At 46.0% G+C, this 72,089-nt stretch overlaps 1 long non-coding RNA gene across 2 annotated transcripts; it reads left to right on the top strand.

Annotated features, from left to right (window-relative positions):
• Positions 1-32,493: 32,493 nt before the first annotated feature.
• On the top strand, positions 32,494-35,731 carry LOC143830543 (uncharacterized). Of its 2 annotated transcripts, none has more exons than XR_013228530.1 (3): positions 32,494-32,716; positions 34,077-34,389; positions 35,596-35,731. It is a non-coding gene; the product is annotated as an uncharacterized LOC143830543 (long non-coding RNA). The 2 variants fall into 2 exon arrangements; XR_013228532.1 differs by having other exon boundaries at positions 32,494-32,735.
• Positions 35,732-72,089: the final 36,358 nt, after the last annotated feature.

The following is a 72,089-nucleotide window of genomic DNA, read 5'->3' as shown; positions in this document are numbered from 1 at the left end:
GGGGGTTATTTGATTGTTTGGGGGGGTTGTCAGTTTTGCTCAGTTGCCACCTTTGGGGTGGTGTTGTGTTTCACAGAATCATAGAGTTGGAAGGGGCCACACAGGCCATCTAGTCCAACCCCCTGCTCAACGCAGGATCAGCCCAAAGCATCCTAAAGCATCCAAGAAAAGTGTGTATCCAACCTTTGCTTGAAGACTGCCAGTGAGGGGGAGCTCACCACCTCCTTAGGCAGCCTATTCCACTGCTGAACTACTCTGACTGTGAAAAACTTTTTCCTGATATCTAGCCTATATCGTTGTACTTGAAGTTTAAACCCATTACTGCGTGTCCTTTCCTCTGCAGCCAGCAGAAACAGCATCCTGCCCTCCTCCAAGTGACAACCTTTCAAATACTTAAAGAGGGCTATCATGTCCCCTCTCAACCTCCTGTTCTCCAGGCTGAACATTCCCAAGTTTAGGGTTTTAAATGTACTCTTTTTGCTTGAAAGGTTTGTGGAGTGTTTGTTTGTATTGTTGCTGGTTGTTTAGGGGGGTTATTTGATTTTTTTTTGCCAGTTTTGCTCAGTTTCATCCTTTGGGGTTAGTGCCCTGAGTGGCTGCTGGGTGGTTATTTGGTATTGCTGATTTTTTGTGTGTGTGTTTTTTGGGGGGGGTGGTAGGTTGAGTTTGGTGGGCTTATTGTAGTTGTTTGTTGTTTGGTTTTGCTGATAAGGCCTTGCAGGTCCAGTTTTGTTCAGGTGCCACTTTTGGGGTTTGTGTGCCTTGGGTAGCCGCTGGGTGGTTTCCCAGACACTCTGTCCTGGGTTTGCTGGGTTCTTCTTGGCCAGTTAGGATTCATCCTTTAAATAGGCAGTAAAATCCATAGCTTTAGGGAACATTATAAAGTACTAATAATTTTTAGAATAGATAGTTTCTTTCCTAAGTAGCATGTCCTTAGATTTCCCTGTCTGTTAGATTAGACACAGAGTTTGCCCAAGGGAAAAGAGATGAGTGGCAGGCAGGAAGGTCAGGCTAGGGGTTCCAGGGGAAAGGCCCAACAGAAAACTAGAGGGGTGGAGGGGAGTGAGAGGGGTAAGGAAGCCTCCTTCCCCCCACCTGAGAAGAGGCCTGTCTTGGATCAACCTGCCACCACTCCAATCTCTGGCTAGAGTAGTGCAATAAAGAGCATCCAAAGGGGTCACTTTACTGAGGCAGGTGCTAAGGCGCCCCCTTCTAAGATGCATCAGGTAGGGCCGATGGATGCTGGCAGTTCTTTGGGACCTGCTGATCAGGCAGCCCCTTGTCTCACTCCCTTTGCTAGAGAGTGTGGTGGCATCGGGACGTGTTGCCTGATCTTTCCCTTGGGGTGAGTGTTGGGGACATGAGTGGCTTGTCCTTCATGAGGACAGGTGTCACCTCAGGGGTGCAGATGTCACCTCGGGGGTGCAGAGAGCCCTGGAGAAGATTGGTGAGGGACTAGGGTCCATTTAAGAATGTCCCTTACGAGTTAATCTGTTGTTTTATAAATGTAGTGGATGTCTAGGGGATTTAGGGCCACTCCTAACATTTCCTAGGTGATGGTTACCTTGTTGGAGCATTGATATGAGTAGACCCCTTGCTGTGACATACTAAATATTTATTTATATTTTAATTAATATCCCTCAGTTCATCACCCACAATGTAGTTGGCCCGGGGAGGCTTACATCAACATGAAAGAGTAAAATACAAGAATTTCCATAAAAAGCCTTTGAATTAATTCCCAGTAAAATACTAAAAAACCCTAAACTTTCCATTAAATTGTGGAGACAAATTCCTCCCTTGCACCAGTCAGTGGATCACCTGTCCTAACTGCATTCATGCTCTGGTACAATCAAATAGATCTACTGAGCAGGACCTCAAGAGAATTGTGTAGTTGTAGAAAGTTCTGTCCATGCATACTCAAGGTAATTAGAATATAAATATATGCACTTTATAATATAAGGTATAGAAATTTGGTATATATCCCTTAACAAATTACTTTTTGATGTTAATTTTTTATAATATAAAACTAGACATAAAGCCCATTTTTAAAAATGGGCAGACCATAGCTGTGGACCCGGCTGGTGCCTTTGGGGGCCTCCTCCCCTTCTCCCCAGCCATACTTACGTAGACCAGGCTCAATGGCAGCGCCACGTCCAGGCCTCGGGGCTGTGCAGGCTGCGGTGCGATAGCGCACGCAACCACGCAGGCAGACACAGAACTCTGTGCATGCGTGGTTGGGGCGGGTCTTGCGGCGGCGGCTGCAAGTCCATGGAGTGTCACTTCAGGAGCTTCGCGGCTCCTGATTCGCTCCTCCGAGTTTTTATCCCGGACAGCACCCGCCCACTCTCCTCCCACTTATCCCTTAGCCTTTTATTTATACCACTCCACTGGAGCAGTATAAAGATGTGTAGATATCTCTTTTCATATATAGGTTTCTTGCGGAAGGCTAATTCTGTTAGCACCCTTGTAGCAACCAACTGTAAAGAAATACATGATATTGAAAAAGGTAGAGAGTAACTATTTAGAGATTTAAAAATTATATATATATATATACACACACACACACACACTGTCCATAGAGTTGTCCATGGGGTTGCGATGGGTTGGACAGAACTTCATAACTAACAACAACACATACACACACACACACACACACACACAACAGCCTCATTTATTATATTACATTACATATATTGTTTTATATAACCTCATTAATTTATTATATGGCCAGGATGAATACGTGATATATCCTTAATTTCTTACAGTTCACTGATGAACTTAAAATGAAAACAAGGCTGTTGTACCTAGGAAATCGTTTGTCTTATATTTGCCTACATTGTTTGAAGAAAGTTTTTTGCCATCACCAGGGTGAAAACTACATTCTTCTGTCTTGACAAGGTCACCCAGTTGGTTGCATGCCGAGGAGGAGTGGGGAATCAAACCAGGTTTTCCAGAAAAGAACACTGGGAATACGACACTGCAGAGGTGGCTACTCGGAACCACTACACCAAGCTGGCTCTCCTTATGAGCTCGAGTGAGAGAACTTCATGAAATTATGAGGCAGAAGGCTGCTAAAAGGAAGGCCTCTTCAACCAAAGAGTAATTATTATGTGGAATTTAGAGGCAGGGAGTGCCAAACCACTTCTTAACGTCTCTTGCCTTAAAAACCCTCCAGGGCCACAATAAGGTGGGTATGCATGGACAGAATGTTCAACAACCACATAAGTCCTGAGGGCAGGATGCTGTTTCCGTTGGCAGCAGAGGAAAGGACGTGCAGTAATGGGTTTAAACTACAAGTACAACGATATAGGCTAGATATCAGGAAAAAAAAATTCACAGTCAGAGTAGTTCAGCAGTGGAATAGGCTGCCTAAGGAGGTGGTGAGCTCCCCCTCACTGGCAGTCTTCAAGCAAAGGTTGGATACACACTTTTCTTGGATGCTTTGGGCTGAACCTGCGTTGAGCAGGGGGTTGGATTAGATGGCCTGTGTGACCCCTTCCAACTCTATGTTTCTATGATTCTATGAGATGGGAATTTGTGGAAGTTAGAGCAACTTTTGATATGAGAACTAGCCCCTCTGTAAGCCCTAACACAATGAATTGCATCTATTTCTTTTAAGTATGATTATTTTTTCCCCTGCAATTTATATACTACCCCTCACCATAGTGTCTTGGGGTGGTGTACGTAGAACAAGTGAGAATTGGGAGGGTACACTGAAACACTTGGAACAGTGTGAACCGAGCAAAAGATATAAGCAGTTACAACAACATTTGGGTAATCACAATCAAACAACAGAGAGCAGTTCGGGACATGTTGAGTGTTCAGGTTACCTTGTAGGTGGATGGGGCTGTAGGGGGGTCCCAGTCATTGGCCTCATGTGAAAGCCTGGTGGAAGAGCTCCATTGTTGAATTTTATTTATTACGTATAAATAAACATTTATGCTGCCACTCCAAGGTCAACTAGCTCATTGCAGCTCAAATCAGCAATGAAATAAAGTGAAACAATATAACACAATACAGGATGATCTTGATAGGCTTGGGAACTGATCTAAACTACATAAAATGAAATTCAGTAGGGACAAATGTGAAGTTATGCATTTAGGTAGGAAAACCAGAGACACTGATATAGGATGGGGGAGACTTGTCTTAGCAGTAGTATGTGCGAAAAGGATCTAGGAGTCTTAGTATACCACACATTGAACATGAATCAGCAGTGAGACTCGGTGGCTAAAATGGCAAACAGGATTTTGGGCTGTATCAGATGGAGTATCGTGTCCAGATCACAGGAGGTGATGGTACCGCTTTACTCTGCTCTGGTTCGGCCTCACTTGGAGTCCTGTGTTCAGTTTTGGGCACCCCAGCTGAAGAGGGATGTAGACAAACTGGAGCGTGTCCAGAGGAGGGCAACAAAGACGGGGAGGGGTTTGGAGACCAAGGCGTAGGAGGAAAGGTTGGGGGAGCTTGGTCTGTTTAGCCTAGAGAGGAGACGACTGAGAGGGCATCTAATAACCATCTTCAAGTATTTAAAAGGCTGCCATATAGAGCAGTGGTCTTCAACCCCCAGTCCACGGCCTACTGGTGATCTGCGAAAGCCTCTCCACCAGGCTGTGGCGGGGAAGAGGGAGGCGCCTCCCTCTCCCACTGCAGCGCGCTGCTCACCGGCCCTTTGTTCAAGGCCCGGAGAGCGCCGCGCTGCATGGAGGGAGGCGCGGCCATCGGCATGCCAGCGGGCACAAACACACTTGCATGGATCTCCGCCCACACTGGCATGCTGGTGGGCCCAAAATCGCTTGCACAAAGCTCTGCGCAGGCACGTTTGCACCCGCTAGTATGCGGGCGGGTGCAAATGCGCATGCGCGGTGCTCCACGCCTGAGCCCTGGGCTGTGCCTGCTTCCATCAGAAAGCGAGAACTTGGCCTGATCAAAATTCCTTACACAGAAGCAGTCAGGGTGTGTACTTTGAGGAGATAAAGGGAAAGGTGTTTGTAAGCTGGTTTGAGACTCCTCTGGGTAGGAAAAAGCAGGGGACAAAAGGTCAGCTCATCTTCTTCTGTGTAGTAGGCTTGGGCTTCCTCACTGGTCTCCTATCCAAATATGAAACAGAGCTGACCCTACTTTGATTCCAAAATCTTCCAAAATGGTGTTAGAAAAGCCCCCGCCCCTCCAGGTACCAGCATTTAGTATCAAAGTAAATTATCACCAAAGACCAAATTCCTGGTGTCTGAATCATTTTCAAATTTAGAAGAAGAAGAAGAGATGGTTCTTATATGCCACTTTTCTCTACCCAGACTCTCAATGTCTTCCAATCACCTTCCCTTTCCTCTCCCTACAACAGACACCCTGTGAGGGAGGGGAGGCTGAGAGAGCCCTGAGATTACTGAAGACGAAGAAGAGTTGGGCCTTTTATGCCACTTTTCTCTATCCGAAGGAGCCTCAAACCGGATCCCAATCGCCTTCGATTTTCTCTGCCCACAACAGATCCCTGAGAGGTGGGTGAGGCTGAGAGAGCCCTGATATTACTGCTCATTCAGAACAGCTTTCTCAGTGCTGTGATGAGCCCCAGGTCATCCAAATGGCTGCATGTGGGGGAGCACGGAATCCAACCCGGCTCGCCAGATTAGAGGTGCATGCTCCTAACAACTACACCAAGGTGGCTATATATATATATATATATATATATATATATATATATATATATATATATATATATATATATATATATATATATATATATATATATATATATATATATATATATATATATATATATTATTTATTTATTTATTTATTTAATGTATACATAAAGACTGATTCCAACTTCCAACATCCAGTGTTACATCTGCAAGCTGGCTGCTACATTCTTCATTTTAACATGCTTGCAGAGGAATCCAAAAAACTGGATAACCCTTGCCATATAGCACTAACAGGATGAGAGTAGCCAGCAAGACACTTGCACAAGATATATGCATTACCAAAGTGTCTGAAGTAGTAAGATTTCCAGCCCGATTGCCCGCCCGTGAGCTCGCCTCCCTCCCTCTTAACCCAGAATGTAGCTTTCTTTTAAAAAATAACTGCCTGGAGCAACGAATAAGCACACAATCCCCCCAGGCAGAACACAAAATAAACTTTTTTCCCAGCAGTTTGCCTATAAAGCATGCCTCTTCCCTACCAAAAAAACAAAAACAAATTGCCTCCCTAATTTTTATTTTTAAACTTCAAGGCTCCGGATTGCAAGAGGGCTTGCACTGAAAAGAGCCCTATGTATCCATGTATACATGCATAAGCATTTAAATGAATAAGTCACTTTAAAAAACTGTGGGCATTGCAGTCCCTTTAAAAGAGTGAGAAAGGTGATTGTCCATCTGTCTTGACTGACAGGTGGAACAGAGGAGCGTGTCTAGCTTGTTCCCCTCTTCTGCCATTTCAAGCAGACGACCAAAATGCCAGGAAGCATTACACAGCAACAGAGGAGCCAGCAGGTGAAGAATTCCGGGAGGTATGGTTATTTTTTGCATCAGGCCATTGCACTGGCGTAATGCTTTGTTGTTTTCCTGTGCAGAATGGCCCCAGGTTTTCATGAAAGCCTTGATGAAAAAGCCCGAGATAAGAACTTATGAGCATTCCATGAAATGAAGGACTAGTAGTACTATTTCAACCAAAGAATAAATATCAAGTGGAATTCCCTGCTGGTGGAAGTGGTGGTGGCTACAGGCATAAATAGCTTCCAGAGGTTATTGGGTAAACTTATGGTACAGAGGTCCATGTGTGGCTATTACTCACAAGGTACAGACGGAACATTCTGTCTGTAGGACTGATGTTCTGTCATTTGGGTGCTTAGGGGGAGAGATATTGGGAAGGCTTCTGGAGTTCTAGTCCTGCTGTGAACCTCATGATGGCCCCTGGGTTTAGGCCACTGTGTGACACAGAGTGATGGACTGGATGGTCTACTAACCAGATTATCTCATGTTTTTAATTATTTTGTACACAAAATAGAATTTAAACTGTTGCACCCTTTGCTAGCATAATGTAATCATACAACATATTTTGTACTAACAATAGTTACATTTTTTAAATAAATCTTGAAAGTGTTGCAAATGTCCATATGAATTATCTAATGTTGTATTAAATTCTTAAAGTCATGTTGTGCATCTTGTATTTCATCTTACTCACCCCACCAAAATGGAAATGCAGATATTTGTTTTTTTATGGTTCCCACAAACGTCCCGGGTTTTTCCATTTTTAAAGCCAAGAAAGCTCTTTCCCTTTGTAAGAATATATTTTGGGACAAGTGAAATGCTTTTTAGAACATTTTTCTCTCACACTGTGCTCTGGTTCAGCCTCAATTGGAGTCCTGTGTTCAGTTTTTGGCACCCCAGTTGAAGAGGGATGTGGAAAAACTGGACCGTGTCCAGAAGAGGGCAACAAAGATGGTGAGGGGTTTGGAGACCAAGACATAGGAGGAAAGGTTGGGAGAGCTTGGTCTGTTTAGCCTGGAGAAGAGATGACTGAGAGGGGATCTGATAACCATTTTCAAGTATTTAAAAGGGTGCCATATGGGGGATGGAGCAGAATTGTTCTCTCTTGTCCCAGAGGGATGGACCAGAATGAATGGGATGAAATTAATTCAAAAGAAATTCCATCTAAACATCCGGAAGAAGTTCCTGACAGTTAGAGCGTTTTCTCAGTGGAACAGGCTTCCTCAGGTGGTGATGGGTTCTCCATCTTTGGAGATTTTTAAGCAGAGGCTAGATAGCCATCTGACAGAGAGGCTGATTCTGTGAAGACTCAAGGAGGTGGCAAGTTATAGTAGAGGAGTGTTCATTATTTGGGTGTCCTGCATAGAGCAGGAGGTTAGACTAGATGACCCAGGAGGTCTCTACCAACCCTGTGATTCTATCATTCTACAATTAAAAACTCCCTCCCACATTGTGCAATCACCCCAAGTATCCTTCTTGCCAACCCTCACCAAGCATCCAACTTGTCGTTTTTTGTATCAGGCATGACCAAGTAGGTCATCAAAGAACCAGAAGGGAAGAGGTCTCTATCAATTCAGCTTTGACCAAATTGTTGAAGGTTTTCATGGTAGGAGTCCACTGGCTGTCATTGTTTTTTTTTTTTTGGGGGGGGGGACATGTGGAAAAGATCACAGCCACCAAGACTGGAAAACCCCCAACAGCCACGTATCCTATGATCACTATAAGAATGAACACCAGAATTAGATTTGCATTGTTTGTGGCGTGTCATTTTGATGCCATTTTGGGATATGTTTTAAATTAAACCGATTCCAGACGCACAGGAAAAATGCAGCTAGTCCCCAAGGCAGTTCTATGCAAAACTTCCATCATTGTTTTCCTTGTGAGCACAGTTCCCACATCAAGTTGAGTTCCCAAAACAAAATTAAGCCTGGAGAGAAACTGGGATGTCTGAAACTCCAAAGGGCATAACCTGTAGCTGACAAAAGCTTTATGTTGTGTTGTTGTTCTTCTTCTTTTGTTACCTCACTCTTTAAAACTATTAAACTAATTGGGAACATGATGCTGGCAAAACAAATCTGACTAATTAAAATGTTTTTTGGTGTTATTTTTTAAAAATATATAAAATGTGTAGATATCTGTTTCCATATATAGGTTGCTTGATGAAGACTCATTCTCTTCCTATCCTTGTAGAAACCAACTTTTCAAAAAACCCACATTATATGGAATAATGTAGAGAAAAACTTTATTAAAATATTAAAAATTGTGGACCCCCTCCTCAGGCAGATCATCCATAAAATTAGGGTCACATTAATGAGTCATTGTACAAAAAATAAAGATCAAGACTCCGTGTTAAACCAGAGTCTTCAACATTGGAAAACATTTTAATTTGGAAGATCTATTACCTTTGGTGCCATTTTGGGATAATCTTAAAGTCTCAGTAAAATCATAGCTGGTCCCACAAGAAAGATACAGAGAGTCTGCATGTGGGATTTGGCAAAACTTCCATCATTGTTTTCTTTGTGAGTGCAGCTCCTGCATCAAGTTGAGTAGTGTTCCCAGAACAAAATTAAGCAGGGAGAGAAACTGGAATGTCTGAAAGTCCAAAGGGCATTACCTGTAGCTGACAGAAGCTTTATTTATATTGTGTTGTTGTTATTCTCCTTTTGTTACCTCAGTCTTCAGAATTATTAAAGTAATTTGGAACATGATGTTACCAAAACAACTGTGACTAATTAAAACTTCAGGCAGAAAACACGGAAGCTTCACCACGGATGGTTCTGCAACAAGCATAAAAGAGCACGGTGAAGGGCACGTCAACAGCTTCACCAGACCGATCTTGGCTGCCATCAAGAATCTGGTAAATCAGAATTGGGAGAGATTGGTCATTATTCCTGGGTTTCTAACTGCAGACTTTCTCCTTGTGGGTTATGTTGTGAGGTTTAGATTATTTTCAATAGAAAAGAATGAGTTCAGAAAGTGGGGCAAATTAGACTATGCAATTTGGGAATGGCTGTTTAAGCAATTGTTATCCGAAGAAGAAAAAAATGAACTCTGCTTTTTAATACCCAAAGGAGTGTCAAAGTGGCTTACAATTGCCTGCTCCTCGTCCCACAACAGACATTCTGTGAGGTGGATGAAGCAGACTCAATATGGGGTGGTTTGCCAGTGCCTTCCCCAGTCATTACCATTTGCCCCCCAGCAAGTTGGGTACTCATTTTACCGACCTCGGAAGGATGGAAAGCTGAGTCAACCTTGAGCTGGCTGCTGGGATTGAACACCCAGCCTCACGGGCAGACAGCTTCAGACAGCATTTCTGCTGCCTTACCACCCTGCGCCACAAGAGGCTCTGGACGACAATTAGGAGGAGCCTAATTGGTAAGATCGGTGAAATTGCATAATGAGATGGGTTTCCAAACTTTGAATGCTAGAAGTAGATTCTGGATTAGGGAGAGATGTGAAGGTTAGATATATAGTATTTTTGGTGAATTAAATGTAAGTGCTATGCTATATAGATCCTACAAGATAGGCTCCAGCAATATGTGGACCGAGAACTTCAGGAAGTACAGGCAGGGTTTTGAAGAGGCAGAGAAACAAGAGATAAAATTGCCAGCATACGCTGGATCATGGAGAAAGCTAGGGAGATCCAGAAGAACATCTACTTCTGCTTCATTGACTATGCTAAAGCCTTTGATTGTGTGGAGCACAACAAATTGTGGCAAGTTCTTAAAGAGATGGGAATACCAGAGCATCTTATTTGTCTCTTGAGAAATTTATATGCAGGTCAAGAAGCAACAGTGAGAACTGAACATGGAATCACTGACTGGTTCAAAATTGAGAAAGGAGTTCTGCAAGGCTGTATACTGTCGCCTTGCCTATTTAACTTGTATGCAGAGCACATCATGAGAAATGCGGGATTAGAGGAGTCACAAATTGGGATCAAGATTGCAGGGAGAAGTATCAACAACCTCAGATATGCAGATGATACCGTTCTAATGGCAGAAAGTGAAGGGAAATTAAAGATCCTGTTGATGCGGGTGAAGGAGGAGAGTGCAAAAGTTGGCTTGAAACTCAACATCAAGAAAACAAAGATTATGGCATCCAGCCCTTTCAATTCCTGGCAAATAGATGGGGAAGAAATGGAGATAGTGACAGATTTTATTTTCCTGGACTCCAAGATCACTGCAGATGGGGACTGCAGCAAAGAAATTAAAAGACGCTTGCTCCTGGGGAGGAAAGCTATGGCAAATCTAGACAGCATCCTAAAAAGCAGAGACATCACCCTGCCAACAAAAGTGCGTTTAGTCAAGGCTATGGTCTTCCCAGTTGCAATGTATGGCTATGAAAGTTGGACCATAAGGAAGGCTGAGCGTCAAAGAACTGAGGCTTTTGAACTCTGGTGCTGGAGAAGACTCTTGCAAGTCCCTTGGACTGTGAGATGAACAAACCGTTCAGTCCTAGAGGAGATCAGCCCTGCCTGCTCCTTAGAAGGCCAGATCCTGAAGATGAAACTCAAATACTTTGGCCACCTCATGAGATGGAAGGACTCCCTGGAGAAGAGCCTAATGCTGGGAGCGATCGAGGGCAAAAGAAGAAGGGGATGACAGAGAATGAGGTGGCTGGATGGAGTCACTGAAGCAGTAGGTGCAAACTTAAATGGACTCCGGGGAATGGTAGAGCACAGGAAGGCCTGGAGGATCATTGTCCATGGGGTCGTGATGGGTCGGACACGACTTCGCACCTAACAACAATGATTTATAGAAGACCATTTCATGCTGGCAATAATGAATTGGCTTCCCTTGAACGTCCTATCAGGAAGATACCAGCGGGTTCCAAAGAGGGAAAGATTGTGTCTGTGTTCTGCAAACTGTCCTGATTCAACTTGACATATTATTTTAGATTGTGAACTTCATGTGAATCTTTGCTGAAAACGTCTCAATCCTCTACTTCGTCCCAGGGGTCTAGTTAATGATAAATCTACACTTCAGTTCCTGCTCAATGATCTCTCTGCAGAGACTACATTGTGTGTAGTTGAATATTTAATGGTTGTTTATCAAGCCAGAACTAAGATTAAAAAATCTAAGTTTTTTATAAACTAAAAAAGAGTCAGTTTAACTCTGTTTCAGTTTATAATATGAGCTAATATGAGGGTGATATTTTGACCCTGCTTGGCTGTATTTTCTTCTTATAGTTTTATGCCAATAAAGGTTTGTCTTTGTCTTTGTCTTTGTCTTTGTCTTTGTCTTTGTCTTTGTCTTTGTCTTTGTCTTTGTCTTTGTCATTGGGAGCTTCGCAGCTCTCAATTGGGCCCTCTGAGTTTTTATTACGGAAGCGCCCCACCCCTTTCTCCACCCACACTGGCCTTATGGCTTTATTTCTACCAATCCGCAGGAGTGGTTTACAGATGTTCCTATGATCCGTTGCAGCTGTCTGCAGTCCCAAGAGTGTTCCCTCCACGTAATATTGTTTTTCTTCCCCCTGTGTTTTTGCAGACCCACCTTCACAGCTCACACATGGCTTACTGTGGACCATTCTATTCCATACCCTCCTGTGACTCCTCTCCTTTTGATGGTTTCCGTTCGGCAGGCCTTGGCTACGGCGGTCACCACTCTGGCATCGGGGTCCCCTCAGCTAATATTAGCATGCTCCAAGAGATCGAGCCTTCCTCAAACAATCGGCTTCCACCCGCTGAAGTTGTGATCGAGCCACCACCTTTTACTGTGATCATTCCTGGACCGATCCTCTCTGCGACAGGGCGACCTTTTCGAATGCTGAGCAACACCCCATAAGCTGATAGCTATGGCAAATATGGTATGATTGAAGGTGGGGTTCTCAGGGGTAGGGCTCTTGGGGATGGCATTCCTGTGAGCCATTATGGGTATGGCTGCCAGAGCAGCCTCCTCCTATAATGCTGAGGCAGTGCCTGCTTGCCCTGTCATTAGAGTCTTATGGATGTTTAGAATAATAGAAATGGAAGGTACCTCCTGGGTCATCTAGTCCAACCCCCTGCACTATGCAGGACACTCACAACCCTCTTGCTCATTCACTGTCACCTGCCACCCCCTTCACAGAAACAGCCTCTCCAGCCTCTCAAGTTCCAGGTTTTGGTTTTTGACTTTTAAGGCTATATGTGGTCTGGGTCCTGTTTACCACTTGGTTGCTTATGCCCCCCTGCCAGGGTTCTTTGCTATGTGAGTATGAAGATACTGGTAGTCCTGGGCCCTTGGAATGCTTGCCTGGCCTTAACACGGGTCAGGGCCTTTTCGGTGGAATGGTGGAATGAGCTCCCGGAAGAGCTAAGGACCCTGCCAGAGCTGTCAACCTTCCGCAGGGCCTGCCAGACGGAGCTCTTCCACCCGGCATATGGTTGAGGCCAGGTCAGGGCCCGTTATTCAATCTGAGATCCCCCATGTCCACCCTGTCAATCTGTTACTAAATAGATCTGTCTCCCCACTCTCACCAGGAAGAGAGCAAGAACATTGGCTCTGCCTGTTCAAGGGGGTGAGCTTAGTTATTAGTTGTTGTATTTATGGGTTTTATTACTAGACTTAAAGCCCGTTGCACGTTTATATACAACGGGTGCTAGAAAGGGTGGATCAGAGAGTGTCCTTGGTGACTGGATGTTTGTGGAAGTGGCATTGTAGGTGTTTGGGCAGAAGGGATGGGAGAGGTACAGGAAAGTAAAGATATAGTAGGTGGGAATATGCAGTAGTGTTTTGGTAAGGAGGGATCAAACTGGTGGTGTAGAAAAGGTAGTGGATGGCCGTATCGTTAAGAGCAGGGGTAGTCAACCTGTGGTCCTCCAGATGTTTATGGACTACAATTCCCATGAGCCCCTGCCAGCATTTGTAGTTCATGAACATCTGGAGGTCCACAGGTTGACTACCCCTGGTCAAGAGGAAATAGTATGGAGGCATGTGGGGTTATCTGGAGGTGGACTGATGTTGTTTATTTTTTGAGTTTTCCCTTGCAGTGTTATTGTCCGTGCATGCTGGAGGGAGTGGCGTGTGTGGAGGTCCAAGAAGAACAGGGTCGGATGGTGACCCCTGTGAACTACTTTGGAGGCAGCAGAGTGTGATAAGAACAATAAACGATGAAATAAAGACAAATAGGCTGAAGTGTGGTTTGTGATCAGAAATGCAGGAGGGTGTAAGGCGTGAGTGTGTAAGAGAGCAGGTGTTGAGCATGAAAAGCGTGTTGGGCAGGAGGCCATCCAGGAGGGAGGAGGGAGTGGTACTCAACAAGACGGGCGACATAGTAGTGCAGGAGGATGAAGGAAGGAGGAGAGAAGGCGAGTCAGTCTGTGGAGGAAAGAAAGCAGGGTAAGAGGGAGGAATGTAGGGTGGTGATAGCCCTCTTTAAGTATTTGAAAGGTTGCCACTTGGAGGAGGGCAGGAGGCTGTTTCCGTTGGCTGCAGAGGAGAGGACACGCAGTAATGGGTTTAAGCTTCAAGTACAACGATATAGGCTAGATATCAGGAAAAAAACATTTCACAGTCAGTGGAATAGGCTGCCTTAGGAGGTGGTGAGCTCCCCCTCACTGGCTGTCTTCAAGCAAACGCTGGATACACACTTTTCTTGGATGCTTTAGGATGCTTCGGGCTGATCCTGCGTAGAGCAGGGGGTTATAGAATCAGAGAATCATAGAGTAGGAAGGGGCCATACAGGCCATCTAGTCCAACCCCCTGCTCAACGCAGGATCATATTCTGCACACTCCCAGCACTTTTTTGATTTTTCAAAGCTTGAAGAATTTTTCACGGGTTTATAAATGAGAAAAAAAATTGAGAAAACTGCACAAAATATTCATTCCTATTTCCCTGCAATTGACATAACAACACCGGTGTTGAAGCCATGGTGCGGTTGTGCGGTTCTATCCAGGAACAAAGAGATGAGTCATTACCATAACAGAGGAGAGAAGGCCAACAAAGAGCCAGATGCACCAAGAAAGGAGGGACAGCACCCGGAAGTACAACTCAAGCCTGGGACAAAAAAAACAAACAAACATTGACATGAGCCTTTTACATTGTCTTGTAAAAGTTACCGGGAGTCCATCACTGTAAAAAATTGATCTCAGGTTGCAAAAGACCAGTAACATCAGAAGGAAAGGATTGTATTAACTCTGCCCCCCTCTTATCCAAATAATATAAAAAAACTACTTGCAAGGTATGCATAATTCCTCCTCCTGCTGCTGAACAACCAGCTGAGGGATTTTTCTTTACAGAAAGGTGCTTCACATGCTGTGAACGGGATGGGGAAATGCACACACAGAACACATCTGAAATGGGAGGTTTTGTTGAGGAAAGCAGCTCACTGCTTCTGGGTTTGTAGTACCCCTAGGCAACAGGATAGAAACCGTATCTTCAGTTTGCAGAATAAAACAAAGATCGACACAAAGAGACTAAAAGGGAAAACACCGTAAAAACAGAAGCCAGGTATATGTAAACTTAGCAAGGGGAGAGGAGCCATCCAGAACGGGGCACGGACTGCCCCTCTGAGACACCTGAGCAGGAGGACTTCTTGTTGGGGTTCCTCCAGCCAACTCCTTCCTCTGTGGGTGGCAGGTGTCCAAAGGAGGGCAGCGCCTCTGTGATGGTGAGGGCTTACCAGGAGTCACAGATGTCCCTTAAGATACTGGGCCAGGATAGAGGTGGTCAGGTTGGCCCTCTTCCACCTGGCCTGTGTCTAGCTTTTGTGCTCACCTGACGAGCGTCCAGAGAGATTGGGCATTTTGGCATGCAAGCAGAACTGTCTGTGAGTATCGCTCCCGCCGGGCACTCAGAAGAGTCCAGCCTTTGGTCTTCCTGAAGGTCACCTTGCCGGCTCTTGGCTACCCAGGAACGTTCTTGGGGGAGGACTGAGGTGAGCTCAGCATTGCTGTGACTGCATCCCCTCTGAGTCTGTTCTGGGTGGCGGGGTGGAAAAATGCTCTTCCCAGGCTAAAAATCCTATACGGAGAAGCGGCAGGGTCATCATTGCCCATCTCAATTGCTCCCGCCCAAAGAAAACCCCAATCAAATCTTGGCCACCAGAAGGCACCCACTCATTTGAAAACTTCTCTCAAGTCGGTCATTAGCCTTAGAGCCCTGATGAAACACAAGAAGTAGCCATAAGTTGCCTGGGGGTGCTCTGGAGTTCATGCGCACAGTGTGGTATAGGAGCCAGGGGTGTTGAAGACAGGGCTTGACTGAAGAGCGCTTGATGGAGAGGTTAAAGGCAGCGGCTGATGACCTGTAGAGCCAGGTTTGATTCCCCACCCCAGCAGTTCTCTCACAGCAGGGTGTCTGGCATGAGAAGAGAAAGAAATCAATGATTTTAAGATGCTTTGAGACTCCTTTAGGTAACGGAATGTGGGTCTTCCTCTTAAGTTTTCTGTTTTTTTTTGGGAGGGGAGGCTGGATGGGAGAGCCTGTGATGATCAGATCAAGCACCCAGGTTACCCTGTGCTCCTCCATGTGCTCTCTGAGGCTTCCCCTGAGCTAAAGGGATCGTTTGAGGGGGCGTGGATTCCCCCCACCTCTGTTGTGGTTTTTCGTTACCCTACAAGCCGCCCCTTCAGGCTGGCATCCCTGCGCCTCTAGTGATGCTGTTACTGCAAGGTGATTCCCCACTGGCACACATTGGCGGGCACCCCCCTGCTCTCAAAGGGAAACCAGGTGAGCTCTGAGTGGACCTCAGTGGGTTTCCAGGTCTCACCTGGATGCTGACACCCAAGCACTGCTTGGGTAGCCACAGCTATTCCCTGAAGCTCTGGCATGCAATGTCTCTTTTCACCAGGGGAGGTGATGGGAATGGGAACTGCATTCTCTGTGTTAAGATGAGCACCAATTCCTGATGATTCCAATCATCTCCTGCATGGAGGGTGGCATCTGCATGCTAGACCTGAGTGTGAGAGTGTCCCTCCCCTGTTTCTGGGTAGCGTGGCTTTTCCACCTATCTCAGGGCCTACGTTGTTGGGGGTTTGAGTTACAGCCTCCAGACCTTCAAGATCGCTCCAGAAGTGTCTTCCTTGTCTCCCCTTCTGGTTTCAAAGAAGCTTGGTCCAGGGGTCCAACCTTAGGAGTTCCCAAAGGGCGCGCTCCATCCGCTCTATTATATCCTAAGGTCAGACTCTCTATGTTGATGTTGCTTCCCATAATAGAATATAATGGAGTACGTGGGGGGTTCTCCATCTTTGGAGATTTTTAATTTTTAATCAGAGGCTGGAGAGCCATCTGACGGAGAGGCTGATTCTGTGGCAGGTGATAGTGGATGAGCAAGAGGGTTGTGAGTGTCCTGCATAGTGCAGTGGGTTGGACTAGATGACCCATGAGATCCCTTCCAACTCTATGATTCTAGATAGGGACACCCTGTGGGGGAGCCCCTAGGATTGCAATCCCTGGTCCAATCATTTTGAAATGTGGAGGGAAGTCAGGGAAGACACCCCCCCCCCCCCGGAACAACCTTGAAGGTTTAGAAACTCTACCTTAATATTGGTTCCAGTCATAGTGAACTGGTCTGTGTTCACGAATTAACCCATGTACCTAATGAATCATAACAAAAGGAGATGTATGAGGACTGATGGAGTCAATTTAAGCGTGTCCCTTATGAGTTAATCAGTTGTTTTATAAATACAGGCAGGTGTCTAGAAGGATTCGGGGCCACTCCTAAAGTTTCCTAGAGTAGCGATCCCCAACCTGAGGTGCGTGGACCACATGTGGTCCGTCGACTAATTGGAGGTGGGCCGCGAAGGATGCCTTCTCCCCCCGCCCCGGCCTTTTACTTCATCCCCCCCCCCGGCCCTTTACAACACACTTCGGGTGTCCTTGTCTCCCATCCCTCCCAGATGGGACTATCTCGTTGCAGAGAAACAAGCTCAGGGTTCCCATTGATTTGTCATTGTCATGAATTAAAATTTCCATGAAAATAAAACGTTCCTTGTTGTGGCGTGTCTGTATCTCATTTATAAGGGATGTTTAAACATGACCATAGCGATCAGAGAGTATTAGGGCAGTGGTTGAGAGGAGAGGAGTCAACTACCCCCCCCACCGGGCCTCAGTAAAAGGCGTTGAGTGGTCCCCGGTGAGTGGTCCCCGGCGCTGAGTGGTCCCCGGTGATGAAAGGGTTGGGGACCGCTGTCCTACAGGATGGTTGCCTTGTTGGAGCATCGATATGACTGGCCGACTTGCTATGACATATTAAATATTTATTTATTTATATATTAATTCAAATCCCATCTCTCCCAACATTGTCGGCCCGAGGCGGCTTACATCAAGATAAAAGAATAAAATACAAGAATTGCCATAAAAAAACCTTGAATTAATTCCTAGTAAAATACTAAAATAATCTCAAATTTCCATCAGAGCCTCATTCCTCCCCTCCACCAGTCAATGGATCACTTTTCCTAACTTCATCCGTACTCTGGTACAATCAAATAGACCTTCTACTAGACGGGACCTACCCCCCCCCCAATGGTAGCAGATCCAGGATTATGACTAGTGACAACCAGACTATATTCTATGGTGCTAGAAACCGTGGTTCAGCACCTATTATAGCAGACCTCATCATGGGACAAGACTTGCACCTGTGTGCTCTCCAAGCAAGACTCTTAACCATGAACTTTGGACATTTGCTCTTGCCTAGACTTGAGGCCTAAAAAGCCAGGCCAACCTGTCTGTGCAAAAGCATCAGTGGATCACCTGTCCTAACTGCATCCGTGCTCTGGTACAATCAAATGTATCTTCTACTAGGCAGGACCTCCAGAGAATTTTGTAGTTGTAGAAAGTTCTGTCCATGCATACCCAAGAGAATTTGAATATGAAGATATATGTTTTATAATATAAGGTATGGAGAGTTGGTACGTTTTCTTTAATATATTGCTTTTTTATGTTAATTTTTTTTTGTTTTCATATATAGGTTGTTTGCTGAAGATTCATTTTGTTCATATCCTTGTAGAAACCAATGTAAAAAAAACCCCACAATACATGAAAAAGGTAGAGAGAAACTTTATTTATATATTCAAAATTGTGGACTCCCTCCTAAGGCTGGTCATCCATAAAATGTCAGTCACGTTTATGAGCCATTGTACAGAAAATAAAGATCAAAACTCCATGTTAAGCCAGGGTCTTCGACACTGGAAAACATTTTAATTTGGAAGATCAATTACCTTTCGTTGGGAGCCTCTTGTGGCGCAGAGTGGTAAGGCAGCAGTTATGCAGTCTGAAAGCTCTGCCCATGAGGCTGGGAGTTCGATCCCAGCAGCCGGCTCAAGGTTGACTCAGCCTTCCATCCTTCCGAGGTCGCTAAAATGAGTACCCAGCTTGTTTGCTGGGGGGTAAACGGTAATGACTGGGGAAGGCACTGGCAAACCACCCCGTATTGAGTCTGCCATGAAAACGCAAGAGGGCGTAACCCCAAGGGTCAGACATGACCCGGTGCTTGCACAGGGGATACCTTTACCTTTCCCTTATTACCTTTGGTGCCATTTTGGGGTTATCTTAAAGTATTAGTAAAATCGTATCTGGTCCCAAAAGAAAGAGGCAGAGAGCCTACATGTGGGTTCTGGGCAAAACTTCCATCAATGTGAGTGGAGTTCCCACATCAAGGTGAGGAGAATTCCCAGACCGAAATTAAGCAGGGAGAGAAACTGGATTCTCTGAAGGTCAAAAGGGCATCACCTGTAGCTGACAGAAGCTTTATTTATATTGCGTTGTTGTTGTTCTCCTTTTCTTACCTCAGTCTTCAGGATTATTAAAGTAACTTGGAATGTGATGCTGTCAAAACAATTGTGACTAATTAAAACATCAGGCAGAAACGCGGAAGCTTCACCACGGATGGTTCTGCAACAAGCATAAAAGGGCCTTGTGGACGGCACGTCAACGGCATCATCAGACCGATCTTTACTGCCATCAAGAAACAGGTAAATCTGAATTGGGAGAGGTTGGTCGTTATTCCTGGGTTTCAATCTGCAGACTTTCTCCTTGTGGGTTATGGTGTGAGGTTTAGATTCTTTTCAATAGAAAAGTGGGGCAAATTAGACTATGCAATTTGGGAATGGCTGTTTAAGCAATTGTTATCCGAAGAAGGAAAAAATGGAACTCTGCTTTTTAATACCCAAAGGAGTCTCAAAGTGGCTTACAATTGCCTGCTCCTCTTCCCACAGCAGACTTTCTGTGAGGTGGGTGAGGCTGAGAAAGCTCTGAGAGAACTGGGACTGGCTGAAGGTCACCCAGCAGGTTGAATGTCGAGGAGGAGTGGGGAACCAAAGCTCCAGATCACAGGCTGATATTGTAAAGGTGTAGAAATCCCTTTAAATCCTGTAAATCACAACTTAACAGATACACAATTTCAATGATGATTCTGGAGGAGAAAAGAAAGAAGCTTATTTTAGTAGACCTGGAAGGAATATATCCATGGGAAATTTGGTAAGATCAGTGAAAATTCATGCTGGATGGGTTTCCAAACTTTTGACTTCAAAAAGTAAATTCCCGATGAGAGAAACACGTGAGGGTTAGATATATAGTATTTTTGGTGAATTGAATGAAAGTGGAATGCTATATAGAAGACCATTTCATGCTGGCAATCATGAATTGTCTTCCCTTGAATGTCCTATCAGGAAGATACCAGCGTGTTCCAAAGAGGGAAAGATTGTGTCTGTGTCCTACCAACTGTCCTGACGCAACTTGACATATTATTTTAGATTGTGAACTTCATGTGAATCTTTGCTGAAAACTTCTCAATCCTCTGCTTCGTCCCAGGGGTCTAGTTAATGATAAATCTACACTCCAGTTCCTGCTCAATGATCTCTCTTCAGAGACTACATTGTGTGTAGTTGAATATTTAATGGTTGTTAATCAAGCCAGAACTAAGATTAAAAAATCTTAGTTCTTTTATAAATTAAAACAGAGTCAATATAACTCTGTTTTAGTTTATAATATGAGCTTATTTTACCCTGTGATATTTTTACCCTGCTTGGCTGTATTTCCTTCTTATAGTTTTATGCCAATAAAGGTTTGTTATTGTCTTTGTCTTTGTCTTTGTCTTTGTCTTTGTCTTTGTCTTTGTCTTTGTCTTTGTCTTTGTCTTTGTCTTTGTCTTTGTCTTTGTCTTTGTCTTGTCTTTGGGAGCTTCGCAGCTCCCAATTGGGCCCTCTGAATTTTTATCACGGAGGCGCCCCGCCCCTTTCTCCGCCCACACTGGCCTTATGGCTTTATTTCTCCCTCTCTGCAGGAGCGGTTTACAGATGTTCCTATGATCCGTTGAAGCTGTGTGCAATCCCAAGAGTGTTCCCTCCATGTAATATTACTGTTCTTCCCCCTGTGTTTTTGCAGACCCACCTTCACAGCTCAGTACTCTGGACCACCCTCTAACATCCCCTCCGGTGCCTCCTCTCCTTTTGTTGGTTTGCCTTCGGCTGGCCTCGGCAACATCGGTTACCACTCTGGCATCGGGGTCCCCTCAGCTAATATTAGCCTGCTCCAAGAGATTGAGTCTTCCACTCAGCATCAACCCTCTGAGGTTGCGATCCATCCACCACCTGTTATTGTGAGCCTTCCTGCAGGAAGCCTCTCTGCAACGGGGCAACCTGTTCGAATGCTGGGCAACACCCCATAAGCTGTTAGCTGTGGCAGATATGGTACGATTGAAGGTTGGGTTTTCAGGGGTGGGGCTCTTGGGGATGGCATTCTGTGAGATGTTATGGGTATGGCTGCCAGAGCAGCCTCCTCCTATAATGCCTTGGCAGTGCCTGCTTGCCCTGTCATTAGAGTCTTATGGATGTTTAGAATCATAGAATTGGAAGGGGCCTTCTGGGTCATCTAGTCCAAGGGTAGTCAACCTGTGGTCCTCCAGATGTTAATGGACTACAATTCCCATGAGCCCCTGCCAGTGTTTGCTGGCAGGGGTTTCATGGGAATTGTAGTCCACGGACATCTGGAAGACCACAGGTTGACTACCCCTGATCTAGTCCAATGCCCTTCACAATGCAGGACACTCAGAACCCTCTTGGTCATGCACTGTCACCTGCCACTACCTTGAGCCTTCACAGAAACAGCCTCTCCAGCCTGTGTTAATTTTCTCTCTGGATCAGGCAAAGGGGTAGGGTTGGGTTGATGTTACAGTTAGGGTTGCTCCAATAATTGGTGCCAATTTAGGTCACTGTGCAAGTGGGAGACATGGGGAATTTTTTAGAGTCATACTGAGAACGGTTATGGGAGACCTTTTCATTATTTTGACTATAGAAGTACTCCTGAAATATTTTTTTCAGGATTTGAGTTGCTGGGAATTCTGGCCACGTCTCCCTACCATATACCCCAGAAACTAGAGGAACCTCGGTGGGAAAAGATTTAAATGGGCAGAGCCTCTCCCATTTCCACCCGATCCAGGCCCTTCATTGGCCACCTTGGAGAGGATAGTTAACCCTCTCTACGCGGGCCTGTACTTTGATCCAGAAATCACAGCTGGTACAAAATGCAGCTGCCAGGGTCCCCATTGGTGCATCATGGGTGTCCAATATTCAGCCGGAACTTCAACATCTGCACTGATTACCTGATTGTTTGCAGATCAGGTTTGCAGGTTTCTGACTTTTAAGGCTATATGTGGTCTGGGTCCTGTTTACCACTTGGTTGCTTATGCCCCCCTGCCAGGGTTCTTTGCTATGGGAGTATGAAGATACTGGTAGTCCCGGGCCCTTGGAATGCTTGCGTGGCCTTAACATGGGTCAGGGCCTTATCGGAGGAATGGTGGAATGAGCTCCCGGAAGAGCTAAGGACCCTGCCAGAGCTGTCAACTTTCCGCAGGGCCTGCCAGACGGAGCTCTTCCACCCGGCATATGGTTGAGGCCAGGGCAGGGCCCGTTATTCAGTCTGAGATCCCCCATGTCCACCCTGTCAATCAGTTAATAAATAGATCTGTCTCCCCACTCTCACCAGGAAGAGAGCAAGGACATTGGCTCTGCCTATTCAAGGGGATGAGCTTAGTTATTAGTTGTTGTATTTATGGGTTTTATTACTAGACTTAAAGCCCGTTGCACGTTTAAATACAACGGGCGCTAGAAAGGGTGGATTAGAGAGTGTCCTTGGTGACTGGAGATTTGTGGAAGTGGCATTGTAGGTGTTTGGGCAGAAGGGATGGGAGAGGTTCAGGAAAGTAAAGATATAGTAGGTGGGAATATGCAGTAGTGTTTTGGTAAGGCGGGATCAAACTGGTGGTGTAGAAAAGGTAGTGGATGGCCGTATCATCAAGAGCAGGGGGAGTCAACCTGTGGTCCTCCAGATGTTTATGGACTACAATTCCCATGAGCCCCTGCCAGCATTTGTGGTTCATGAACATCTGAAGGACCACAGGTTGACTACCCCTGGTCAAGAGGATGGGTCAGAGGGCGGAAATAGTATGGAGGCATGTGGGGTTACCTGGAGGTGGTCTGATGTTGTTTATTTTTTGTGTTTTCCTTTGCAGTGTTATCGTCCACGCATGCTGGAGGGAGTGGCGTGTGTGGAGGTCCAAGAAGAACAGGGTCGGGTGGTGACACCTGTGAACTACTTTGGAGGCACCAGAGTGTGATAAGAACAATAAACGATGAAATAAAGACAAAAAGGCTGAAGTGTGGTTTGTGCTCAGAAATGCAGGAGGGTGTAAGGGGTGAGTGTGTAAGAGAGCGGGTGTTGAGTATGAAAAGCATGTTGGGCAGGAGGCTATCGAGGAGGGAGGAGGGAGGAGGGAGGAGGGAGTGGTACTCAGCAAGACGGGCGACACAGTAGTGCAGAAGGATGAAGGAAGGAGGAGAGAAGGCGAGTCTGTCTGTGGAGGAAAGAAAGCAGGGTAAGAGGGAGGAATGTAGGGGGGTGATAGCCCTCTTTAAGTATTTGAAAGGTTGGCACTTGGAGGAGGGCAGGAGGCTGTTTCCGTTGGCTGCAGAAGAGAGGACACGCAGTAATGGGTTTAAACTTCAAGTACAACGATATAGGCTAGATATTAGGAAAAAAACATTTCACAGTCAGAGTAGTTCAGCAGTGGAATAGGCTACCTAAAGAGGTGGTGAGCTCCCCCTCACTGGAAGTCTTCAAGCTGAAGGACCACAGGTTGACTACCCCTGGTCAAGAGGATGGGCCGGAGGGTATATATAACTCTGTTTTAGTTTATAATATGAGCTTATTTTACCCTGTGATATTTTTACCCTGCTTGGCTGTATTTCCTTCTTATAGTTTTATGCCAATAAAGGTTTGTTATTGTTATTGTTATTGTCATTGTCATTGTCATTGTCATTGTCTCTGTCTCTGTCTCTGTCTCTGTCTTTGGGAGCTTCGCAGCTCCCAATTGGGCCCTCTGAATTTTTATCACGGAAGCGCCCCGCCCCTTTCTCTGCCCACACTGGCATTACGGTTTTATTTCTACCTCTCCGCAGGAGCGGTTTACAGATGTTCCTATGATCCGTTGCAGCTGTCTGCAGTCCCAAGAGTGTTCCCTCCACGTAATATCACGTTTCTTCCTCCTGTGTTGTTGCAGACCCACCTTCACAGCTCAGACATGGAGTACTCTGGACCATCCTCTAACATCCCCTCCGGTGCCTCCTCTCCTTTTGTTGGTTTCCGTTCGGCAGGCCTCGGCTATAGCGGTCACCACTCTGGCATCGGGGTCCCCTCAGCTAATATTAGCCTGCTCCAAGAGATCGAGCCTTCCTCAAACAATCGGCTTCCACCCACTGAAGTTGTGATCGAGCCACGACCTATTAATGTGAACATTCCTGGAGCAAACCTCTCTGCGATGGGGCAACCTGTTTGAATGCTGGGCAACACCCCATAAGCTGTTAGCTGTGGCAAATATGGTACGATTGAAGGTGGGTTCTCAGGGGTGGGGCTCTCGGGGATGGCATTCTGTGAGATGTTATGAGTATGGCTGCCAGAGCAGCCTCCTCCTATAATGCCGAGGCAGTGCCTGCTTGCCCTGTCATTAAAGCCTTATGGATGTTTAGAATCATAGAATTGGAAGGGACCTCCTGGGTCATCTAGTCAAAGGGTAGTCAACCTGTGGTCCTCCAGATGTTCACGGACTACAATTCCCATGAGCCCCTGCCAGCATTTGTAGTCCATGAACATCTGGAGGACCACAGTTTGACTACCCCTGGTCAAGAGGATGGGTCGGAGGGCGGAAATAGTACGGAGGTATGTGGGGTTATCTGGAGGTGGACTGATGTTGTTTATTTTTTGTGTTTTCCTTTGCAGTGTTATCGTCCACGCATGCTGGAGGGAGTGACGTGTGTGGAGGTCCAAGAAGAATAAAACAAAGATCGACACAAAGAGACTAAAAGGGAAAACACTGTAAAAACAGAAGCCAGGCATATGTAAACTTAGCAAGGGGAGAGGAGCCATCCAGAACAGGGCACAGACTGCCCCTCTGAGACACCTGAGCAGGAGGACTTCTTGTTGGGGTTCCTCCAGCCAACTCTTTCCTCTGTGGGTGGCAGGTGTCCAAAGGAGGGCAGCGCCTCTGTGATGGTGAGGGCTTACCAGGAGTCACAGAGCAGCTGTCCCTTAAGATACTGGGCCAGGATAGAGGTGGTCAGGTTGGCCCTCTTCCACCTGGCCTGTGTCTAGCTTTTGTGCTCACATGACGAGCGTCCAGAGAGATTGGGCATTTTGGCATGCAAGCAGAGCTGTCTGTGAGTATCGCTCCCGTCTGGCACTCAGAAGAGTCCAGCCATTGGTCTTCCTGAAGGTCACCTTGCCGGCTCTTGGCTACCCAGAAACGTTCTTGGGGGAGGACTGAGGTGAGCTCAGTATTGCTGTGACTGCATCCCCTCTTAGTCTGTTCTGGGTGGCGGGGTGGAAAAATGCTCTTCCCAGGCTAAAAATCCTATACGGAGAAGCGGCAGGGTCATCATTGCCCATCTCAATTGCTCCCGCCCAAAGAAAACCCCAATCAAATCTTGGCCACCAGAAGGCACCCACTGATTTGAAAACTTCTCTCAAGTCGGTCATTAGCCTTAGAGCCCTGATGAAACACAAGAAGTAGCCATAAGTTGCCTGGGGGTGCTCTGGAGTTCATGCGCACAGTGTGGGATAGGAGCCAGGGGCGATGAGGACAGTGCTTGACTGAAGGGCGCTTGATGGAGAGGTTAAAGGCAGCGGCCGGTGACGTGTAGAGCCAGGTTTGATTCCCCACCCCAGCAGTTCTCTCACAGCAGTTCTGTCAGGGTGTCTGGCATGAGAAGAGAAAGAAATCACTGTTTTTAAGCTGCTTAGAGACTCCTTTAGGTAGCGGAAAGTGGGTCTCCCTCTTAGGTTTTCTGTTTTTATTTTGGGGGTGGGGGGGAGGCTGGATGGGAGAGCCTATGATGATCAGATCAAGCACCCAGGTTACCCTGCGCTCCTCCATGTGCTCTCTGAGGCTTCCCCTGAGCTAAAGGGATTGTCTGAGGGGGGTGTGGATTCCCCCCACCTCTGTTGTGCTTTTTCGTTACGCTACGGGCCGCCCCTTCAGGCTGGCATCCCTGCGCCTCTAGTGATGCTGTTGCTGCAGGGTGATTCCCCACCTGCACACATTGGCGGGCACCCCCCTGCTCTCAAAGGGAAACCAGGTGAGCTCTGAGTGGACCTCGGTGGGTTTCCAGGTCTCTCCTGGAGGCTGACACCCAAGCACTGCTTGGATAGCGACAGCTATTCCCTGAAGCTCTGGCATGCAATGTCTCTTTTCCCCAGGGGAGGTGATGGGAATGGGAACTGCACTCTCTGTGTGGAGATGAGCACCAATTCCTGTTGATTCCAATCACCTCCTGCCTGGAGGGTGGCACCTGCATGCTAGACCTGAGTGTCAGAGTGTCCCTCCCCTGTTTCTGGGTAGGGTGGCTTTTCCACCTATCCCGGGGCCTGCGTAGTTGGGGGTTTAAGTTACAGCCTCCAAACCTTCAAGATAGCTCCGGCAGGGTCTTCCTTGACTCCCCTTCTGGTTTCAAAGAGCTTGGACCAGGGGTCCTACCCTAGGGGCTCCCAAAGGGCGTACTCCATCTGCTCTATTATATCCTTAGGACAGACTCTCTATGTTGATGTTGCTTCCCATAATAGAATATAATGGAGCACGTGGTGGGTTCTCCATGTTTGGAGATTTTTAATCAGAGGCTGGAGAGCCATCTGACGGAGAGGCTGATTCTTTTTTTTTGTGTGTGTGTGTGTGCAAATATTAGTTTTATTTACTTGTTTAAGGGAATGTATATGCAGTGTCCCCAGAGACTTTCTCGAGGCAGCTTACAGGTAAAAACAGTAACATAAAAACTATAACAGCAACAACAAAATTATAATATTAAATTGAATCACAATGGCATAAAAACAGTACACAGTAACCAAGGTGCAGCCTTAAAATATCCCTAGAACATTCTTCCATGCACTAAAATAATGTGTGGAGTTGCCAATAAGTCTAGAGAGGTGGGGGAAAAAGCATGCTTTCCCCTTAATAGAGGGTTAAAGCATGGGAAAATCAGTTCAAGGTTTTCATGGCATGGAGATAAGTAACATCTCCTGAGGAATAATATCCTATTAAGCCTCTCAATAAAACAAAAAGTCCAGTGGCACCTTTAAGACCAGCAAAGATCCATTCAACGTGTGAGCCCTCGAGTGCTTGCACTCGAAAGCTCACGCCCTGAACAAATCCTTGTTGGTCTCAAAGGTGCCACTGGACCCTGATTTTGTTTTGTTGTGCTGCTTCAGACCAACATGGCTGCCCACTTGAATCTATTAAGCCTTTGTTAAAGAGACAGGGTTTTTTTTCCTCCACAGGGAGTTGGCATCCCAATTAAATACACCTCTTGTTCTTCCTTGGCCACCCCTTTCTTTCTTTTTTTTTTTTTATAATAATTTTATTGTTTATTATTATGTAAGCATTTACAGAGAAGTTGTAAAGAAAAAGCGACCAGTTGATATGGTTTGCCATCTCTTTTAACATAGATATTTAGTTCCCATCACATATTATTCCTAATCTAGAAGTTTTTACCATTTTTCTTAGCCAAGTGATTGTTAATACATATGAGAGTATGATCTGTTATAGGAATACATTCTGTTATTATCTTAAATGATATTAGGTCAGTCTCCTTCATAAATTGGCCCTAACCCAAGAATTACTACTGTCGTCTTGTTAATGCCTATAAAATATGGTTTGTCATCCTCTTTTAGCATACATATTAACATACATATTCAATTCCCATCGCATATTAATCCTGATCTAGGGGTTATTACCATCTTTCTTAACAAAGTAGTTGTTGATACATAGGAGGGTATAATCTGTAAACAGCCCGTGGCGCCACGGGCGCCACGGGCTGTATAAAGGAGTAAGGGGTAGTGGGGAGGAGTTAGGGTGGGACCGGTCCGGGATAAAAACTCGGGGGGGGGGCAATCAGGAGCCGCGAAGCGGCTCCTGATTGGCCCCTCCGAGTGTCAATCCCGCCCCAAGCAGACAATGGGGAGCCGCGCGAAGCGCGGCTCCCCATTGCCTGCTTCACTCGCTCGGAAAATGGCGGCCCGCCTGGTGAGAGCCTCGGCTGGGGGGTGGGCCGGGAAGCCTTCTCTCGGCCGGCGGAGCGGCCTCGCAGCGTTGTGGACGCTGCGAGCCCGCTCCGCCGGCCGAGAGAAGGCTCCAGAGAGCCTCGGGGGGGTGGATGGGTGTGGGAGGGAAGGGAAGCCTCCGATTCCCAGCCCCAGCAACTGCGAGCCGCGCGCAGCGCGGCTCGCAGTTGCTCCCGGCCTGACGAGACTCCAGCCGGCGAGAAGCTGAAGAGAAAAAAAAAACACCCCTGTAGGAGCCTTTCGCAGCTCCAAGCCGGCACGCCCACGAGAGCCAGCAGAAAAACATTAACCCTGTAGGAGCCTTTCGCAGCCCCAAGCCGAGAGCCAGCAGAAAAACATTAACCCTGTAGGAGCCTTTCGCAGCCCCAAGCCGAGAGCCAGCAGAAAAACATTAATCCTGTAGGAGCCTTTCGCAGCCCCAAGCCGAGAGCCAGCAGAACAAAAACCCTGTAGGAGCCTTTCGCAGCCCCAAGCCGAGAGCCAGCAGAAAAAAAAACCCTGTAGGAGCCTTTCGCAGCCCCAAGCCGAGAGCCAGCAGAAAAAAAAACCCTGTAGGAGCCTTTCGCAGCCCCAAGCCGAGAGCCAGCAGAAAAAAAAACCCTGTAGGAGCCTTTCGCAGCCCCAAGCCGAGAGCCAGCAGAAAAAAAAATCCTGTAGGAGCCTTTCGCAGCTCCAAGCCGAGAGCCAGCAGAAAAAAAACCCTGTAGGAGCCTTTCGCAGCCCCAAGCCCACGAGAGCCAGCAGAAAAACATTAACCCTGTAGGAGCCTTTCGCAGCTCCAAGCCGAGAGCCAGCAGAAAAAAAACCCTGTAGGAGCCTTTCGCAGCCCCAAGCCGAGAGCCAGCAGAAAAAAAAACCCTGTAGGAGCCTTTCGCAGCCCCAAGCCGAGAGCCAGCAGTAAAAAAAACCCTGTAGGAGCCTTTCGCAGCTCCAAGCCGAGAGCCAGCAGAAAAAAAACCCTGTAGGAGCCTTTCGCCGCTTCAAGCCGGCGCCCTGGGAGCCCCGGCAGCCGCCCACAGCACAGCTGCTGGGTGCTCCCTGCCCTCATGGCCCCAGAACACAATGGAGCCGCCGGGAAAGCCGCAGAAGAACAAAAAAATGCAGAGGAGCCGCCACAGCCCAGCGCACCACACCTGGGACTCCCGCCTCCTCTTTCAGGTAGCCTGTCCCTCGCTCTGTCCCTCGCCTGCCGCTCGCTCTGGTCCCCACCTGCTAGCGCCCATTGTCTTCTTCATACAATGGGCTTTTTTACTAGTCTATTATAAGGATATATTCTATTATTGTCTTAAATGATATAAAGTCAGTTCCCTTCATATATTGGACCTGTCCTAAAGGTTGCTGCTATTATTTTTCCACAGGAAGCCAGGAGAGTACTCCATTGTTCAGCTCATCTTTCAGGTGGTCGCAGAAAATGAAATTGTGTTTTTTTCCATAGCAGAGTATTTCTGATTGTCCTTCTGTCAGGGCCAAAGAAATCTCTTACTTGATTCTTGCTTGTAATCGCCTTTGAGGGGGCTCTGAATCCTTTGTCAATCTGGATCTCTTCCTCTGGTCGCACAGAAATATCTCCTGATAGCTTCCTAGTTGCTGTCGCTTTTGAATAGACTCTTTTTATTTTGCTGATCCAAGTCATTTCCTGCTCTGAGTAGACTTCCAGGTTTTCGGTACTTTCCTTCCTTGAATCTGTTTTCCCAGGTTCTTTAAAGGTACTTTGAGTTTTTACATCTCTGGCACTCTCTCCCTCCAGTTGATTAACTTCCAGACATTGAAGTTTCACTTGATTTACTGTTAGCTGAGCTACGTCATCAGCTGGTCTCTCCGGACCTTGGGCTCCATCCAAAAGCTCCCCCTTAGTCCCACGAATTTCCTGTTCCAGCTTGTTGACTGCTTTCAGTATCTCTGAGTTTCCTTTGCATAACAAATGGAAAAGCTGTGCCTTAGTTAATTAACTAAGGAGAGGCTGATTCTGTGAAAGTTCAAGGGGGTGGCAGGTGACAGTGGATGAGGAAGAGGGTTGGGAGTGTCCTGCATAGTGCAGGGGGTTGGACTAGATGACCCATGAGATCCCTTCCAACTCTATGATTCTAGATGGGGACACCCTCTGGGGGAGCCCCTAGGATTGGGACCCCTGGTCCAATCATTTTGAAATGTGGAGGGAAGTCAGGGAAGACACCCTTCCCCCCTGGAACAACTTTGAAGGTTTAGAAACTCTACCTTAACCCCCAACCCCAAGACCCTGTAAAGGTGATAAAGCATCGATTCCTATTAAAGTCAAGGGCATGTAGGATGACTCATAGGTATGTTGCTGGTTCCAGTCATAGTGAACCGGTCTGTGTTCCCGGTGTAACGATTAACCCATGTACCTAATGAGTCATAACAAAAAGAGATGTATCAGAACTGATGGAGCCTATTTAAGTGTGTCCCTTATGAGTTAATCAGTTGTTTTATAAATACAGGCAGATGTCTAGAGCATTCGGGGCCACTCCTAAAGTTTTCTAGAGTAGCAATCCCCAACCTGTGGGCCGTGGACCACATGTGGTCCGTCGACTAATTGGAGGTGGGCCGCGAAGGACGCCTTCTCCCCCCCCGGCCCTTTACTTCATCCCCCCCGGCCCTTTACAACACACTTCGGGTGTCCTTGTCTCCCATCCCTCCCAGATGGGACTATCTCATTGCAGAGAAACAAGCTCAGGGTTCCCATTGATTTGTCATTGTCATGAGTTAAAATTTCCATGAGAATAAAATGTTCCTTATGTTCCTTGTTGTGGCATGTCTGTATCTTAGTTCGAAGGGACGTTTAAACATGACCATAGCGATCAGAGAGCGTTAGGGCAGTGGTTGAGAGTAGAGGAGTAAATTACCCCCCCCCCACCGGGCCTCAGTAAAGGGCGTTGAGTGGTCCCTGGTGAGTGGTCCCTGGCATTGAGTGGTCCCCGGGGATAAAAAGGTTGGGGACCGCTGTCCTAGAGGATGGTTGCCTTGTTGGAGCATTGATATGACTAACCGACTTGCTATGACATATTAAATATTTATTTATTTATATTTTAATTCATATCCAATCTCTCCGAACATAGTCGGCCCGAGGCGGCTTACATCAAGATAAAAGAATAAAATACAAGAGTTGCCATAAAAAAACCTTGAATTAATTCCTAGTAAAATACTATAACAATCTCAAATTTCCATCAGAGCCTCATTCCTCCCCTCCACCAGTCAGTGGATCACCTGTCCTAACTTCATCCGTACTCTGGTACAATCAAACAGACCTTCTGCTAGACGGGACCTACCCCCCCCCCCCCAAATGGTCGCAGGTCCAGGATTATGACTAGTGACAACCAGACTATATTCTATGGTGCTAGAAACCCTGATTCTGCACCTATTATAACAGACCTCCTCATGGGACAAGACTTGCACCTGTGTGCTCTCCAAGCAAGACTCTTAACCATGAACTTTGGACATTTGCTCTTGCCTAGACATGAGGCCTAAAAAGCCAGGCCAACCTGTCTGTGCAAAAGCATCAGTGGATCACCTGTCCTAACTGCATCCGTGCTCTGGTACAATCAAATGTATCATCTACTAGATAGGACCTCCAGAGAATTTTTTAGTTGTAGTCCATGCATACCCAAGAGAATTTGGAGATTTGGTACGTTTTCTTTAAAATGTTGCTTTTTTATTTTAATTTTTTAAAATATAAAATGTGTATATATCTGTTTTCATATATAGGTTGTTTGCTGAAGATTCATTTTGTTCATATCCTTGGAGAAACCAATGTAAAAAAAAACCCACAATATATGAAAATGGTAGAGAGAAACTTTATTTAGATATTCAAAATTGTGGACTCCCTCCTAAGGCTGGTCATCCATAAAATGTCAGTCACGTTTATGAGCCATTGTACAGAAAATAAAGATCAAAACTCCATGTTAAGCCAGGGTCTTCGACACTGGAAAACATTTTAATTTGGAAGATCAATTACCTTTCGTTGGGAGCCTCTTGTGGCGCAGAGTGGTAAGGCAGCAGTCATGCAGTCTGAAAGCTCTGCCCATGAGCCTGGGAGTTTGATCCCAGCAGCTGGTTCAAGGTTGACTCAGCCTTCCATCCTTCCAAGGTCACTAAAATGATTACCCAGCTGGCTGGGGAGTAAACGGTAATGACTGGGGAAGGCACTGGCAAACCACCCCGTATTGAGTCTGCCATGAAAAGACTAGAGGGCGTCACCCCAAGGGTCAGACATGACTTGGTGCTTGCACAGGGGATACCTTTACCTTTCCCTTATTACCTTTGGTGCCATTTTGGGGTTATCTTAAAGTATTAGTAAAATTGTATCTGGTCCCAAAAGAAAGATGCAGAGAGCCTACATGTGGGTTCTGGGCAAAACTTCCATCCATGTTGTCCTTGTGAGTGCAGTTCCCACATCAAGGTGAGGAGACTTCCCAGACCAAAATTAAGCAGGAAGAGAAACTGGATTCTCTGAAGGTCAAAAGGGCATCACCTGTAGCTGACAGAAGCTTTATTTATATTGCGTTGTTGTTGTTCTCCTTTTGTTACCACAGTCTTCAGAATTATTAAAGTAACTTGGAATGTGATGCTGTCAAAACAATTGTGACTAATTAAAACATCATGCAGAAAACACGGAAGCTTCACCACGGATGGGTCTGCAACAAGCATAAAAGGGCCCTGTGGACGGCATCATCAGACCGATCTTGGCTGCCATCAAGAATCTGGTAAATCAGAATTGGAGAGGTTGGTCATTCTTCCTGGGTTTCTATCTGCAGACTTTCTCCTTGTGGGTTATGGTGTGAGGTTTAGATTCTTTTCAATAGAAAAGTGGGGCAAATCAGAGTATGCAATTTGGGAATGCCTGTTTAAGCTATTGTTATCCGAAGGAAAAAAAATGGAACTCTGCTTTTTAATACCCAAAGGAGTGTCAAAGTGGCTTACAATTGCCTGCTCCTCTTCCCACAGCAGACTTTCTGTGAGGTGGGTGAGGCTGAGAAAGCTCTGAGAGAACTGGGACTGGCTGAAGGTCACCCAGCAGGTTGAATGTCGAGGAGGACTGGGGAATCAATGCTCCAGATCACAGGCTGATATTGTAAAGGTGTAGAAATCCCTTTAAATCCTGTAAATCACAACAGATACTCACACAATTTCAATGATGATCCTGGAGGAGAAAAGAAAGAGGGTTATTTTAATAGACCTGGAAGGAATATATCCATGGGAAATTTGGTAAGATCAGTGAAAATTCATGCTGGATGGGTTTCCAAACTTTTGACTTCAAAAAGTAAATTCCCGATGAGAGAAAGACGTGAGGGTTAGATATATAGTATTTTTGGTGAATTGAATGCAAGTGGAATGCTATATAGAAGACCATTTCATGCTGGCAATCATGAATTGTCTTCCCTTGAACGTCCTATCAGGAAGATACCAGCGTGTTCCAAAGAGGGAAAGATTGTGTCTGTGTCCTACCAACTGTCCTGACGCAACTTGACATATTATTTTAGATTGTGAACTTCATGTGAATCTTTGCTGAAAACTTCTCAATCCTCTGCTTCGTCCCAGGGGTCTAGTTAATGATAAATCTACACTCCAGTTCCTGCTCAATGATCTCTCTGCAGAGACTACATTGTGTGTAGTTGAATATTTAATGGTTGTTAATCAAGCCAGAACTAAGATTAAAAAATCTTAGTTCTTTTATAAATTAAAACAGAGTCAATATAACTCTGTTTTAGTTTATAATATGAGTTTATTATACCCTGTGATATTTTTACCCTGCTTGGCTGTATTTCCTTCTTATAGTTTTATGCCAATAAAGGTTTGTTATTGTCTTTGTCTTTGTCTTTGTCTTTGTCTTTGTCTTTGTCTTTGTCTTGTCTTTGGGAGCTTCGCAGCTCCCAATTGGGCCCTCTGAATTTTTATCACGGAGGCGCCCCGCCCCTTTCACCGCCCACACTGGCCTTATGGCTTTATTTCTCCCTCTCTGCAGGAGCGGTTTACAGATGTTCCTATGATCCGTTGAAGCTGTGTGCAATCCCAAGAGTGTTCCCTCCATGTAATATTACTGTTCTTCCCCCTGTGTTTTTGCAGACCCACCTTCACAGCTCAGACATGGCCTACTCTGGACCATCCTCTAACATCCCCTCCGGTGCCTCCTCTCCTTTTGTTGGTTTCCGTTCGGCTGGCCTCGGCTACGGCGGTCACCACTCTGGCATCGGGGTCCCCTCAGCTAATATTAGCCTGCTCCAAGAGATCGAGCCTTCCAGTCAGCAACGACCCTCTGAGGTTGTGATCCAGCCAGCACCTGTTATTGTGAGCTTTCCTGCAGGAATCCTCTCTGAGATGGGGCAACCTGTTCGAATGCTGGGCAACACCCCATAAGCTGTTAGCTATGGCAAATATGGTACGATTGAAGGTGGGTTCTTAGGGGTGGGGCTCTTGGGGATGGCATTCTGTGAGATGTTATGGGTATGGGTGCCAGAGCAGCCTCCTCCTATAATGCCTTGGCAGTGCTTGCTTGCCCTGTCATTAAAGTCTTATGGATGTTTAGAATCATAGAATCACAGAGTTGGAAGGGATCTCATGGGTCATCTAGTCCAACCCCCTGCACTATGCAGGACACTCACAACCCTCTAGCTCATTCACTGTCACCTGCCACCCCCTTGAACCTTCACAGAAACAGCCTCTCCAGCCTCTCAAGTTCCAGGTTTTGGTTTTTGACTTTTAAGGCTATATGTGGTCTGGGTCCTGTTCACCACTTGGTTGCTTATGCCCCCCTGCCAGGGTTCTTTGCTAGGTGAGTATGAAGATACTGGTAGTCCCGGGCCCTTGGAATGCTTGCCTGGCCTTGACACGGCTCAGGACCTTTTCGGTGGAATGAGCTCCCGGAAGAGCTAAGGACCCTGCCAGAGCTGTCAACTTTCCGCAGGGCCTGCCACACGGAGCTCTTCCACCCGGCATATGGTTGAGGCCAGGGCAGGGCCCGTTATTAAATCTGAGATCCCCCATGTCCACCCTGTCAATCGGTTAATAAATAGATCTGTCTCCCCACTCTCACCAGGAAGAGAGCAAGAACATTGGCTCTGCCTGTTCAAGGGGGTGAGCTTAGTTATTAGTTGTTGTGTTTATGGGTTTTATTACTAGACTTAAAGCCCGTTGCACGTTTAAATACAACGGGTGCTAGAAAGGGTAGATCAGAGAGTGTCCTTGGTGACTGGAGGTTTGTGGAAGTGGCATTGTAGGTGTTTGGGCAGAATGGATGGGAGAGGTACAGGAAAGTAAAGATATAGTAGGTGGGAATATGCAGTAGTGTTTTGGTAAGGCGGGATCAAACTGGTGGTGTAGAAAAGGTATTGGATGGCTGTATCGTCAAGAGCAGGGGTAGTCAACCTGTGGTCCTCCAGATGTTCATGAACTACAATTCCCATGAGCCCCTGCCAGCATTTGCTGGCAGGGGCTCATGGGAATTGTAGTTCATGAACATCTGGAGGACCACAGGTTGACTACCCCTGGTCAAGAGGATGGGTCGGAGGGCAGAAATAGTATGGAGGTATGTGGGGTTATCTGGAGGTGGACTGAAGTTGTTTATTTTTTGTGTTTTGCTTTGCAGTGTTATCGTCCATGCATGCTGGAGGGAGTGGTGTGTGTGGAGGCCCAAGAAGAACAGGGTCGGATGGTGACCCCTGTGAACTACTTTGGAGGCACCAGAGTGTGATAAGAACAATAAACGATGAAATAAAGACAAATGGTCTGAAGTGTGGTTTGTGATCAGAAATGCAGGAGGGTGTAAGGGGTGAGTGTGTAAGAGAGCAGGTGTTGAGTATGAAAAGCGTGTTGGGCAGGAGGCTATGGAGGAGGGAGGAGGGAGGAGGGAGTGGTACTCAGCAAGACGGGCAACATAGTAGCGCAGAAGGAAGAAGGAAGGAGGAGAGAAGGCGAGTCAGTCTGTGGAGGAAAGCAAGCAGGGAAAGAGGGAGGAATGTAGGGGGGTGATAGCCCTCTTTAAGTATTTGAAAGGTTGTCACTTGGAGGAGGGCAGGATGCTGTTTCCGTTGGCTGCAGAGGAGAGGACACGCAGTAATGGGTTTAAACTACAAGTACAACGATATAGGAAAAAGCATTTCACAGTCAGAGTAGTTCAGCAGTGGAATAGGCTGCCTAAGGAGGTGGTGAGCTCCCCCTCACTGGCAGTCTTCAAGCAAAGGCTGGATTCACACTTTTCTTGGATGCTTTAGGATGGTTAGGTCTGATCCTGCGTAGAGCAGGGGGTTATAGAATCATAGAATCATAGAATTGGAAGGGGCCATACAGGCCATCTAGTCCAACCCCCTGCTTAGTCTGTTCTGGGTGGCGGGGTGGAAAAATGCTCTTTCCAGGTTAAAAATCCTATACGGAGAAGCAGCAGGGTCATCATTGCCCATCTCAATTGCTCCCGCCCGAAGAAAACCCCAATGAAATCTTGGCCACCAGAAGGCACCCACTCATTTGAAAACTTCTCTCAAGTCGGTCATCAGCCTTAGAGACCTGATGAAACACAAGAAGTAGCCATAAGTTGCCTGGGGGTGCTCTGGAGTTCATGCGCACAGTGTGGGATAGGAGCCAGGGGTGATGAGGACAGTGCTTGACTGAAGAGCGCTTGATGGAGAGGTTAAAGGCAGCGGCCGGTGACCTGTAGAGCCAGGTTTGATTCCCCACCCCAGCAGTTCTCTCACAGCAGTTCTGTCAGGGTGTCTGGCAAGAGAAGAGAAAGAAATCAATAATTTTAAGCTGCTTTGAGACTTCTTTAGGTAGCCGAAAGTGGGTCTTCCTCTTAGGTTTTCTATTGTTATTTTGGGGGTGGGGGGGAGGCTGGATGGGAGAGCCTATGATGATCAGATCAGATGAAGCACCCAGGTTACCCTGCGCTCCTCCATATGCTCTCTGAGGCTTCCCCTGAGCTAAAGGGATCGTCTGAGGGGGCGTGGATTCCCCCCACCTCTGTTGTGCTTTTTCGTTACGCTACGGGCCGCCCCTTCAGGCTGGCATCCCTGCACCTCTAGTGATGCTGTTGCTGCAGGGTGATTCCCCACCCACGTACATTGGCAGGCACCCCCCTGCTCTCAAAGGGAATCCAGGAGAGCTCTGAGTGGACCTCAGTGGGTTTCCAGGTCTCACCTGGAGGCTGACACCCAAGCACTGCTTGAGTAGCCACAGCTATTCCCTGAAGCTCTGGCATGCAATGTCTCTTTTCCCCAGGGGAGGTGATCGGAATGGGAACTGCATTCTCTGTGTTAAGATGAGCACCAATTCCAGCTGATTCCAATCACCTCCTGCCTGGAGGGTGGCATCTGCATGCTAGACCTGAGTGTGAGAGTGTCCCTCCCCTGTTTCGGGGTAGTGTGGCTTTTCCACCTATCTCAGGGCCTACGTTGTTGGGGGTTTGAGTTACAGCCTCCCGACCTTCAAGATCGCTCCAGAAGGGTCTTCCTTGTCTCCCCTTCTGGTTTCAAAGAAGCTTGGTCCAGGGGTCCAACCTTAGGAGTTCCCAAAGGGCGCGCTCCATCGGCTCTATTATATCCTAAGGTCAGACTCTCTATGTTGATGTTGCTTCCCATAATAGAATATAATGGAGTACGTGGGGGGTTCTCCATCTTTGGAGATTTTTAATCAGAGGCTGGAGAGCCATCTGACGGAGAGGCTGATTCTGTGGCAGGTGATAGTGGATGAGCAAGAGGGTTGTGAGTGTCCTGCATAGTGCAGTGGGTTGGACTAGATGACCCATGAGATCCCTTCCAACTCTATGATTCTAGATAGGGACACCCTGTGGGGGAGCCCCTAGGATTGCAATCCCTGGTCCAATCATTTTGAAATGTGGAGGGAAGTCAGGGAAGACACCCCCCCCCCCCCGGAACAACCTTGAAGGTTTAGAAATTCTACCTTAACCCCCAACCCCAAGACCCGGCAAAGGTGGTAAAGCATCGATTCCTATTAAAGTCAAGGGCATCTAGGATGACTCATAGGTATGTTGTTGAATAAACTATACCTGCTCTGATACAGATTCCTCTCAAAGTCTTTTAAAGGAGTGCACTCCAATTAACCCTGGTTAGAAACAAAAGTCAATTATATTTTATTAAAAAAACATGTTAGTTCCAACAAAAGGATGCGTCCCTCAATTTGTACTGTTTTAAAATTTGATATTAATATTGGTTCCAGTCACAGTGAACTGGTCTGTGTTCCCGGTGTAACGAATTAAACCATGTACCTAGTGAGTCATAACAAATGGAGATGTATCAGGACTGATGGAACCCATTTAAGTGTGTCCCTTATGAGTTGATCAGTTGTTTTACAAATACAGGCAGGTGTCTAGAGGATTTGGGGCCACTCCTAAAGTTTTCTAGAGTAGCGATCCCCAACCTGTGGGCCATGGACCACATGTGGTCCGTCGACTAATAGGAGGTGGGCCATGAAGGATGCCTTCTCCCCTCCCCGGCCCTTTACTAATTGGAGGTGGGCCCCGAAGGAGGAAAAAATGCAGACTTCCCCAGACCGAAATTAAGCAGGAAGAGAAACTGGATTCTCTGAAGATCAAAAGGGCATTACCTGTAGCTGACAGAAGCTTTATTCATATTGCGTTTTTGTTGTTCTCCTTTTGTTACCTCAGTCTTCAGAATTATTAAAGTAACTTGGAATGTGGTGCTGTCAAAACAATTGTGACTAATTAAAACATCAGGCAGAAAACGCGGAAGCTTCACCACGGATGGTTCTGCAACAAGCATAAAAGGGCCCTGTGGACGGCATCATCAGACCGATCTTGGCTGCCGTCAAGAATCTGGTAAAGCAGAATTGGGAGAGGTTGGTCATTATTCCTGGGTGTCTATCTGCAGACTTTCTCCTTGTGGGTTATGGTGTGAGGTTTAGATTCTTTTCAATAGAAAAGTGGGGCAAATCAGAGTATGCAATTTGGGAATGGCTGTTTAAGCTATTGTTATCCGAAGAAGGAAAAAATGGAACTCTGCTTTTTAATACCCAAAGGAGTCTCAAAGTGGCTTACAATTGCCTGCTCCTCTTCCCACAGCAGACTTTCTGTGAGGTGGGTGAGGCTGAGAAAGCTCTGAGAGAACTGGGACTGGCTGAAGATCACCCAGCAGGTTGAATGTCGAGGAGGAGTGGGGAATCAAAGCTTCAGGTCACAGGCTGATACTGTAAAGGTGTAGCAATCCCATTAAATCCTTTAAATTTCAGTGATGATCCTGGAGGGGAAAAGAAAGAAGGTTATTTTAGTAGACCTGGAAGGAATATATCCATGGGAAATTTGGGAAGAACAGTGAAAATTCATACTGGATGGGTTTCCAAACTTTGACTTCAAAAAAGAAATTCCGGATGAGAGAAACACGTGAGGGTTAGATATATAGTATTTTTGGTGAATTGAATGCAAATGGAATACTATATAGAAGACCATTTCATGCTGGCAATAATGAATTGGCTTCCCTTGAATGTCCTATCAGGAAGATACCAGCGGGTTCCATAGAGGGAAAGATTGTGTCTGTGTTCTGCAAACTGTCCTGATTCAACTTGACATATGATTTTAGATTGTGAACTTCATGTGAATCTTTGCTGAAAACATCTCGATCCTCTGCTTCGTCCCACGGGTCTAGTTGATGATTAAGCTACACTCCAGTTCCTGCTCAATGATCTCTCTGCAGAGACTACAATGTGTGTAGTTGAATATTTAATGGTTGTTTATCAAGCCAGAACTAAGGTTAAAAAATCTTAGTTCTTTTATAAATTAAAACAGAGTCAATTTAACTCTGTTTTAGTTTATAATATGAGCTTATTTTACCCTGTGATATTTTTACCCTGCTTGGCTTTTTATATCTTTCTTATAGTTTTATGCCAATAAAGGTTTGTTATTGTCTTTGTCTTTGTCTTTGTCTTTGTCTTTGTCTTTGTCTTTGTCTTTGTCTTTGTCTTTGTCTTTGTCTTTGTCTTTGTCTTTGTCTTTGTCTTTGTCATTGGGAGCTTCGCAGCTCTAAAGTTGGGCCCTCTGAGTTTTTATTACGGAAGCGCCCCGCCTCTTTCTCCACCCACACTGGCCATATGGCTTTATTTCTACCGATCCGCAGGAGCAGTTAACAGATGTTCCTACGATCCGTTGAAGCTATCTGCAGTCCCGAGAGTGTTCCCTCCACGTAATATTACTTTTCTTCTCACTGGGTTTTTGCAGACCCACCTTCACAGCTCAGACATGGAGAACTCTGGACCAACCTCTAACATCCCCTCCGATGCCTCGTCTCCTTTTGTTGGTTTCCGTTCGGCAGGCCTCGGCTACGGCGGTCACCACACTGGCATCGGGGTCCCCACAGCTAATATTAGCATGTTCCAAGAGGTCGAGCCTTCCAGTCAGCTTCCACCCTCTGAGGTTCTGATGCAGCCAGCACCTGTTACTGTGAGCCTTCCTATAGGAATCCTCTCTGCAACGGGGCAACCTATTTGAATGCTGGGCAACACCCCATAAGCTGTTAGCTGTGGCAGATATGGTACGATTGAAGGTGGGGTTCTCAGGGGTGGGGCTCTTGGGGATGGCATTCTGTGAGCTGTTATGGGTATGGCTGCCAGAGCAGCCTCCTCCTATAATGCCTTGGCAGTGCCTGCTTGCCCTGTCATTAAAGTCTTATGGATGTTTAGAATCATAGAATTGGAAGGGGCCTTCTGGGTCATCTAGTCCAAGGGTAGTCAACCTGTGGTCCTCCAGGTGTTAATGGACTACAATTTCCATGAGCCCCTGCCATTGTTTAATGGCAGTGGCTCATGGGAATTGTAGTCCATGGACATCTGGAGGACCACAGGATGACTACCCCTGATCTAGTCCAATCCCCTTCACAATGCAGGGCACTCAGAACCCTCTTGCCCATCCACTGTCACCTGCCACTACCTTGAGCCTTCACAGAAACCAGCCTCTGTTAATTTGTTTCTGGATCAGACAAAGGGGTAGGGTTGGGTTGATGTTACAGTTAGGGTTGCTCCAATAATTGGCGTCAATTTAGGTCTCTGTGCAAGTGGGAGACATCGGGAATTTTTTAGAGTCACTCTGAAAAAGGTTATGGGAGCTTTTTTCATTAATTTGACTGTAGAAGTACTCCTGAAATATTTGTTTCAGGATGTGAGTTGCTGGGAATTCACGTAATCTGGCCACATCTCTCTACCATACACCCCAGAAACTAGAGGAACCTCGGTGGGAAAAGATTTAAATGGGCAGAGACTCTCCCATTTCTACCTGATCCAGGCCCTTCGTTGGCCACTTTGGAGAGGATGGTTAACCCTCTCTACGCTGGCGTGCCCTTCTCTTTGATACGGAAATCACAGCTGGTCCAAAATGCAGCTGCCAGGGTCCCCATTGGGGCATCATGAGTATCCCATATTCAGCTGGTGCTTCAACATCTGCACTGATTTCCAGATTGTTCTCAGATCAAGTTCAAGGTTTTGGTTTTTGACTTTTAAGGCTATATGTGGTCTGGGTCCTGTTTACCACTTGGTTACTTATGCCCCCCTGCCAGGGTTCTTTGCTATGTGAGTATGAAGATACTGGTAGTCCTGGGCCCTTGGAATGCTTGCCTGGCCTTGACACGGGTCAGGGCCTTTTCGGTGGAATGGTTGAGTGAGCTCCCGGAAGAGCTAAGGACTCTGTCAGAGCTGTCAACTTTCTGCTGGGCCTGCCAGACGGAGCTCTTCCACCCGGGATATGGTTGAGGACAGGGCAGGGCCCGTTATTCAATCTGAGATCCCCCATGTCCACCCTGTCAATCTGTTACTAAATAGATCTGTCTCCCCACTCTCACCAGGAAGAGAGCAAGAACATTGGCTCTGCCTGTTCAAGGGGGTGAGCTTAGTTATCAGTTGTTGTATTTATGGGTTTTATTACTAGACTTAAAGCCCGTTGCACGTTTAAATACAACGGGTGCTAGAAAGGGTGGATTAGAGAGTGTCCTTGGTGACTGGAGGTTTGTGGAAGTGGCATTGTAGGTGTTTGGGCAGAAGGGATAGCAGAGGTTCAGGAAAGTAAAGATATAGTAGGTGGGAATATGCAGTAGTGTTTTGTAAGGAGGGATCAAACTGGTGGTGTAGAAAAGGTAGTGGATGGCTGTATCATCAAGAACAGGGGTAGTCAACCTGTGGTCCTCCAGATGTTCATGGACTACAATTCCCATGTGCCCCTGCCAGCATTTGTAGTTCATGAACATCTGGAGGACCACAGGTTGACTACCCCTGGTCAGGAGGATGGGCCGGAGGGTGGAAATTGTATGGAGGCATGTGGGGTTATCTGGAGGTGGACTGAAGTTGTTTATTTTTTGTGTTTTCCTTTGCAGTGTTATCGTCCATGCATGCTGGAGGGAGTGGTGTGTGTGGAGGTCCAAGAAGAACAGGGTCGGATGGTGACCCCTGAGAACTACTTTGGAGGCAGCAGAGTGTGATAAGAACAATAAACGATGAAATAAAGACAAATGGTCTGAAGTGTGGTTTGTGATCAGAAATGCAGAAGGGTGTAAGGGATAAGTGTGTAAGAGAGCAGGTGTTGAGTATGAAAAGCGTGTTGGGCAGGAGGCTATGGAGGAGGGAGGAGGGAGAGCGAGTCAGTCTGTGGAGGAAAGAAAGCAGGGTAAGAGGGAGGAACGTAGGGTGGTGGGTTACCTGCAAGTGTCAGGCAGGTGTGTGGTGGCAGGTGAAATCCACCCACCCACCCACTCTCTCTCTCTCTCTGCCTCTCTCTCACGCAGTCACATACACACTCACACAGACAGACACACTCACAGAGGTATTAGTGTTGTTCAGAACTATCTCCCTTTGCATTTTGGAGGAATTCTGTTTCCTAAGAGCCCTGTCCCGTAGCAACGTGAATTGAGGTATTCTGTTTCCTCCCCACCTGCCAGTCGTCTCTCCCCACCAGCTCCAGTCTCACTTAAGTTGACAACTCCCAACTGTTATTCTTAGATCACATCAAAGAATGATGTCATCTAAGAAGGTGATCTTAGGCTAGATATCAGGGGGGAAAAGTTTTTTCACAGTCAGAGTAGTTCAGCAGTGGAATAGGCTGCCTAAGGAGGTGGTGAGATCCCCCTCACTGGCAGTCTTCAAGCAAAGGCTGGATACACACTTTTCTTGGATGCTTTAGGATGCTTAGGGCTGATCCTGCGTTGAGCAGGGGGTTGGACTAGATGGCCTGTATGGCCCCTTCCAACTCTATGATTCTATGATTCTATGATCCTGCGTTGAGCAGGGGGTTGGACTAGATGGCCTGTGTGGCCCCTTCCAACTCTATGATTCTATGATTCTATGATCCTGCGTTGAGCAGGGGGCTGGACTAGATGGCCTGTATGGCCACTTCCATCTCTATGATTCTGTGATTCTACTGCCCAAATCAAATCTGAGCTGTGTCAGAGAAATGGCCTGCCAACGGCCGTGTTGGCCAGAGTGCGTATTCGCAAAGAGAGCAGCGGAAGAGGGGAGAAGAATTGCATCTCTCGGTAAGGGCTGCTGACTGGCATGAACGTCCGGAAGCATTCCAGTGTTTTAGAATCCTGGCAAGCATCCCACGAAGCCCTGAAGAGTCGCTTTCTGAGACCCTTGCAAAGAAGAAGTGGTAGAAGTGTATTTCTCCCATGCCAGAGGACGTGGAAGCCGGCTCCCAATCCCCCCCCCCCACACACACACACACACAGATAGCCATGGGAGGCTTCTGAGTTTTACTAACACTGTACTTGTAGAAGTCAGCACAGTGCAAATTGGGAGATCTACTATCTTTGGTACCATTTTGGGATAATCTTAACGTTTTAGTAAAATCGTATCTCATCCCACAAGAACGATGCAGAGAGTCTGCATGTGGTTTCTGGACAAAACTTCCATCATTGTTTTCCTTGTGAGCGCAGTTCCTGCATCAAGGTGAGTAGACTTCCCAGAACAAAATTAAGCAGGGAGAGAAACTGGACTGTCTGAACCTCCAAAGGGACAGAAGCTTAATTTACATTACATTGTTGTTCAGGGAGGTGGACCATGGAAAACAAATTAATTTGCTTTACTCTGCTCTGGCTTGGCCTTACTTGGAGTACCGTGTTCAGTTTTGGGCACCACAGTTGAAGAGAGATGAAGAGAAATTGGAGCCTGTCCAAAGGAGTGCAACAAAGATGGTGAGAGGTTTGGAGACCAGGACATATGAGAAATGGTTGGGGGAGCTTGGTCAGTTTAGCCTGGAGAGGAGACCACTGAGAGGGGATCCGGTCCAACAAGATAGATGCAGCGAGTCAACATGTGGGTTCTATGCAAAACTTCCATATTTGTTTTCCTTGTGAGTTTAGTTACCACGTTTAGTTGAATAGAGTTTCCAGAACAATATTAAGCAGGGAGATGAACTGGACTGTCTACAACATTTCCTGTAGCTGACAGAAGCTTTATTTACGTTACGTTGTTGTTGTTCTTCTTTTGTTGCCTCACTCTTAGAACTATTAAAGTAATTGGGAACGTGATGCTGGCAAAACAATAGTGGCTAATTAAAATTTCAGGCAGAAAACGCTTCACCAGACCGATCTTTGGTGCCATTTTGGGGTTATCTTAAAGTATTAGTAAAATCGTATCTGGTCCCAAAAGAAAGAGGCAGAGAGCCTACATGTGGGTTCTGGGCAAAACTTCCATCAATGTGAGTGGAGTTCCCACATCAAGGTGAGGAGAATTCCCAGACCGAAATTAAGCAGGGAGAGAAACTGGATTCTCTGAAGGTCCAAAGGGCATCACCTGTAGCTGACAGAAGCTTTATTTATATTGCGTTGTTGTTGTTCTCCTTTTCTTACCTCAGTCTTCAGAATTATTAAAGTAACTTGGAATGTGGTGCTGTCAAAACAATTGTGACTAATTAAAACATCAGGCAGAAAACACGGAAGCTTCACCACGGATGGTTCTGCAACAAGCATAAAAGGGCCCTGTGGACGGCATCATCAGACCGATCTTGGCTGCCATCAAGAATCTGGTAAATCAGAATTGGGAGAGGTTGGTCATTATTCCTGGGTTTCTATCTGCAGACTTTCTCCTTGTGGGTTATGGTGTGAGGTTTAGAGTCTTTGCAAGAGAAAGGAATAAGTTCAGAAAGTGGGGGAAATTAGAGTGTGCAATTTGGGATTGGTTTCAGGCAATGGTTATCTGGAGAAGAAAAAAATAGCACACCGCTTTTTAATACTTAACGGAGTGACAAAGTGGCTTACAATTGCCTGCTCCTCTTCCTACAACAGATATTCTGTGAGGTGGATGAGGCTGAGAAAGCTCTGAGAGGACTGGGACTGGATGAAGGTCACCCAGCAGGTGGAATGTGGAGGAGGAGCGGGGAATCAAAGCTCCAGATCACAGGCTGTGATTGTGTAGGTGAGGCAATTCCATTAAATCCTTTAAATCACAACCTAACAGATACTCACACAATTTCAGTGATGACCCTGGAAGTGGAAAGAAAAAAGAGTTATTTTAGTAGACCTGGAAGGAATATAGCCATGAGAAATTTGGTAAAATTGCCATTGGATGGGTTTCCAAAATTTGTCTTCTAGAAATAAATTCCGGTTGAGAGAAAGACATGAGTTTTAGATATAGAGCATTTTTGGTGATTTAAATGCAAGTTAAATTTGAGATATTAAATAACTAACTAATAGTAAAGCCAGGTGGATGCAGTGTAGAGGAAGAAGAAAAAGAGTCGGTCTTTAAACCCTGCTCTTCACCACTCGAAGGTGTCTCAAACAGCTTGTAAACCACTCCCCTTCTTCTCCCTACAATAGATACCCTGTGAGGGCGGTAGACCTGAAAGGACTGCTAAGAGAACAGCATCAGGGCTGTGACAAGCCCAAGGTCACCTAGCTGGCTGAATGTGAAGAAGCAGGGAATTAAGCCCAGCTTAGAAGACATCGCTCATAACCACTACACCACTACACCAAGCTGGCTTCTGAGGAAAATATCCATGGACAACAATTAGGATCAACTCCTGACAGCAGGGTCCCGTAGTAGCTGTAGTCCAGGGGTAGTCAACCTGTGGTCATCCAGATGTTCATGGACTACAATTCCCATGAGCAATTCTCACTGGAATTGTAGTCCATGAACATCTGGAGGACCACAGGTTGACTACCCCTGCTGTAGTCCATGGACATCTGGAGAGCCACAGTCTTGCCACTGACCCTGAATTTGTTTGGCCACTGCATTCTATGAACTTCTACATGATCTGGAGATCCCCTTCAACTATATGATTCTATGAACCTGTTGCAGCTGGGTGCTGTCCAGAGAGTGTTCCCTCCATGTAATATTACTTTTCTTTCCCTGGTGTCATTGCAGACCCACCTTCACAGCTCAGACATGGCTTACTGTGGACCATCCTATGCCATCCCCTCCTGTACCTCCTCACCTTTTGTTCATTTCCGATCGGTAGACCGTGGACATGGTGGTGACCACTCTGGCATCGGAGTCCCCTCAGCTAGTCTTGGTATTCTCGAAGGGGTCGAGACTTCCTTCATGAGGCAGATCCCAGCTACCAAACTGGTGATCCAACCACCATCTGTCCGTTTGTTTATCTACGGACCCTACCTCTTTGCACCGTAAAAACCTTTTGGAGTGCGGAACAACACCCCATAAGCCGTTAGCTATGGTTGATATGGTACGATTGTGGGTGGGGCTCATGAGGGTGGGGCTCTTGGGGGTGGGGCTCTTGGCAGTCTTATGGGTATGGCCCCTGGAGCAGCCTTCTCCTTCCATGCCGAGGCAGTTTCTACTTGCCCTGTCGTTAAATTCTTATAGATGACCCCTGCAAAATCCACAGAGGAGAAGACAGGCTTGGGTGAGGGGTACTGAGGAGAACCTGAAGAACTCTCTGCACCCCTGAAAATTAGATCTCTTCCTTCTTTTTCAATCTCAAATTTCCTCACTTTGCCACGTGCTCCTTCTGCTGCTTCCACTGTGATATTTTTTTTAAGCTGGTTTCTTTAAAGGGTCTTTGACACACTTTTTTCGCAAAGAACAAAGAAGACTAGAAGAATGAACTCTGTTCATGAGATCTGCACTTTAATCAAGCTGTTAATTCCGGGTAAAAGAAGTTTTCTTAAAGGACGTTTGACTGTAATGTAATATATACCAGCATTCTCTCTGTCTTCTCAAAGTGATTGTTCTGGGGAGTTTGGACTTTGACCTGTTAGAATTGCTTGCCACAGAATCATTTCCAGAAACATCTCCCCAACTCTATTACCATTAAATCTTGCTCTGCATAATAATGTTGGTTTTCTAGTTTTGCTTTAAGTGAAGATAAGATTAGATTAGACAAAGGGTTAGGGGTTGCTCCAGTAATTGGTGTCCATTTAGGTCTCTGCCCAAATGGGAGATATTGGGAAAGTTTTAGAGTCATGCTGAGAGGCTTGGAGTTATGGGAGCTTTTTTCAACCTTTAGACCGTGGCTGTACTTCTGTAATATTTTTTCAGGATTTGAGGTACTAAGAAGTCATGTCACCTGGCAATTTTTTAAATTCCTCTTCATTTGAAGCTGGAAATGGCAGGCACTGGGCGGTGGGGGGGAGGTTCTCCTCTGCTACCATTTTGAAACCTCCATTCCACAGTTCAATTGCATTTGGGGTTGGGAGACTCCGGGTTAGGGCTAGGGCACACTATTGTCATGCAGATGATCATGGGTTCAATCCCAGTTGCCACCAGTTAAAGTGTGATTGCCCAGTCTGGGTTGGGAAGTACCTGGAGACTTTAGGGGTTGAGCCAGCTTAGGGGTGGTGTTAAATATGACAGGACCCCCTGCCTCACAGACTGGCACTGTCTTCCACAACCAATGGGATCCCTCAATAGGGTAGGCTTAAGCCAAAGCCATGACACTGCTAAAGTCTGCCAGGCCAGGCCGGACAACATCTTAGAAATCCTGCACTCTGCCTTAGGTTCAGAATACAGCCTCTGCCCAATCCAGGTGCCTCCTGACTCAAAGTTGGCTCTCCATCTAGCCCCCTCCATTGTATTGCTGATCAGGTGGACTGGCTCCATCCTGTTTGCCCAGGGGCTCCAAGCAAACCTCTTTGTCTTGCAACATATTCACACTGGGACCCTTTGCAAGGGGAAATCTCTTCCCCAGATCCTAGCTGCTAGACCCATTGATACATGATGGCTCTCTTCCCTAGACACAGTAACACCTTTGTTTCAGGCCATCTCCGGGCCAGCCAGGGCATTGTCCAACTTCCTGACCCAAGGTAAATTCCTAGCATGTGCTCACCTGAGTCTTGTCACATAGCCCCCTCCCCAAAACCCCATATAAACTGTGGCTTCAGACAGCAACCCTGAGTGCTTTCCAACTCGGGACCCATTGGAACCTCCCATCCTGGTTTGTGTTGCTTTCCTCTGACTGTCCATTATTCGGACAGGTAATTATACCAAGCCTTCCCTTCCACCCTTCTTCCCTTTCTCTATACAACTGCTTGTTAGGTGTGTTCGCAATGTTTGTGCTTTTTATTACTTTTCTTTCAATAAACCTTATACTTAGGGCCATTCCGCACAAGTTCAAAGTAGCAGAAGGCTTTCAAATGGTAAACGCATGGTAACAACCGCCCATTGGCTGTTCGTTTGATTGACAGCCAGGAGCGGGAACAAGCACAGAAAAAATTGCTTCGTTTCTAGCCAGGACATGTGTAAATGCAATTCGGGTAACAGTGGAGTGGACAGAATTTGGGTTGGGGAGGGACCTCAGTGGAGTATAATCCTATAGCAGCCATGTTCTCCAGGGGAGCTGATCTCTTTAGATTGGAACTGAACCCTATAATTCTATAGGAACCCTATAACCCTATAGGAACCCTATAATTCCACTGATCCTTAGGTCCCACCTGGAAGCTAAATTAAAGGCAAGGAACAAGTGCTGGAAACAAGAATTTTCATTAAGGAACTACCTAAGCGAGGCAGAGCCCAAATGTTAGTCTAGCAAAGGCCCTAAAGACAAAAGATCACTCTGTACCAGGCATTTTCAACCAGGGTTTCAGGTTTTCACAATCAGAGTAGTCCAGCAGTGGAATAGGCTGCCTAAGGAGGTGGTGAGCTCCCCCTCACTGGCAGTCTTCAAGCCAAGGTTGGATGCACACTTCTCTTGGATGCTTTAGGATGCTTTGGTCTGATCCTGCGTTGAGCAGGGGGTTGGACTAGATGGCCTGTATGACCCCTTCCAACTCTGTGATTTTGTGATTCTGTGAAACCCTGGGGTTTCTTGATGGCCTTGGAAGAGTCTTCTGAAAGGGTGGGAGTAAATTTCTCTTATAAATACGTTTTTAAAGTTGGTTAAACATGTACTGGGTGATGTGACAATGTGTGGCCATGTTGACCCATTACCTCCTCCCCAAATGGGCAATGATGAGCCTGGGGGATGGGAGGGGGAGGGAACCCAGGTGGTCATGTATACAGCCTTGCTTGTCATATTCTGCACACTCCCACCACTTCTGGGATTTCTCAAAGCCTGAAGGATTTTTCATGGGTTTACAAATGGCAAAAACTTGAGAAAGGCTAACCTGTACATTCATTTCTATTTCCCTGCTATTGACATAATGACTGTCATGACCCTAAAAATTTAGTCTGGCAAATCCCTCAGAACCAACAATCAGAGGTCCCCGGCACTGGGATACAACTGAAGACTCTCTTTACTGGAGAAATGTGGGAAGCGTTCAAAAGGAGATCAAAGGCAGGCAATCATCATCAAAGATCATATTGGCCAGGGAGACCCGAGTAGTTAAATCTTTGTACTCCATAATTCCCCATGACCATATTTGGGGGATGAATGTTCTTTCTCACATTCAGTTTGTTTGAAGAAGAAGAAGAAGAAGAGTTGGTTCTTATATGCCTCTTTCCCCTAGCCGAAGGAGGCTCAAAGTGGCTTACAATCTCCTTCCCTTTCCTCTCCCCACAACAGACACCCTATGAGGTGGGTGAGGCTGAGAGAGCCCTGAGATTACTGATGAAGAAGAGTTGGTCAGAACAGTTTTATCAGTGCCGTGGCGAGCCCAAGGTCACCCAGCTGGTTGCATGTGGGGGAGCACAGAATCGAACCTGGCATGTCAGATTAGAAGTCCGTACTCCTAACCACTACACCAAACTGGTTTGATCAGAATCAGTGTGAAAACAAGCAACAGTATTTCTGAGCAACACATAGGTGTTGATTACCTGGTGAGGTTGGGCTTACATTCTATCCAGGGAAAGAGGGATTAGGTGTTGCCATAACAGAGGAACCCTCTGCATTTCAGATGGCCAACAAATAGCCAAGATGCACCAAGATGGGATGCACCAACTCATGCCTGGGAAAAAACAATCACCTTGACATGAACCAGGCATGGCGCATGACAGCAATAAGGTCATAGCATAAACTGAACTTTATTTTAAAAGTTACCAAGAGTCCACCACTGCAAAAGTTGATCTCACTGAGGTTGGGAAAGGCCAGTAACATCAACAAAAAAGGATGGCTTTGACTCCTTCCACCTTTATCCAAATCAGTATAACTACCTGCAACTTAGGCATAATTCGTCCTTTTGCTGCTGAACAACTGAATGAGGGGTTTTTATTTACAGAAAGGTGCTTCACATGCTGTGAATGGGATGTGGAAATGCATGCACAGAACTCATCTGACTCGTGAGGTTTCTGTTGAAGACAGCAGAACTCTGCTTCTGTATGCATAATGTCCCTAGGCAACAGGATATCAAGAAAAAGAAGAAGAAGAGTTGGTTCTTATATGCCGCTTTTCCCTACCCGAAGGAGGCTCAAAGCAGCTTACAGTCACCTTCCCTTTCCTCTCCCCACAACAGACACCCTATGGGGTGTGTGAGGCTGAGAGAGCCCTGATATTCCTGCTCGGTCAGAACAGTTTTATCAGTGCCGTGGCGAGCCCAAGGTCACCAAGCTGGCTGCATGTGGGGAGTGCAGAATCGAATGTGGCATACTAGATTAGAAGTCCGCACTCCTAACCACTACACTAAACTGTAAATTCAGTTTGCAGAATAAAGCAAAGATTGTCAAAAAGAAACTAAAAGGGGAACATTGTAAAAACAGAAGCCAGGCATATGTAATCTTATCAAATAGGAGGGGTTGATATAACACAGACACTACTAAAAGACTACTAGTAGAAATATTATGGTTTTGAGTGAGAGGAAAATAGTCTTAAAAAACACCTCACTTGTCCTAAAATATATTCTTACAAAGGGCTTTCTCAACTTTAAAAATGGAAAAACCTGGGACGTTTAGGGGAACCATAAAAAATATATCTGAATTTCCCCCTTTTGGGAGGTAACTAAGATGAAATACAAGATTTTACACATGACTTTTTTTTTTTACATTTAATACAATCAGCAACATTAGATAATTCATACGGACATATGCAACACTTTCAAGATGTTTTTAAAATGTATTTATTGTTAGTAAAACAACTATGTCATATGATTACATTATAGTAGCACAGGGTGCAACAGTTTAAATTCTATTTTGTGTACAAATATAAACATGAGAGAATCTGGCTAGTAGCCCACCCAGTCCATCACTCCGTGTCTCACAGTGACCAAAACCCAGGGGCGATCATAAGGTTCACAGCAGGCCTAGAACTCCAGAAGCCTTCCCAATATCTCTCCCCCCAAGCACCCAAAGGACAGAACATGAGTGCTACAGACAGAATGTTCCATCTGTACCTTGTGAGTAATAGCCACACATGGACCTCTGCACCATAAGTTTACCCAATACCCTCTGGAAGCTATTTATGCCTGTAGCCACCACCACTTCCAGCAGCAGGGACTTCCACTTGATATTTACTCTTTGGTTGAAATAGTACTGCTGCTCGATAATTTCTTGGAGTGGTCATGAGTTCTTATCTCAGGCTTTTTCATCCAGCCTTTCATGAAAACCCGGGGCCATTCTGCACAGAACTATTTAAAAAAGCCTTAAGGCAGCACAATGACATAATGCTAAAAATAACCATGCCTCCGGAAATTCCTCACCTGCTGGCGTCTCTGCTGCTGTCAAGCCCTTCCTGGCATTGTTCATGCCTGTCTGAAATGGCAGAAGAGGGGAATGGGCTAGACACGCTCCTCTATTCTGACTGTCAATCAAGACAGGTGGCCAATCACCTTTCTCACTCTATTTTTAAGGGACTTACTCATTTAAATGCATATGCATTTATACATGGATACATAGGGCACATTTCACAGGAAACCCTCTTGCAATCCAGAGCTTTGAAGCTTAAAAAAAAAAAATTGGGGAGGGCAATTTGTTTGTTTGTTTGTTTGTTTTCTGGTGCGGAAGAGGCATGCTTTCTAGACAAACTGGTGGGAACCTTCTAGGCAACCTTGTGCTCTGCCTGGGCGATTGTGGTCTAGTCTTTGCTCCAGAAATTTATTTTTTTTTTCACAAATGAAAACCCCGTTCTGGATTAAGAGAGTGGGAGGCGGTCTCAGAGAGCCAGTTTGGTGTAGTGGTTAGGAGTGCGGACTTCTAATCTGGCATGCCAGGTTCGATTCTGCACTCCCCCACATGCAGCCAGCTGGGGGACCTTGGGCTTGTCACAGCACTGATAAAACTGTTCTGACTGAGCAGTGATATCAGGGCTCTCTCAGCCTCACCCACCCCACAGGGTGTCTGTTGTGGGGAGAGGAATGGGAAGGCGAATGAAAGACGCTTTGAGCCTCCTTCGGGTAGAGAATAGCGGCATATAAGAACCAACTCTTCTTCTTCTTCTTCAAGGGTGGGCATTAGAGCTGGAAATCTTGCTACTTCATCCACTTTGGTAATGCACATAACTTTTGCAAGTGTCTTGTGGGCTACTCTCATCCTGCTAGCGCTATATGGCAGGGATAAAACAGTTTTTGTGGATTCCCCTGCAAGCGCTTTAAACTGGAGGATGTTGCAGCCGGTTTGCAGATGTAACACTGGATGTTTATTGTTGTTGTTGTTAGGTGCGAAGTCATGTCCGACCCATCTTGACCCCATGGACAATGATCCTCCAGGACTTCCTGTCCTCTCCCATTCCCCAGAGTCCATTTAAATTTGCACCGACTGCTTCAGTGACTCCATCCAGCCACCCCATTCTCTGTCGTCCCCTTCTTCTTTTGCCCTCGATCGCTCCCAGCATTAGGCTCTCCCCCAGGGAGTCCTTCCTTCTCATGAGGTGGCCAAAGTATTTGAGTTTCATCTTCAGGATCTGGCCTTCTAAGGAGCAGTCAGGGCTGAACTCCTCTAGGACTGACCGGTTTGTTCGCCTTGCAGTCCAAGGGACTCGCAAGAGTCTTCTCCAGCACCAGAGTTCAAAAGCCTCAATTCTTTGACGCTCGGCCTTCCTTATGGTCCAACTTCCCCAGCCATACATTGCAACTGGGAATACCATAGCCTTGACTAAATGCACTTTTGTTGGCAGTGTGATGTCTCTGCTTTTTAGGATGCTGTCTAGATTTGCCATAGCTTTCCTCCCCAGGAGCAAGCGTCTTTTAATTTCTTTGCTGCAGTCCCCATCTGCAGTGATCTTGGAGCCCAGGAAAATAAAATCTGACACTACCTCCATTTCTTCCCCATCTATTTGCCAGGAACTGAGAGGGCCGGATGCCATGACAGAAGCTTTATTTAGCTGACAGAAGCTTTATTTACGTTGTGTTGTTGTTGTTGTTGTTCTTTTGTTGCCTCACTCTTCAGAACTATTAAAGTAATTGGGAACATGATGCTGGCAAAACAATTGTGACTAATTAAAATTTCAGGCAGAAAACGCGGAAGCTTCACCACGGATGGTTTTACAACAAGCATAAAAGAGCACTGTGGCCGCATGTTTACAGCTTCACCAGACCGATCTTGGCTGCCATCAAGAATCAGGTAAATCTGAATTGGGAGAGGTTGGTCATTATTCCTGGGTTTCAATCTGCATAAATTTCCCTTGTGGTTTATGCTGTGAGGTTGAGAGTCTTTCTAAGAGAAAGGAATGAGTTCAGAAAGTGGAGGAAATTAGAGTGCGCAATTTGCATTTGGTCTCAGGGAATGACTGTTTAGCGTATTGTTATCTGAGGAAGAAAAAACTGCACTCCGCTTTTTAATTCACAAAAGAGTGGCTTAGAATTGCCTACTCCTCTTCCTGCAGCAGACAATCTGTGTGGTGGATGGGGATGAGCAAGCTTTGAGAAGACTGGGATTGGCCCAAGGTCACCCAGCAGGTTGATGTGGAGGAGCAGTGGGGAATCAAAGCTCTAGATCACAGGTTGCCACTGTAAAGCTGTGGCAATTCCATTAACTCCTTTAAATCACAACTTAGCAGGTGCTCAGACAATTTCAGTGATGAATCTGGAGGAGAAAAGAAAACGGGTTATTTTGGTAGACAAAGAATCATAGAATCATAGAATCATAGAGTTGGAAGGGGGCATACAGGCCATCTAGTCCAACCCCCTGCTCAACGCAACGCAAGAAGGAATATATCCATGGGAAATTTGGAAAGATCAGTGAAAATTCATACTGGATGGGTTTCCAAACTTTGAATGCTGGAAGTAAATTACGGATGAGAGAAAGACGTGAGGGCTAGATATATTGCATGTCTTGTGAATTAAATGCAAGTGTGATGCCATATAAAAGACCATTTGAACTATTAGATTACTAACTAATAGTAAACAAGGTGACTGCAGTGTAGAGGAAGAAGTGTTGATCTTCATACCCTGCTTTTTACCGTTCCAAGATGTCTCAAAGAGGCTTATACTTGACTCCCCTTCCTCTCTCCCACAACAGGGAGGTGGAGTTGACAGGACTGCTTGGTCAAAACAGGATCAGGGCTGTGACAAGCCCGACATCACTCAGCTGAATGTGGAGGAGCAGGGAATCAAACCCAACTCACTGGACTACAATACATTACTCTTAACCACGACACCAAGCTGGCTCCTGAGGAAAATGTCCATAGATCGCTATTAGGAGGAGCCCCTCACAACAAGGGCTCAGAGTTAACGGAATTCCATGGACATCCGGATAGCCACAGTCTGGCCACTGACCTCGAATGTGTCAGGCCACTGCATTCTGTGACCTTCTACCAGGTGTTTGACTACAGGACCTGGAGATCCCCTTCAACTATATGATTCTATGATTCTTTGACCTGTTGAGGCTGTGTGCAGTCCTGAGAGTGTTCCCTCCACGTAATATTATTTTTCTTCTCCCTGTTTTGTTGCAGACCCACCTTCACAGCTCAGACATGGCGTACTCTGGACCATCCTCTAACATCCCCTCCGGTGCCTCCTCTCCTTTCGTTGGTTTCCGTTCGGCAGGCCTCGGCAACAGCAGTGTCCACTCTGGCATCGGGGTACCCTCAGCTAATATTGGCATGCTCCAAGAGGTCGAGCCTTCCTTTAAATACTGGCGTACATCCTTAGAATTCACGTTCCTGCCACCACCTCTTGTCGTGAACATTACTAGACCAAAGCTCTCTGTGACCGGGCGACCTGTTCGATTGTGGAGCAACACCCCATAAGTTGCCACCCCCTTGAACCTTCACAGAGTCAGCCTCTCCATCAGATGGCTCTCCAGCCTCTGTTTAAAAATCTTCAAAGATAGAGAACCCACCACCTCCCGAGGAAGCCTATTCCACTGAGGAACCGCTCCTAACTGTCAGGAACTTCTTCCAGGTGTTTAGACAGAATTTCATTCGTATTTATTTGTTGCTTGCTCCTTCTGCTGTTTCCACTGTAAGATTTTTTTAAAGAAATTGATTTCTCTAAAGAGTATGTCTTTGACACACTTTTTTCGCAGAGTAAAGAGCAAAGAAGACTAGAAGAATGAACTCTGTTCATGAAATCTGCACTTTATCAAGCTGTTAATCCTTGTTAAAATAAGCTTTCTTAAAGGGCGTTTGACTGACATGTAATATATACCAGCAGTCTCTCTCTCTCTCATTTCAAAGAGGTTATCCGTGGAAGATGCTCACACCTTAATGTTCCTTTGGACTTTGACTTGTTAGAATTGCTTATTACAGAATCGTTTCCACAAATACCTCCCCAACCCCATTACCAATAAATCTTGCTCTGCATCATCATGTTGGTTTTCTAGTTTTGCTTTGTGAAGAACATTTAAACATGTTTCTGGATCAGACAAAGGGGTAGGGTAGGGTTGATGTTTCAGTTAGGGTTGCTCCAATAATTGGTGTCAATTTAGGTATCTGTAAATATGGGAGATACTGGGAATGTTTTAGAGCAGTGGTCCCCAACCTTTTTATCACCGGGGACCACTCAACGCCGGGGACCACTCACCGGGGACCATCAGGGCTTTTTACTGAGGCCCGGTGGGGGGTAGTTTACTCCTCTACTCTCAACCACTGCCCTAACGCTCTCTGATCGCTATGGTAATGTTTAAACATCCCTTCAAAATAAGATACAGACATGCCACAACAAGGAACATAAGGAACATTTTATTTTCAGGGAAATTTTAACTCATGACAATGACAAATCAATGGGAACCCTGAGCTTGTTTCTCTGCAACGAGATAGTCCCATCTGGGAGTGATGGGAGACAAGGACACCCAAAGTGTGTTGTAAAGGGCTGGGGGGATGAAGTAGAGGGCCGGGGGGGGGAGAAGGCATCCTTCGCGGCCCACCTCCAATTAGTTGACAGACCACATGTGGTCCATGGACCACAGGTTGGGGATCGCTATTTTAGAGTCATGCTGAGAGGATTGGGGTTATGGGAGCCTTTTTCATTCTGTTGACCATGGGAGTACTCCTGAAATATTTTTTTTCCAGATTTGAGGTACTAGGAAGTCATTTCAGCTGGCCGGGACACTCCGCCATACAATTGACATAACAACACAGGGGTGAAAGCCTTGGTGAGGTTGTGTTTACATTCTATCCAGGAACAGAATAGACATTAACATAACAGAGGAGCCCTCTGCACTTCAGAAGGCCAGTCCAATCAGGAGGGACACCACCTAGGAGTACAACTGAAACCTGGGAGAAAACAATCACATTGACATGTGCCAGGCATGCCACATGACAGCAATGAGGTCGTAGCATATATGGACCTTCATTTTAAAAGTTACCAAGAGTCTACCACTGCAAGAATTGATCTCACTGAGGTTGGGAAAGACCAGTAACAACAGCAGCAACAGCAACAATAACAATAACAACAAAAAACAACAACAAAGTATTGCATAATGTACCCCTCTTATCGAAATCAGTAAAACTACTTGCAACTGAGGCATAATTCATCCTTCTGCTACTGAACAACCAAATGAGCGACGTTTATTTACAGAAAGGTGCTTCACACATGCTGTGAACAGGATGGGGAAATGCACATGTTGAACTCCTCTGATTTGGGAGGTTTCTGTTGAAGAGAGCCGATCTCTGCTTCTGTATGCATAATGGCCCTAGGCAACAGGAAAACAACTGTAAATTCCGTTTGCAGAATAAAACAAAGATTGTCAAAAAGAAACTGAAATGGAAAAAACTATTTAAAAAAAGAAGCTTAACCTGGGCAAGACTCTTTGAGGGGTGTAGGTGGAGAAGCAATCCCTCAGGTATACTGGGCACAGACTACATATGGCCTTAAAAGTGATAAACAAAACCATAAGCCTGATCCAGAATTCAACCGGGAGCCACCAAAGCTGCTGAAGGATGGGCTGGATGTGGGACCCCCGCTTTGAGGACCCTAGCGGATGCATTCTGGACCAGTTGCAGTTTCCGGATCAAGGATCAGGGCAGGCCAATGTAGAGCGAGTTACAGAAGTCCAGCCTAGAGGTGACCGTCGTGTGGATCACTGTGGCTAAATGTTCTGGGGCCAAGTAGGGTGCTAGTAGTTTGGCTTGGCGGAGGTGGTAAAATGCCAGCCATATTATTATTATTATTATTATTATTATTATTATTATTATTATTATTATTATTATTATTATTATTATTATCATCATCATCATCATCATCATCATCATCATCATCATCATCATCATCATTTGATTTATTTCCCGACACTCCCTGGGTAGCCTCGTGGCAAGTGACAGTTGTCTTAAAAACCCCAATTAAAACCCCATTAAAAGACATTAAAAATCATAACATAACATGGCGGCAGCCAATCACAATCTGCTCCCACCTACCAAGGCAATAGAGAATAGGGGGAGGTGATGTATACTTCAGACCCTTCGGGGGGGGGGCAATGCTCTACTTCGCAGACCCCATCCTCAACCATAAACCTGGTGGAAAAGCTCCGTTTTACAGGCCTTTTTGGTCTTGGCCTCGTCATTGTGGAATGAGCTCCCGGGCAAGCTGCAGGTCTTGTGGAAGCTTTTTACATTCTGCAGGTCCTGCAATATGGAGCTCTTCCACCAGGTCTTTAGTTGAGGCCAGGGCAGTGAGGAAGATCAGGTCCCCTCCCCGGGCTGGCGTGAGCACGTGGGTTGTTGCCAGCTAGGGCCCCTCTCCCTCCCCGATAGGGGGAGTATCAGTCTTTTGGACCCCGGGGATAATTTATCACCTGTTTGTTGTAGTTTTTCTGTATTGCATTGGTATCGAATTTTAATTGGGCTAATAATGGGTTTTTCAATGAGGACTTTGTGACTCGCCATGAGCCTTTGTATGGGAGTGGTGGGGAATTAATTAATTAATTAATTAATTAATTAATAGCTCCCACAAGTGTCTCTTTATTGACGTGACTGCTACAGTGCCCACTTCAAAGGTGCAGCAGGTAGGTTCAGGGGCTGGAACTACTGCAGAGCCTGCCGATGCGGCTCCTGATTTGCTCCTCCGAGTGGCACTCCAGGGCCAAGTGTCCAATTGGGAGGCGCGGTTTGCACGCCTCCCTGTTGGACACTTGGCCCATCTCCCGGATGTCGCGCCACACACTCCAGTCCTCCCCAAGCAGGCATCCTGGCCGGATGGCTGCCACGGAGGAGGCTCACCCTACTTCCCTGGGCTCGGGGAAAATCGCTTTCCCTCCGCCCACAGGATGCCCTTCCCCAACTATCCTCGCTCGCCCCCTCAATTAGTTCCAACAAAAGAATACATCCCTTGAGTTATACAGTTTTTAATATGATATGGATATTGCTTCCAGTCATAGTGAACTGGTCTGTGTTCCTGGTGTAACTAATTAAGCCAGGTTCCTAATGAGTCATAGGAAAAGGAGATGTATCAGGACTGATGGTGCCAATTTAATAATGTCTCTTAGGAGTTATTCTATTCTTTTATAAATACAATGGATGCCTAGAGTCTTCTGAGCTACTCCTAAGATTTCCTAGAGGATGATTACCTTGTTGGAGCATTGATATGAGTAGACCCATTGCTATGAGGTGCTAAATCTTAAATATAAAAGAGAATTTGAATATAAAGATATATGACTTTCATACATAACTTGCTTGCTGAAGACTAATTTTGTTAGTATCCTTGTCCAACTTTAAAGAAATACCACATTATAATGAAAAGGTAGATAGAAACTTTATTTATCTACATCAGGGATGACCAATTAGTTTTGGATTTTGTAGGATTTGAGCATAACTTTGCTAGCATGAGAAATGAGTGCAATGGTGCGGTAGTTTGAACATTCTTTGGCATTGCCCTTTTTCTAGTGTGTCTAGTCAAGGCAACAGGATAACAACTGTAAACTCAGTTTGCAGAATAAAGTAAAGGTATCCCCTGTGCAAGCACCGAGTCATGTCTGACCCTTGGGGTGACGCCCTCCAGCGTTTTCATGGCAGACTCAATACGGGGTGGTTTGCCAGTGCCTTCCCCAGTCATTACCGTTTAACCCCCAGCAAGCTGGGTACTCATTTTACCGACCTCGGAAGGATGGAAGGCTGAGTCAACTTTGAGCCGGCTGCTGGGATCGAACTCCCAACCTCATGGGCAAAGCTTTCAGGCGGCTGCCTTACCACTCTGCGCCACAAGAGGCTCTGCAGAATAAAGTAAAGATTGTCAAAAAGAGACTAAAAGGGAAAACGTTGTAGAAACAGAAGCCAGACATAGGAGGGGTTGATATAACACAGACACCACTAAAAGACTACTAGTTGGAATAATATGATTTTGAGTGAGAGAAAAAATTGTCTTAAAAAGCATTTCATATTCTTACAAAGGCGAAGGGCTTTCTCAACTTTAAAAATGGGAAAAAACCTGGGACGTTTGGGGGAACCATAAAAAAACAAATATCTGGCTTTCCTCCTTTTGGCAGGGTGAGTAAGATGAAATACAGGATGTACAGCATGACTTTTTTTTTTACATTTAATATAGCATTAGATAATTCATACGGACATATACAACAAGATTTTTTTTAAAAATGTAACTATTGTTAGTAAAAAATATGTTGTATGATTACATTATGCTAGCAAAGGGTGCAACAGTTTAAATTCTATTTTGTGTACAAATATACCTAAAAACATGAGAGAATCTGGTTCGTAGACCATCCAGTCCATCACTCTGTGTCACACAGAGGCCAAAACCCAGGGGCCATCATGAGGTTCACAGCAGGACTCGAACTCCAGAAGCCTTCCCAATATCTCTCCCCCCAAGCACCCAAAGGACAGAACATCAGTCCTACAGACAGAATGTTCCGTCTGTACCTTGTGACTATTAGCCACACATGGACCTCTGCACCATAAGTTTATCCAATAACCTCTGGAAGCTATTTATGCCTATAGCAACCACCACTTCCAGCAGCAGGGAATTCCACTTGATATTTACTCTTTGGTTGAAATAGTACTGCTACTCCTATAATTTCATGGAGTGCTCGTAAGTTCTTATCTCAGGCTTTTTCATCCAGCCTTTCATGAAAACCTGGGGCCATTCTGCACAGGAAAACAAAAGCATTACACCAGTGCAATGGCCTAATGCTAAAAATAACCATGCCTCCCGGAATTCCTCACCTGCTGGCTCCTCTGTTGCTGTGTAATGTTTCCTGGCATTTTGCATGCCTGCTTGAAACGGCAGAAGAGGGGAACAAGCTAGACACGCTACTCTGTTCCACCTGTCAATCAAGACAATCACCTTTCTCACTCTTTTAAAGGGACTGCAATGCCCACAGTTTTTTAAAGTGACTTATTCATTTAAATGCATATGCATTTATATATGGATACATAGGGCTCCTTTCAGTGCAAGCGCTCTTGCAATCTGGAGCCTTGAAGTTTTAAAATAAAAATTGGGGAGGGCAATTTGTTTTTGTTTTTTTGGTGGAGAAGTGGCATACTTTATAGGCAAACTGGTGAGAAAAAAAGTTTATTTTGTGCTCTGCCTGGAGGATTGTGTGCTTATTCGTTGCTCCAGGCAGTATTTTTTTTAAATGAAAGCTCCATTCTGGGTTAAGAGAGAGGGAGGCGAGCTCAAGGGCGGGCAATAGAGCTGGAAATCTTGCTACTTCAAACACTTTGGTAATGCGTATATCTTGTGCAAGTGTCTTGCTGACTACTCTCATCCTGCTAGTGCTATATGGCAAGGATTATCCAGTTTTGTGGATTCCCCTGCAAGGATGTTAAAATGAAGAATGTAGCAGCCAACTTGCAGATGTAACACTGGATGTGGGAAGTTGGAATCAGTCTTTATGTATACGTAAGATAAATAAATATCTATAAAGGGCCAGCTTGGTGTAGCAGTTAGGAGCATGGACTTCTAATCCGGCGAGCCGGATTTGATTCCGCGCTCCCCCACATGCAGCCAGCTGAGTGACCCTGGGCTCACCACAATACTGATAAAGCTATTCTGACCGAGCACTAATATCAGGGCTCTCTCAGCCTCACCCACCTCACATAGGGTCTGTTGTGGGCAGAGGAAAGGGAAGGCAATTGGAAGCCACTTTGAGACTCCTTTAGGTAGAGAAAATTGGCATATAAGAACCAACTCTTCTTTTTCTTCTTCAGTAATATCAAGGCTCTCTCAGACTCACCTCCCTCACAGGGTGTCTGTTGCGTGGCTTTGAGACTCCTTCAGGTAGAGAAAAGCGGCATACAAGAACTACCTCTTCTTCTTCTTCAGTAATCTCAGGGCTCTCTCAGCCTCCCCTCCCTCACAGGGTGTCTGTTGTGGGGAGAGGAAAGGGAAGGTGAATGGAAGCTGCTTTGAGACTCCTTCGGGGAGAGAAAAGCGGCATATAAGAACCAACTCTTCTTCTTCTTCAGTAATCTCGGAGCTCTCTCAGCTTCACCTCCCTCACAGGGTGTCTGTTGTGGGGAGAGGAAAGTGAAAGTGATTGGAAGCCACAGAGTCTGGGAAGAGAAAAGTGGCATATAAGAACAAACTACTTCTTCTAAATTTGAAAATGCTTCAGACACCAGGAATTTTGTCTTGTGTGATAATTCGCTTTGATAGTGCTGGTATCTGGAGGGGCAGGAGCTTTTCTAAAACCATTTTGGAAGATTTTGGAATCCAAGTAGGGTCAGCTCTGTTTCATATTTGGATGGGAGAGAAACTGCTCTTTCAGGAACTTCTTCGGGAGGTTTAGACAGAATTTCTTCAGCATTAATTTCATCCTAATGTTTCTGGTCCGTCCCTCTGGGGCAAGAGAGAACAACTCTGCTCCATCCTCTATATCAGTGGTCCCCAACATTTTTCAGGCTGGGGACCGGCAGCAGCATGGAGGGCAATTGCCCAGCCATACATGCCGCGCATACGCGGCCGCGTACGTGCAATGCGCATGCACGGACCAGCGGCACCTGTGCAGCCCGGCTGAAAATGCGCATGCACGGTTTCGGCCGTGCATGCGCATTGGTCATGCACAGCCCTGCTTCCCTCTCCCCCCCCCTACCACAGTAAGAAGCTTGCCAGGCCGCAAGCTTGCGGCCTGGGAAGTTTCTTAGTGTAGGGAGCGGGGAGAGGGAGCCGCGGCCCGGTGCTAGGGCTTTTGCAGCCCAGTGCTGGGCCGTGGCCCGGTGATTGGGGACCACTTCTCTATATGACATCCTTTTAAATACTTGATGATGGTTATCAGATCCCCTCTCAGTTGTCTCCTCTCCAGGCTAAACAGACCAAGCTCTCCCTACCTTTTTCCATGCATCTTGGTCTCCAAACCCCTGCAGAAAATCCAGGCTGTCCCTAGTCGGGGCATTGCTCCTACCCTTCTCCCTCCCTAAGCGTCAGATCCAATTTCATGACAACGTAATTTCAGAGTAATAAATTAGCACCCCCTTGGACTTGGGGCAGCACTCGAATTACCATGGAAGGTGATTGGAGAGTTCCTGTCATGTTACAATGATTTATGACTTAACGGAATATTGGTAAGTTTCTCCTTCCTGTTTATTGGCTACCTCATGCAGTAGCGAAAATCCAGGGTGGACAGTGGAAGCCAGCCAAATGCAATCCCATGCAGTCATGGGAAGCGTCGGAGCAACTAGCCCCAGACCAAAATCCAGGCAGCAGCGTGACACAATTGCTGTGAGATAGGTGAGGCTGAGAGAGTCCAGAGAGAACTGTGACTTGCCCAAGGTCACCCAGTTGGCTGCATGTGGAGGAGGAGTGGAGAATCAAATCAAACCTGAAAAGAATTCTGGGAACACGACACTCCAGATCAGAGGCAGCTACTCTGAACCACTACATCCAGCTGGCTCTCCTTAGGAGAACTCCATGAAATTAAGAGGCAGAAGGCCGCTAAAGGGAAGTCCTCTTCTCCCAAAGAGTAATTAATATGTGGAATTCAGAGGCATGTAATACCAAACCACTTTTAACATTGCTTGCCTTAAAAACCCTTCAGGGCTGCAATAAGCTGGGTATGCCTGGACGGAACGTTCTACAACCACACAAGTCCTGAGATCAGAATCTGTGGAAATTAGAGCAACCTTTGATATGAGCTCTAACACTTGGAAAATTAGAGGGCGCTTGGGCAAATGTACAGGACATATAAGATTGTTTCCTTTGAAACCTGAATCTATGCTGTTAAATTTGTACCCTGAAGTGTTCCCCTCTCAAGCACGAACTTTGTTTTCTTTTGCAACAACTTCAGTGAGGTTAATATTGGCTAAGACCATTTTTTTTTATAAACAGTATGCATTTTTAAATTATAACAAACTACCAATTGTCTCTACAGAGTTTATGGATTTTTATATAAGTTTCCTTTGAAACCTGAATCTATGTTGGTGTCTCTGTAGATAGCATCATGGCTGGAAGAAGTGGCTGAGCTATCAAACATGGTAAAACTTACTTTGATAGTCAACAGAAAAGTGCTGGAAGAATCTCCAGTGGCATTTCTATATGGATGATCTTCTCAACTGATCTGTCAAATCCAAACCCAGAGACGGGGAAGGATGTTATTATGTGTAACTGCTTTTATTTTTTTTTAACTTTTAAAAAATAAATATTATGCTTTCAACTCTGGTTTTATATAGGGTTTTTAAATATATATATATATTTAAAAACCCTATATAAAACCAGAGTTGAAAGCAGGTTCAGGTAAAGGTAAACCCATTGGTTCCATAATAAATAGTCTGATTTTGCATTTAATTTTGTCCTGATTTACAACTCAGCCTCAATTGCCAACTGTATATAAAATCCATTCGCTCTGTGGAGAAAACTGTTGGTGTTTTATAATAAAAATGTTTATACCAAAATGATGATGATGATAATTTGGGTATGCATGGAAAGTATGTTCTACAACCACACAAGTAGTGAGATGAGCAACGTTTGATATGAGTACTACAACTTGGAAAAGCCCTAAGAATTGTCAAGCAGCCATACTAAGCATGTAGGTGTTCAAATTACACCAGCATTGCCAAAGGGGGGAACTGTGTGCTGCCTAGAACTCTAGCAGAGAACGGTGAAGTTGGTCGAATTCCAGAAAGGGAGGAAAGAAGAAAAAGAAGAGCTTTTTTCTATATCCCAGTTTTTACTACCCGATGAAGTATAAAAGCAGTTTCACCCAAAGTCACCTACCTGGTCTCATATGGAGGAGGAGCTGGGAATCAAACTCAGTTGTACAAATTAGAGGTTGCCTCTGTAAACTACTAGACCAGGAGTGGCCAAACATTAGTTCCCCAGATGTCAATGGATTACAATGTCCATGAGCCCCCGAGTGGTCCTTGTTGTTGTTATTGTTGTTATGTGCGAAGTCGTGTCCGACCCATCGCGACCCCATGGACAATGATCCTCCAGGCCTTCCTGTCCTCTACCATTCCCCGGAGTCCATTTAAGTTTGCACCTACTGCTTCAGTGACTCCATCCAGCCACCTCATTCTCTGTCGTCCCCTTCTTCTTTTGCCCTCAATCGCTCCCAGCATTAGGCTCTTCTCCAGGGAGTCCTTCCTTCTCATGAGGTGGCCAAAGTATTTGAGTTTCATCTTCAGGATCTGGCCTTCTAAAGAGCAGTCAGGGTTGATCTCCTCTAGGACTGACCGGTTTGTTCGCCTTCCAGTCCAAGGGACTCGCAAGAGTCTTCTCCAGCACCAGAGTTCAAAAGCCTCAATTCTTTGACGCTCGGCCTTCCTTATGGTCCAACTCTCGCAGCCATACATTGCAACTGGGAAGACCATAGCCTTGACTAAACGCACTTTTGTTGGTAGGGTGATGTCTCTGCTTTTTAGGATGCTGTCTAGATTTGCCATAGCTTTCCTCCCTAGGAGCAAGCGTCTTTTAATTTCTTTGCTGCAGTCCCCATCTGCAGTGATCTTGGAGCCCAGGAAAATAAAATCTGTCACTAGCATTGTAATTGTAATTGTATGATTATATTTATGCCTGCAATTAATATACCACCTCTCACCATAATGTCTCGGGGTGGTGTACATAGAACCAGCAAGAAATGGGAGGGTACATTGAAATATTTGGAAAGGTATGACCGAGCAAAAGATATAAGCAGTTATAACAAAATTTGAATAATCACAACAAAAAAACAGTTCGAAAGGGAGAACAATAGCGGTTAGACATGCGGAGTGTTCAGGTCGCACTGTAGGGGACCAGGATTTAGGGGGTTCCAACTCATTAGCCTAATGTGAAAGCCTTATGGAAGGGTGCCATTGTTGAATTTTATTTATTACTTATTTATTAAACAAATTTTCATGCTTCCACTCCTAGGCTAGCTCACGGTGGCTCACATCAGCAATAAAATACAGAGGAACACTAAAACATAATTAAGAACCCACTCCCGTCTTCGGCTCAAACCCCAAAATATCCCTCCCTACAACCCCCACCAAGCATCCAACCGGCTGTCATCTGTATAAGGGATGATGGAGTAGGTCATCGGAGAACCAGAAAAGGGTGGGGGGAGATCTCTCTCAACGCAGCCTCAACCAAATTGTTGAAGGTTTTAATGGAGAGGGTCAACTGGCTATCGTGGGTTTTTTGGGTTGGGTGGACCAGACCGTTGCCACCAAGACTGGACAAAACTCAGCACTGAACCATATTATTATCACTGTAAAAATAAACAGCAGAAGAATGCAGTGCTGTTTATGGCATGCCAAGAGCGTGGACTCTACTCAGGCAGATCATCCATAAATGGTGGGTCACATTTACGGGCCGTTGTACAGAAGAAAAAGATTGAAACTCCATTTTAAGTCAGGGAGGTGGACCATGGGAAACAATTTCATTTGCTTTACTCTGCTATGCCTTGGCCTCACTTGGAGTCCTGTGTTCAGTTTTGGGCACCACAGTTGAAGAGGGATGAAGACATACTGGAGCCTGTCCAGAGGAGGGCAACAAAGATGGTGAGGGGTTTGGAGACCAAGAGGTAGGAGGAAAGGTTGGGGGAGCTTGGTCTGTTTAGCCTGGAGAGGAGACGACTGAGAGGGGATCCGGTCCAACAAGACAGATTCAGCGAGTCAACATGTGGGTTCTATGCAAAACATCCATAATTGTTTTCCTTGTGAGTTTAGTTACCGCATCAAGTTGAGTAGAGTTTCCAGAACAATATTAAGCAGGGAGATGAACTGGACTGTCTGAACCTCCAAAGGGCATTCCCTGTATCTGACAGAAGCTTTATTTATGTTACGTTGTTGTTCTTCTTTTGTTGCCTCACTCTTAGAACTATTAAAGTAATTGGGAACATGATCCTGGCAAAGCAGTTGCAACTAATTAAAACTTCAGGCAGAAAAAACTGAAGGGTAACCACGGATGGTTCTGCAACAAGCATAAAAAGGCCCCGTGAAGGGCATGTCAACAGCTTCCCCAGACCGATCTTGGCTGCCATCAAGAATCAGGCAAATCAAAGTCGGGAGAGGTTGGTCATAATTCCTGGTTTTCAATCTGCAGACTTTCTCCTTGTGGGTTTTGTTGTGAGGTTTAGAGTCTTCGTAAGAGACAGGAATGAGTTCAGAAAGTGGGGGAAATTAGAGAGTGCAATTTGGGATGGGTTTCAGGGAACAACAGTTTAACCTTTTGTTCCCTGGAGAAGGATAAATTGCTCTCCACTTTTTAATCATAGAATCATAGAATCATAGAGTTGGAAGGGGCCATACAGGCCATCTAGTCCAAACCCCTGCTCAACGCAGGATTAGCCCTAAGCATACTCAAAGCGGTCTCTAAGTGACCTGGAGATCCCCTTCAACTATATGATTCTAAGATTCTATGACCCTTTGCAGCTATGTGCAGTCCCAAGAGTGTTCCCTCCATGTAATATTACTTTTCTTCTTCCTGTGTTGTTGCAGACCCACCTTCACAGCTCAGACATGGCTTACTGTGGACCATCCTATTCCATCCCCTCCTGCGCCTCCTCTCCTTTCGTTGGTTTCCGATCAGCTGGCCTTGGCCACGGGGGTGACCACTCTGGCATCGGGGTCCCCTCAGCTAGCCTCAGTATGCTCCAAAGGGTCGAGCCTTCCGTCGTGAATCAGATCCAACGCTCTAATGTCATTATCCAGCCACCAACTTTTACAGTGTTCATGCCTGGGCCCATCCTTTCTCCGACTGGGCAACCTGTTGGTGTGGAGAGCAACAGCCCATATGGTGGGTTTGCAGGTGGGGTTGGGGCTCTTGGAGATCGCATGATTGGGAGTCGTTTTGGGTTTGCCCACCGGAGAAGCACCTTCCCTCACTGAGGCCATGCCTGCTTGTCCTGTCATTAAAGTCCTATGGATGGTCACCATGGGAAAGATGACACCTACAAAATCCATAGAGGAGGAGACAGGCTTCGGTTAGGGTTCTTGAGGACCCTGGGTTTCACCTGCGATCAGCAGGAACTGAGGAGCTCTCAGCACCACTGAAAATGAGATCTCTTCATCCTTTTTTCAATCTCAATTTCCCCCACTTTGTCCCACGCTCCTGCTCTTTCGTCTGTGAAGTGGGTTTTTAAAATGTATTTCTGCAAGGACTTTTGAAACACCTTTTCACAGAGTAAAAAACAAACAAATAAGGAAGATAGGAAAACTGAACTCTTGATAGTGAAATCTACAGCTAATCAAACACTTAGTTCCATGTAAAATCCTTAAGGTACGTTTGAATGTAATGTCATATATGCCAGTAGTCACTCTCATCTCAAAAAGGTTAGTCTGGGAATGGAATTCACTCCTGTATGATCCTTTGGACTTTGACCTGTTCCCATTGCTTATAGAAATGTTTCCGTGAATACTTTTTCCCCTCCATCATTACATTACAAATAAATTTTATTGGTTTTGCTTTAAGGGAAGAACTTCTCCATAGTTTCTGCACAAGACAAAGGGTTAGAGTTGATTCAGTATTTAGAGTTGCTCCAATAATCTGTTTCAATTTAGATATCAGTAAAGAGCTCAGATATTGGGGGACTTCTTCCGAGACTGCCCTCAATCTTCATGCCGAGAAGATTTGACACAGGGGTAAGGCACACTATTGGCATGCAGAATCAGACGATCAAGGGTTCAATCCCAGGTGCCCCACATTAAAGTAGGGTTTCTAGCTCTGGGTTGAGAAATACCAGGAGAGTTTGAGGTGGGGCTGAGAGTGGGCAGGATTAGGATCAGGGAGGAACCACAGTAGTGTATAATGCTAAGAACATAAGAGAAGCCATGTTGGATCAGGCCAGTGGCCTATCCAGTCCAACACTCTGTGTCACATTAAGATGCCATCACGAAGTTCACCAGTAGGGCCAGAATCTCAGATACCTTCCCAGTCTTGCCCTCCAAGCACCAGGAATATAGAGTATCACTGCCCCAGGCAGAGAAACATGTTGGATCCGGCCAAGGGACAATTCAGCCCAACGCTCTACAGTGGCCAAAACCCAGGGGCCATCAGGAGTACCGCCAACAGGGCCAGACTTCCAGAAGCCCTCTCATAGTTGCCCAGTAAGAAGACAGAGCATCAGTGCACCAGACAGAGTGTTCCATCTATTTTCTTCTTAGTTGCAAAGTCATGTCTGACCAATCACGACCCCATGGACAATGATCCTCCAGGCCTTTCTGTCCTCTACCATTGCCCGGAATCAATTAAAGCTCGCACCGACTGCCTCAGTGACTCCATTCATTGATTCCATCTATACTCATTAAACAAATTTGAACAATAACATAATATCAAGATTGCGGACAATACAATACATACCCGCTCCCCTCTCCGTTCAGCATGGGTCTTCCACGCTCTATCTGGGAGCGAGGGACTCCGTTGTTTTCAGCTAGAGATCCTCACCTGGGAATGCTGGGTCCCTCTCCAGCCTCAACCAAAAGCATAGTGGAAGAGCTCCATCTTGAAGGCCCTGCGGACAGCTGACAAATCCTGCAGGGATGGAGAAGGCTCTTCTTGCCTTTCCAACTCACCACAAAATTTAGAAATAGCTCATCGAAGGAAGAAGGAACAAATGACATAGATTTCTCTCAGAATAATCACGTAATAATAATAATAATAATAATAATAATAATAATAATAATAAGAAGAAGAAGAAGAAGAAGAAGAAGAAGAAGAAGAAGAAGAAGAAGAAGAAGAAGAAGAAGAAGAAGAAGAGTTGGTTCTTATATGCCGCTTTTCTCTATCCGAAGGAGTCTCAAAGTGGCTTATAATCTCCTTCCCTTTCCTCTCCCCACAACAGACCCCCTGTGAGGGAGGGGAGGCTGAGAGAGATCTGATATCACTGCTCGGTCAGAACAGCTTTATCAGTGCCGTGGCGAGCTGGTTGCATGTGGGGGAGTGCAGAATCGAACCCAGCATGCCAGATTAGAAGTCCGCACTCCTAACCACTACACCAAGCTGGCTCTCCAAATACAGCCATATGGTAATTCTTTGCCAAAACAGTCAATCAGTCCGCTGGAATTTAGTTCACAAAAACATAGGAAAAATAAAACTGTCTATGTCAGTGATCAAAAGATCCCACCCCACCATTTTCTGCTGGCCCCATTCCAGGGGACTGATTGTCTGTTTTGGCAAAGAATTATCATATGGTTGTGATGTGTGACAGTTTACTAAGTTGACAGAACTAATTTTTGCTATATATTCCCACTGTCATGGAGTTCATAGATTGAGGAAGAGTGCTTGCACTCAAAAGCTCATGCCTTGAATAAATCTTTGTTGGTCTTAACGGTGCTACTGGACTCTGATTTTATGGTGCTATTTCAGAACAACAAGTCTACTCATTTGAGACAATTGCTAGTGTTTAATAATAAAAATGCATAGTGTTAATACCAAAACTAACACCAAAATGAAGGGAAATACAGCGGGCGCTAGTGCGTGGGGAGGAAGAATGTCGCAAAGGAAGATAGAAGAGGGTAGGAGGAGTGGGAAGGAGAAAGGAGAGGAAGAGGATTTTGCAGGGATGGACAGAAGGGAGAAGAACAGGAAGGGATCAAGGAAGTAAGAGAGAAAGCCAGTGACAGGGAGAGACAGAGAGACAGGAAGGAAATGGAGAAAGAGAGGAAGGAAAGAAGGAAGGAATAAGGCAGGTAGGGAGGTAGGTAGAATGGGATGGGAGAGGGCTGTCTGTGATGGGGCGGGTGGGTGCGGGGGCACGTGGAGCGCCTGGGCTCGGCAGAAGCCCTAGAAGAGCAGCGACGGGCATCAGAGGCTTCTGCCGGGCCCAGGCGCTCCCTCACGGCAACCTGGACACCGCGAGGCAACGCTTGGCCCCGGCAGAAGGAGCGTGAGGAAGGGACCCTAGTGGGAGGAGAAGGCGTCCGGAGGACTCACCATGCAAGCAGTGTTCTGTGTCTGCGCGGTGACTCCCCTGCCAGGGCTAGCGAGGCTTGGCCAAGCGGCCAATGGGGACCTGCGCATCCCGCTCAGGTTTTACTACCCGATGAAGTATAAAAGCAGCTTTCAATCACTTACCTTTCCTCTCCCCTGAGAGGTAGGTGGGTCAGACAAACCTCTAAGTGAACAGTAACTCACCCAAAGTCAACTAGCTGGCCTCATGTGGAGGAGGAACTGGGAATCAAACCCAGTTGTCCAAATTAGAGGTTGCCTCTCTAAATCAATAGGCTAGTGGTGGCCAAACTGTAGCTCTTCAGATGTCTATAGACTAAAATGTATACAAAGCCTTTGTAGCCCTAACACAATGCATTGTATTGATCTCTTTTATGTATTATTATTTTTATTCCTGCAATTTATATACTACCCCTGACCATAATATCTTGCAGTGGTATACATAGAACCAGTGAGAAATGGGAGGCTACATTGAAACATTTGGAATGGTATGAACCAAGCAAACATTAAGCAGTTAAACCAATGTTTGGATAATCACAAGCAAACAACAGTTAGAAATGGAGACCAATAATGGTTAGAGACATGCGGAGTGCTCAGGTCGCCCTGTAGGGGATCAAGATGTAGGGGGTAAAAATAAACACCAGAAGAATGCAGTGTTGTTTGTGGCATGCCAAGAGCGTGGACTCTACTCAGGCAGATCAACCAGAAACTGTGGGTCACATTTACGGGCCGTTGTGTCATGGCCCCGTCTCCAGAGGGTGCCTCTGCACCACTGCCTGACCTCATTCTGCCAGCTCCCTCGGAGGAAGGAGTGGAGGAGCTGGAGCAAAGCAGCAGGGTGCTGCTTAGAGAGGCAAGTCCCGATAGGGAGCCACAACCAGGTCCCAGCAGACAAGCACCATCCCCTCTGCACCAGCATTAACTCAGCCTGCAGCAACACCCCTGAACAGCCCAGAATCATCTCCAGTGCAGGAGGGAATGCAGGAGGACAACGTTGGCAACACGCAGGAAAAGTGCTCAGCTTAGACTAAAGCAACAGGCTAGGTTGGGCTCAGGTGGGGCTCATTAATCAGAGGAAGGCTGAGTGCCAGGTGCAGCCACTTGGTGTGACAGCTCAGCTTGTTCTTAAGCA

The sequence above is a fragment of the Paroedura picta genome, chromosome 1 (assembly GCF_049243985.1).
Source record: "Paroedura picta isolate Pp20150507F chromosome 1, Ppicta_v3.0, whole genome shotgun sequence".
Taxonomy (NCBI): domain Eukaryota; kingdom Metazoa; phylum Chordata; class Lepidosauria; order Squamata; family Gekkonidae; genus Paroedura; species Paroedura picta.
The sequence above is the reverse complement of the archived record's forward strand: the minus strand, read 5'-3'. Positions and strand labels throughout refer to the sequence as shown.